The following is a 72,089-nucleotide window of genomic DNA, read 5'->3' as shown; positions in this document are numbered from 1 at the left end:
AATTACATATATATGTCGCTATATACTTTTTATCATCCCAGCCCACGTAATCAGATTTACCACTAGCGCTGAGTCAGCTGTTGTATTGGAAAATAAAGGGCACGTAATTAATAATTAATCATATTCGGGCGTGCCCATCGGTACAATTAACTCGTTACCAGGGTCGTAACAGCACTTCGTCAGCCCCCCCCCCCAAGAAAAAACGTTTGTCTTGGGCCCCCATCGAGTGATAAACCAAACTTCCGGGGAGCTTCGCCCCCAGACTCCCCCTTCTGCTATCCGCTATTTGCTGATACTAGTCATCTACATTGGGTGTCCATTTACTGAACCAGCTATTCTAGCCTAGACGCGCGAAGCGCGAAAAATTTCAATATTTATTGATTGAATTGGTCAATATGATCGGGAATTGCATACATATTGATATCAATTTTTATCCTCCCTCAGCTCACGTAAACAGATTTACCGGTAGAGCTGAGTGATGTGTGATTGAAAAGGTAGGACCCCTCAATAACAATTATACATCTTCGGGCGTATACCCGTTGGCAGGAACGAAACGACCCTTTGTCGGACCCTCCGAAAAAACTTGGGTCTTGGGCTTCCATTGGGTGATAAACCGACCGCCCCCCCTCACGTTGTTCTCTTTTGCCATGAAATCGGCTGTAGGCATACTGTCTAGCGAGCCAGTGTGAAACGCGAAAATTTTCGATTCTTCATGATAAAATCGGTTAATAAGATCGGGAATTGCATATATATTGCTATCAGTTTCTTGTCCTCTCTGCTCACGTTACCAGATTTACCGGTAGAGCTGAGTGAGGTGCAATTCTCCCTCTAAGCTGCGCACGTGCGCAGTGCTGACACGGTCTCTGCCCACAGAAAATCTACGTTGCGCACAACAAATCCGAAGTTATGACCTTTTTTTCGTCGTTAGGCACTGTTGTCCAAGGGTCTGCGCAGTAAGTTGGTAAGTGTGCGCAGCAGACTCGTCAAAACGTAGAAGGAACATTGTGAGGTCTACTATATCAAAAAATATAGAATCGCCGAATAGGGATATCTAGTTCTATATATCCCTGTCGCCCAATCGTACTAAACTAATAGACGCACACGATTTCAAATTGGTATTTCTTCACTGGCATATAATTTTTCCCTGCCAGATCGAATTCGTCGTCTGAGGTTCAGATTGCCAAGACAGGAACATTCGGTGCCAGTCATTAGGCGCCTATGGACAATTAAACCTATACGTCTTTTGTAAGCTATATATAACGAAGTTTTTGGTGGTAATTCGCTCTGAATACTCATTAAGGATATGTCCTACTACCACATCATCTACTGCGAAGCCATTTTTCTCCAGCGCCCCCCATATCGCCCCCTGAGCGTTTTCGCCCCCTTCAAAATCGCCAACGCCCCTTGGGGGGCGCTGGAGGCAAGGTTAAGAACCACTGTTGTAGAGTAATCCCCCATTTTAAACCGATTTTCTTACAGCTGTCAACATGAACACAGATGCAAGGGATGAGTTTCAGAAAAAAGTAGCTAGAAAATGTTTTTAAGGCATAAGGCAGGGTAAACGGACTGAAAACCATGATTTTTTAAAACTCGGTCAATTCTGGATGACCCTAACTCAGGTACCGGATTTTGCCCAGCCCTATCTACCACCCGACACCCGCTTATGTTGTGTCAGCATGTGTCGCAGCTGAAGCGAAAATTGTTGACAACGACAAATTGTCTGCGGTAACGTTGTGCTATAGATATTTTTGCATGACATGCGAATGAGAGCTCAATTTAAAAACTTTACAACCACTTTTTAATCGGTATATTGTCTTCAAATATGTTAGTTGCGAGTTGTAGCAAGAAGAAATGTCATCGTGAATAATCGTGATTACAATTTCCATGTGATCGTAATATTAGTGGTGAATTTGCTTCCATCGTGCTTATTCCGGGAATACACTTTCCGTCCGTCAACGCATGCGGAATTGTCACGTTGTCATATTTCAATGATATTAGTGAGATTTCGTTAGCCCAATTGATAGTAAGCAAAGTGCCCAGCCGTGACAGCGACCAATCGATGAATGTGCTTTGGAGCTTGGATAATACGAGAACTTACGTTACTGTAATCCTGGCAATGATATTAGATTGTATAAGACTAGTAACATGTGTCGTTTCATGTATCGGCGCGAGAACAGAAGACGTGAAAGTGGCCAACGGAAAGCACTACATTGTGCAATCTGCATGTGCAATTGTGCACACAGGCCTGCTAAACCCATTGAATCAAACATATGAACTTTTCTTCATGAATTTTTAACATTTTCCGCCAACTCGCATATTGTGTTGCGACATATAGCGAATATATATAGGAGTTCGATCACTGCAACCTAGATAGGCGCTAACCTGACGTCACATTAGTTTTCCCGTCAACGACATAGCGCTTGGCGGATGGAACACGTATGAGAGCGAACGCATGCAATTTGTCAATCTAAAGCCGGGAATAGACGACCCGTAAACGCGTCCGCCTCTTCCATGCGTATATTCCTTTCGCTCAGCTGTGTCAGCAGGTCTGTAGTGATCGGCCGTCGCACTTTCTGAAGTTGCAATGATTAATCGTGCGATGTTATGCTATTATCAGTTGTAAAACAAAATGAATAATACAGAAGATGAGGATCAAATTACTGCTGTGTAGAGCCGTCCAGAGCTGTACAATCACACGAATCCAGACTACCATAACAAGGTAGCCAGGGACACAGTTTGGCGTGATATTGTTCTGGGATTTGGACTTGAAGATATGTAAAGTATGCGGAGTCTTTGCATGCTCGGCATTGTACATGTACACATTAACATTCAAAATCCAACGGGGAAGACATAAAAGCAGCCAGGACACATAAATGTTAAACATTGTTCTTAATAAGGCTTGAGATTGTAACCACTTTTTTCAAACGGGGCATACTTCTAAACCAATGAAACCTGAAGCTGAAAAACCAAAGCGACAATAATGTCAGGATCAATATACATTTGTGAATATTCCCAACAATCCCAAATGTGCTGGTCATGATCATCGATACGTACAGTCACGGCTGAGCGCATAGTGTTTACTACCGTTGCGATGACGCAATTTCACTAACTCACTAATCCTACTAAACGCATGCGCTCCGTCGGATCGTCTATTCCCGGCTTTATGAGACTTGTCACACTAATGCCCTTTGTGCTCCTAATTTCTTCTCGTCCCTCTTCGCTTTCGCAGGCATCCGTTTGAGGAGAGAAAAGGAAAGAAAAAACAAGACGCGTTTATGGATCGTCCGTAACGCATGCGGGATTGTCTCCTTTTCCTATTTTAGTGATGTCTGAGAGGTCGCGCCATCGCAATTGATAGAGAACGATATGCGATAAGCCGTGACAGCGACCAGTCGGTGAATGTGCTTGGACCTTGGATAATACGAGAACCTACGTCGTGCATACAGGCCTACTAAGGCCAAGACGTAAACAAATAAACTTTTCCCCATGAATTTTCATAGTTTCTGCCAACGCACCTATTGTATTACGACATATAGCGAATATAGCTAGGACTTCGACGACTGCAATGCAAACTAGATTGACGCTAACCAAACTTCACATTAGTTGATCCGTCAACGACGTAGCGCTTGATGGATGGAAATACGCATGAAAGCGAACGCATGCGACTTGTTACAACTTTGCTCTTTCTACTTCTAATTTTTTCTCGTCCCTCCTCTCTCTCGCACGCATGCGTTTGGGGAGAGAAAGAAACAGACGCGTTCACGGATCTTCTATTCGCGGCTCCACGCGCTTGAAAAGTAATCGTCATCCTAGTCGACTACATTAACGCAGTAATCATCTCATATTTGCTCTGGTTTCATTACCCGCGCTGCTGTATGCCCTCGGGCAGGTGCCAGTATCATGTATGTGCCTGAAATGGATCATTCCACTATGAGTCTATCGCACGTCATAGCTTTGTATCGTTCCTACAAATGGTCTCGTCAGGGAACCGCATTTTGTCATGACGATCAATGGTATCGGGCCCCAATCGACCTCTTGGAGGGCTCCTATTTAAATTCTAAAATTGCAACGGCAATATACCACGCGAGAAATGTTTTCAAGTTGAACAATTCACCCAAAAAATGATTGTGGAGGAGGGGTTGGCGAGTGAATATTGCGGCCCTGCGTATCAATAAATATTACTAACGGTGCGTTCAATCTTATAACAGGCAGTGCGGTCGTGTGCAAATATTATTGCGCCTGCGCTCACGTTGTAGGATGTCTCGTACTGATTGCGTTAGTATCGTTATCATTTTCGTCGCGTACTTGTACCTCATGAATTCAGGAACGCTGACGCAATAATTGATCTGCGCAATTATTCGAAGAGTTATCATTTTTAAATGACAGATTAATTCACAACATACATCAGCTGCGAGTGTGCGCGCGACCGAACGAGTGTATGTGTATTTCTGTGTGCGAACGCACGCATTTTACAACGTACAGTATATCAGGTGAATGTGGGCGGGCGTACAATTTGCAACCTACATCGAGTGTGTGTGTGCGCGCGCGCAGATCACAACCTACTTCGGCTGCGAGTATTTGTGTAGGCAATTTATAACCTGTTTCGAGTTGGTGTGTTCGCGCGCGCAATAACAACGTAGAGAACTTGTGAGTGTGTGCGCGCGGAGAAATCACAACCAATCTTATATCAGGATTCAGTTCACGAGTGTATGCGCGCGCGCAACTTACCATCTGCATCAGATGAGTGTGTACGTCTGCACAATTTATATTCTATTATGGGCTGGATTGTGCGTGTGCGCACGTTACATCAATCGAAGTGGGTGTGTACGTGCGCGTAATCAATAACGTGAGTTCATTTGCGCTACGCACCACCTTTAACTGGCGCATCTTAGTTATGTTAGGATCAAGTTCTTTTTCTGTATGCGGATCGGATCCGATCCGTCTAGACCAGTGGTTCTCAACCTTTTTGTCTTCGCGGACCCCTTTTGACCGTCACGGACCCTCGCGGACCCCCTCAAGTTTTAGTTCAATTTTAGCTCTATTTTGGTGCAACCTTCATCTGTCTTGTGCAAATATGAACTGTAAGCTTGTGATAAACAGCAAAATAATTGATTTTCTTGAAGATAACATCATACTATTCATGTAGAAATTGGTGGACTTTTATTATTTCAAAGCTAATTTTGCTGATGTATTTCTTGAAGTACGTGGTCGTGTCTTGAAAATCCGTGTCTTCGTTTTGATATGAACGTGGAGTGCCGAAAACCATTTCAGCAAAGATAGGTGGAGGCTAATGCAATATTAACACATAACGCTTCTGACGATACTTTTGGTGTGATCGCAACATTTATGGCACCAAAATTAAGAAACACATATTTTATGAACATATCACGTCCAGCATCTAGCGCAGGGACGGGCAACATACGGACCGCTGGCCGGATTCGGCCCGCGACGGCATTTTGATCGGCCCGCAGAGAGTTTCTACCGTCAAAGTGAAATCCCAATCTAAAAGTATAGACAAATTTTATGCTCCAAAGAACGGATCCAAGTTTTCCAACCAGAGAAAGACTGTCATGAAACGACTGGTTCTGTTCTGGTTCACATATATATTTACGAACAAACATTTTCGACCATGAACAATTGAACATTAACAAGACAAGGCTGCATGCCAATATAACTGATGATATGAATTTCAGGGTTGGAGCGTAATGCCTTGATAGCAACGAAACACTCCTTGTTCATCAAAAAATCAGCCTTGTCGACAGGGCATCCATCATAAGAATGCACAAAATCTGATAGCCGAGCTTTAACCCTTACGAGGTGGGCGTATCATATTTGATATGGCATGTCTCCGACACCGATTTCTCCATGTTGACACGCCCTAGACATCGGGTTATACGTTTTTTGAAAAGCTGAGACTTTTCCGATGTATTTAGTACCTTACCCAAAAATTTTGGTTTGTAAAAATAAACAAAAAATTAAAAATTAAATAAAATATGGTTATCACCTAAAACTTCCGGGTATTTTCCGAGTGGGAAATATTGTCGGAAAATCTGCCAGAACATCAGAAGTCAACATGTACGGTTTTCTGTGTAAATTTTCACCGTTTCAAACATCAAAACGTTTTCTGGAAAGTTTTCTGAGGGGGATTTGTAAATTTTGGTCACACTTCAGTGATTTTCAAGATCTAGGTCAAGTTCAAGTGCAAATGCAGTCGGCATATGAGTCATACTATGCCTGCAAATGGTTGGATATGACAAAAGAAAGCATATCGCGTTGTTTTATGCCATAAACCGGACTGTAGGGGCCGATTGAGTCTTGATCATTAACTTGACCTTGATGACCAATCACTGACCACGCCCATTTGTAAATTTTATATGTATTTTCCATTTTTCGATATCTGACGAACCGCGCGGTTTACAACCATGGTTGACGGCTTGTTTGAAACCAGGCAACAGTGGCTACGCACTGAAGCATCACATTCCTCTCTCTGACGCCATCCTGAGGGTCAGCCTTGAAAATTGAGAGAGAGAGAGATTTTTTTGGGGAAAAGCTTGTTTATTTAAACCTATTACAAAACCTCAGACATGTCATGGGGTGTCGATCAAGGGTGGAATCGGTAGAGGGCTATACTCCGCACACTTGTAAACCGGAACGGCCCAGATTCAAGACCTGGTGGGGTCACGGTGAGAATTTGAAAATTGAAGGTCAATTCTGCAAAATATGGCCCCACCTTGTAAGGGTTAAGAGCAGGTAGCCTATATCATTGTCCGATTTATGACGAGTGTAAGCCGAAAATATTCGGGTTCATTTCAATATGAATATACTATTCAATTGTTTAATAAAGTTCTGTACCTCCAAGAAGCTGTTCCCTGCATTGGGACAAATTATGGAAATACTTCTGAAATTTTTATTTCAAACGACCGTTCACTAATTTGATGAGACTGTCAACTTCAAATCGAGAAGGTTTCGCAGACATTAAGTCACCCTGATTGACGTTACTATTCCCATATCTTAATTTTTTTCCACAAACCCCAATAAAACGTCTATAAACAGCAATATATTTGTATCAGCAGGTTATTGGAAAACTGGCAATGGAAATGAGTTTCCATACTACGATAGTCCGTTTTAGACGATTATTATGATGATATGAGTCATGAGGTTTTAGCAGCTGTGGTGCGAAACTGCCTCATGCTTTCTCAAATTAAAAAATATAATAATACTTAAGTTATCAACCTTTTTAAAAATTTAGAGGTCTCGCGGACCCCCTGGAATTGCTTCGCGGACCCCCAGGGGTCCGCGGACCCCCGGTTGAGAACCGTTGGTCTAGACAAATCGGTAATAAATCTTCATCCTGTCGGGATCCATTTTTATTCTTTAATGTAAAATAAGCATCCAACATATTCCTGCTTACTTGTCTAATTACGCTGCTACGCTCTTAAAGTACTTCCACTTCTACCTGAGTACTGAAAAAGGTTTTGCCAACTTCGATAACTTGCTCAAATTGCTACTATTCGAACTACTTAGTACTCAAATGTTCCAACTTTTTAGGTAAAACAAACGAGAACACTTACTCAATTACCTACTTGTAATTGTGCATGAGTGGAAATTTACCAAATTATTTCTACTTGGTGACCAACGACGACTGATCTGCCAACATTTGCTCGTCGATATTTCAATAGTTATATTATACCCCCAACAATGCATTGTGACTTGCTATTAAAGAGTTTTCGAAGCTGTGCGCAATACAGTTACACAAAATAGCGAAGCAAACTTATACAAAGTTACTACTTTCATGAACTATAAAAGTGGTTCTGAACCTTTTTGTATTCACGGACTCCCTTCGGACCGTCATGACCCCACACTCTCCGAATCTTGATCAAATATAAATGTATTACCGGGTAACCGTCACCTGTCTTCTTTAAATCGTAACATGTAGGTCAGTGATGAACAGCAAAAAACATGGATTTCCGTAAAAATATCGTCATACTATTTATGTAGAAATTTGGAAGACTTTCATTATTTCAAAGTGGATTCTGTAGCTGCATTTCCTGAAATACTCGGCTGTGTCTTGAAAATCGCGGATTTGATATAAGCCAGTGCCGAATATCCATTTTCATAAAGATAATTGGGAGCGAATGTAATAATATGGCGTAACGCTTCCAACGACACCTTTCTTTAGGTACTATCGCTACGTATGTGGAACCAAAATCGCGAAAAAAGATTTTTAACGAAGGTATGACGCCCAGCTTAGTCAATTCTTTCTAGCAGGTCATCTTGAAGTTATTCTGAAATAGCGGCTTTATATACAACGGAAGAAAATAGATTTCTGTGAACAATTTTTTTTCCCAACACCCCAACAAAACAGCTCCTAACCGCGATATGTTTGTATCCGTATCAATTGGCAATTTGGTAATTAAAATAAGTTTGCACAGTGGAATATCTTATCTCAGGTAGAAATTCAAAATCCTGTCCTGATCCACATCCACGCAGAAATATGAATCCGGATCCAATATTGCTTCGGAGAAATTTGCTCGAATTCCTGCCCCGTTAGATTCCCAAATCCGTATGTACATCTATAGTGCGTTATGCATGTATATGTCATAGTCATATACATATAGATGGGCTACGTCCCTGCATTGACTGAGCAGGTTACGTATGGTGTGTGTGTTGCGTGCGCGTATTTGAGAAACTAAACCAGTCGGTGGCGGTGTGTGTGTGCGCGCGCGCTGAAGGTAAAACCGATGTCAAAAGGGTATGTGCGTACGCGCTATTCAAGACTTAAATGGAATGTGCATTCGCATGCATGCAACTCACAACCCATATCAGGCGTCTGTCAGTACATGTGCAGTTGTGCACTAGTAGTATATTACACACATCGTACGTCGCGATACCACTTCTTTCTTCATTTCGCGCGTGTCGTAATAATTCATCAAAATACATTTCATCCGCGCTCTACGGTTTGGCAAGCCCTACCGAGGGCGTACAAAATCGCAGCGATACTGGAGTTCCATTAACATTCCTTGGGTAAGTGGTTCTCAATCTTTTTGTCTTCGCGGAACACCTTTTAGACCAAAACAGACCCCGCTGTCCACCAGGTTTAGTTCAAATGTAGCTCAATTATCGTGAAACCGTCATTGATATTGTGCAAATATATAAACAGCAACAATATGAACTTTCTTGAAATTAACATCGGACCTACTATTTTTCTAGACATTGGGATGACTTTTATTATTTCAGCGAATTCTTCAGTTGCATTTCTTGAAATTCCGCGCCGTCGATTTGATATGAACGACTGCCGAAAATCGATTTCTACGAAGATGGTAGCGAATGTAATAATAACGCGCAACGCTCACGACGATACCTTTTGGTATGATCGCAAATCGCAATATATGATATGACACCAAAATTGAGCAATAGATTTATTGAAAATATGAAATTCAGTCTAGTCATTTCTATCCTGCAGCTCATCAATTTGGCCATTATGTTTATGAAAGTTTATGAAGTTGTTTATGAAAGCTCTATAATTCATTAAAATACAAGCTATGTTATCAACCATTTTGAAAATGCGGAGGTTTCTTGGACCCCTGCAAATGCTTCACGAACATCTAGGGGTCTGCAGACCCCCGGTTGAGAACCATTGCCTCGGGTATTCAAGATATTTTCCGATATTATTTACCAATACAATTTAAAACATGTTTGTAATTATTTTTTCAAGCCATGACGTCAGTAATATTCAATTGTTACGTCTTAGTGGATTGACATTGACGATTGAAAATATAGTGTAAATATAGCTCCTTTGACGAAATATCTGTACTATTAATGTTGAAACAACTATTTTGAGGGTTCCAACCATCCCATATCAATATGCATCGTCTATATCCGGTGGTGATTGTCCGTGGGCTCATACAGCATATTTTTTGGAAAGTATTTACACGATCTTGGCATAATTTTACAACTTTGAAAAAACACATTTCTCTTTTTTTAAAAGGGATTTTTTAAAACACTGTTTAAAACATGTTTTAAATAAAATGTTTCAAAACACCGTTTGTTTTAAATGCAACCCTACAGGTTGAACTGTCCGGTCCATATCCATTTCTCATGAACTCCTGACTCATCTAGTTATTCATATCAGCTTGTTATTATGTATAGTTACTGAGACTCGAGTCTATACGCACCGAGATCGGGAGTGGTGATCCGACATTTCAGCACCGACCTTAAATTCTGCCCTAGAACATACTAAGGTCGGCAGCGATAAAACCTTGGACCCAAAATATCGCCACACGACAGGTGAAACAGTCTGAGAACTAGAATGCGCAGCCAAACTACTGCGCTACTGCAGTCTGAGCCCCGCGGTAAAAATGTGACCATCAGAGTTAGATAATGAGCACATTGTGGAAATGCGATCGTCGAAAATGCGTGCGTTTCGGGAAAGTATGTATTCTTTTACCTATTAGTTTGGTTGGCACATGTCAGCGATAATAATGTCATTTGAGAAGCAACGACGTGATCAGGAACTTTGTTACAAACCGCAGGGGTCCCAAGACAAGCGCTTGGGGACGGCTTGACAAAGTGCTGTGTCGATTCGGAATACGGTGTACGAGAATATTTCATGAAATCTGGAGGGGTACTAACGCTAAAAACGTTAAACACAACACTAGTCCATATGGACTCATTCATCTGCTTTTATTCATGATTTTGGAGCGCTTCAACGAAGCAGCAGATAAGTTCGCTTAGCAAATTTCTCACTGCATCTTCATACATTTGCATTCCTTCCAACACGACCAAAAATACACGAAACAAAATAGTCGATGGCATGTTAAGATCTAAAATTACAGAATGAAATTTGGTTTCGTGCTATACTGCCGTGACAGTTTTAATTAGCCCCTCACTGTAGATGGCAGGAGTATAACAGATATCCGGGTTCGTGAGCATACGACTCCTTTAAAGATAGGATATGTCTCTGAAATAAATTTTGATTTTTGCATAGGCCTATAATGTGCATCTTATTTTCAATATTCCTGCAATATGTTTATAAATTTCTGTAACGGACAGAATCGTTATTTTTATGGTGAGAGCGTTAAGTATATTCGGGGTCAAGACAGTGGCGTATCCCGTAGGATTTATATTCTAATATTCATGTCATACATTACCTGCAAATTACTAATTATTAATTTTTCAATACAGTGTGATATTATTTTATAATATAGCAAATAAGGTACCTTAGGGTGTTAGCGGTGTTGTTTATGGCAGTCATGGTATTTGTTGACTACTATAGTCATTTACGCCAATTCAAGTTTCTTTAGTTTAGTCCGTATATGCCGACTTGTAGCACGGACCCTTTCTATGGACTCTTATAAGAACCCGCTTACACGGATGAGCTGGCGACGAGGAGCCCAGATAAACGTCAAACAACTTAGGTAGGAATTCCGCAGTCAGGATCGAATCCGCAACCCATTGGTGTCGCGTCTGTGGATTATACCACTACGCTACCTCGCTATCTCACCAGGTATTTAATGGTGTACAACGGGCAATTCGTTGAGTTCGATACCAAGTTTGTATAATTCCGAAAACAATGTTTCTATCGCTCCGGCAAACCAATGTCACCAAATTCGACGTGCCCGACATAGCGGGTTATAAAAGCAGACATAGCGTCGTCTGCATGACAATGCGGTATCAAATCCCAATTTTCTCCCAGATCATTGGCGATTTCCCCAATTACAAATTCAGATGACATATATAGCCGTTCAATCTTGATGTGTAGCGCTGCGTTCTCTTACCACCGAATACGTCAAGACGACTCAGATGTAGCCACGATTCGGTTCAGTAACGGTTTAGTAGCAGGATTTCGTCGATTTTTAGTGTGGCCGGACTTGACCCGAATTTTTAATTTGACTTGCTTTAAGCAGGGTTATTTATGACACTGTGATGGACACTCACCAGTCGGATATTTTCGGACTATGAATTTCGAATTGCCAGCCGGGGTTGGATGGATTCGGATACCGAAAATCGGTATGACTCAAGAGATGAGTAGTATAGTAAAGCTAAATACATGACTTCAGTTGACAATATTTCCCGTAGCGGTTCGGGGAACTGATTAAACCATGGGTGACTGACTGTAGATTGTGTAGAACAATCGAGGTATCTCTACCTCCCTCGCGCGTGCGGCACTGATTCATTATTGGGAAGTCGCCTAATTGAAATGAAGCTTGATACTTTTACTGTTGTAACAATTATGGTTTTGTGTTACAATATAGACGCTAATTCCTTTAGGTTTCAAACATAGCACATAACTCTCACGAAAATACAATCGTGTCTGCCATGAGTGCACAATAGAGACCTTAAGTGGTTACTTATTTCTGACCATACCTTGCACGTACGTTATGCAAACAGTGCAAGATTGAGATGGTGATTATTTATTTTATACCGAAGTATAAACTGATATCGATTTCTGAAACATTACTCCTGCCGTCTAATAAATGTCATGTTTGAACCACAGAGCACAGTTGATTTGGAGCACATGTTAATATTGTTAAACTGTAAATCATTCGAATTCGCATCGCAACATTCCTTCGGCCGTCACGAATTGATCCAATCAATCTGTATTTTACCATCATTTGTTTCACAGCAAAATATATCCGTCAGCGGATTTATAAATTCTGTACATCACGTAATTATATCTGTCTTGGTGGATTCGCTACGGCCGCTTGACACAACAGTTGCAAGATTCTTCGCAGAAGAGGTCGCCGATTCACAACGACGCGCTTCTACATGTTGGAATACACACGTTTACACAGGTTTGAACTTTTCCTTTATAGCTGTTTTAATTGCCGAAATAACCTGCTTTCGACATCGAAATGATTGATGTCGCATTACATTAACATAAAAACGTGTCGACATAGCTCTTGTATAATTGTCAAAGCGTTACCACATAATTCGACCTGATGAATTGAGCACCATTCGGCCTTCACAGAGTTTGTTCTTTCCAGCGGATTCACAATATATCGATTGAAGTAAATTAATTAATAGATAGGTCCAGAGGTGAAATTAAAACGAGTACATGTGACCTGGCTCGTACAAGATGGGTGATATGGTAGCCTGATTCGCGCTTGAAAACTAATATATATATATCGATGATTAGTCGAGATATCATAGCAAGTCTTAAACGGAGCGTACATCTGGTCTGGCTGTTTCTAAGCTGGCCGAACTGCATATATTATCCTGAACCTATTACTGTCCTTATTTTACCTCCCGGCACTGTACAGTAGTGAAAGTTTCCAAATGTGCGTGACGCGATCTTCACGTAGTATAAGTATAATGCGTGAAAGCACAGAATTGAATGTTTCCATTATGTACGGAAAATCGCACAGTATCGTCGAAGACCCAACAGTATGAGTAAATACAATGTGTAGCGTAAGTGGGCCGATTACCATTGATAAATAAGACATCCCGTAACAAATATATCTATAACAGTCGAATCAGACATGACCGAGAAATGTAACATTTGCGCTATCTAGCGTATACAGATCACTGATTGATGGCCCAAGATGGTCTACGATCACACAGACAAACATTCTTTATAATGATGGAATTGGCGCGCAAGTCCTGACACTTTATATCTCAACCCTACACCTACACCGTACACTCCCAAGCCACGGCGTCTCGATGGCGATCACCGGAATATCTAAAACGCGTTCAAAACGTCGGCCTAAATCACGTTTGATGTGACGCCTCCCGGTTTATATACATTATGCCACCGTCTATATCTCTTTTTCTTTGAATAGTCCTAGGATTTCCAGAATATCACCCCTCAACCTCAATAGCGCATATAAAAGACTTCACCGCTGTAAACTGTCTGTTCAGCTCAACTTAATGCATATAAAATTACCGAGGTCTAAGCGAGCAATTGCCAAACTTTTCAAACATAAGCACAACTTGAAGCAATCAACTTCCTACAAACGAATCCGTGTGACAATGTTGCAGAAGGATGGGTATGCATTGTGCAAGCGTGAGCAAGTAAATTTTAACATTTGTCATACCGTCGCCTTGCGAACTTTCAGTGTTTGTCTTGCGTAGCTTTCACGTGATAATTTGTGGCTGTGCACATGTGCATTCATTAGCGTGAATGGGCAAGTGGTATACGATTATGCTGATTCGAGCGCGCAGAGAAGTTTTGACGAGCTCCGTAATTCTCATGAAAAGAAAAAAATGTTTATGTTACAAATTACGATGTGATTGTATGGGGATAAGACCGCCTAGTCTTGATAATGCGTCTCGTTTTCTATAATCATTTTACAGAACAGCTGTCATTTTCAGGGAGTGACGTCATTTCCAGCTATGCAAACAACCCAAGACACGACACCCTTTACATACAACGCGAGTAGCAGATTTGCCGGCCCCAGTACTATGAGATTCAATTATTCATGCCGTGGATACCAGTCAAATGGGAAGGCACTTCGAGCAGAGAGGAACGCATGTCGACCATTGAACTATGTAAATTGGGGATTGACTTCTACGCAAAACTTTCAACACAATTTTACCAGTTCTCAGAACGCGTTTTCTTCACCCCGCTCCCAGTATGTACCACGCCCGAGTGTGATTCGTATCGGAGGCATGCAGAATCCTGCTGTATTTCCAAATGTTACCACCTCTATGGTGCCTCCTAACATTTCCGAAGAATATCTCCCTACTGTTCAGAACCCGTATGTGTCGACACAATATGCCCATATTGCTGGACACAATAGGAACGTTCGCCCTACAATAGATGGATTGGAGCGTCCCCATATTAACTTGCGTAAGTTTTCCGAGCCTGCTTTTTCTTATGGCGTGTCATCTCCACCAAATGTAAGAACATCCCATTTACCCACATCGGATTGTATGGGAAGTACTTCTCTCACTGTAATTGATCATAGACCGCAACAAGCCGCATTCCAGATGTCCGGCGATGGAGTTAGTGTCGGTTCAGCATTACCGCCAGAGAGAACTCATCGAACACCTTCGGAACATTCTAGCCATTCCTACGATGCTACGAAAGACGGGCGGTCCAAACAGGGCTCTGTGCTTATGAAGGGTTCCTGTTCTTTACCGAATCATCAAGTGCGGTCAAATGTTCGAACAATGCAAGGAGCCGCCTGTGTGATAGATTATTCCAATGCTCGTGAAGATATGGGTCGCCATCCATCCGCTGATTCCTCTCGTCATCCATCGGAATTTATTAACTCAACGCTAATACGTCGATCAGGACTTGATCAAAACTATCTTGAAACTCCTTCCCGTGAGTCTATTCACGCTGAACCCTTGCTCAGCATTGTAACAGCAAACTCTAGCACACACTGTGTCGTTGCAACACAAAACAATATTCCGCTGACCACAAGAATAACCGTAACCTCCCTGGGAAGCTCCGTACCAGAAAAAAGTCACCGACCATACACCTGTCAGACAAATATCAATGATAGTATTTCTGCCCCTGTCGTGCGAACAATTCTCCTGACATCGGTCCCGCGCAGTCTCATCATGATGCCGCATATGCCTGTAGGCAAATATGAGCAATCAAATCCTTACGTTTCTAATCACGATCAAGAGCCATTTAACCCAAATGCGGAAGCAGATCTTCAACCAAGTACTCTACTCGCGGATCAAAGTAAAACCGCTAGTGTTATATCATTGAAGTCTGATAATACAGATCTATTTGTATCTGCCAACTCGCTGTCACAATTTCACCATTCAAACGCGACAAATGTTATCGGCAAAGACGGCAAACATCAGCATGAAAACTGTTGCTCTAAAAGCGCCGTGAAAAGGGACAGTCAGCTAACTTTTAAACCGATCCTACAGAAAACTTCGTCTGATTCAAGCTCCGAACAGTGTCGTTTTCCATCACCTGCTGTTACAATGAAGCATGACGAAACGATGCAGAACGGTGATAGCGTAGTAAGGGCGATAGCGACGCATCTTCGACGAAGCGTCGTCCATACAAACGTATCATAGAACCGCCAGCGTCTGATTCTGAAGATGACAGAGAATGCGAAATAGATACCAAACAAAGAAGACCAAAGCGGAAGCGAACGAAAAATAAACGGCCTCGTATCGTAGAACCATCGATTTCCTCAACTTGTGATAGTGAAGAAAGTGGTCTAGATTTTGGACTACGCTTGCCAATCTCGGAACCGCTTTTAAAATGCTCAAGTCCCATTAATGCAACGGTCCTTTCAACATATAAAATTGGGGGTGAGGACGTTGTTCCCAAAGCTACAAGTCGTGCGACAAGTAAGACGGAGAGCAGCGGAACAGAATGTCAGAAGCTGTCCTATATCGATAGTCATGAAACGTTTGACCGTTGGAGTAAATGCAAGGTGGTATTACAGACAATTCAGGACGATTTGGAATTCGTAACATCGCCAGTGTGTTTTCCTGGGGGAAATAAATTTGGTCGAACAGAGGCTGAAGCAACCGAAACTGGTAAAGATGGTTCTGTACTCAGTTTCGGTAAATTGGTAACAGGGTCATATTGTGACGATGATACAGGAAAGATAGGAAAGTTGGAAGAGGATAATGAGCATTCGGATGATAACGTTTGTCATCCTGGCGGTGATGGAACTGTAGAAGGAAGCACTACCGTATCGCCTTACAATCTATCCGTTGATAACTGTTATGTTGAAGATACGCCCTTGTGCCTTTCCCCCTGCTCTATAGGTATGCGTAATACCAAAGATTACAACGAGCGAACTCACGACATACAACGTAAGTACGGTTCTCTTAATGAATATAAAGATGGTGGGCGGCCCACAATGGAAATTCAATTCAAGGACGATTTCCGACATGAAAGTTGCCCATCAGAAATTATGTCATCCTGTAGTGAGCATGACACTTTATCATCCAGTTTTACCTCCACGGATTCGGAATTCTGCTTGCGAAAATGGAAAGACCTCGATGATAATGGATGGCCTTTCACTGATGGAAGCATGTCACAGGAAAGTGACAGTGCAACTGACAACGAATTGGATTCGGCATCAAGTAGAGCGACGGATATCTCTGGAGTTATCGCCTATCCTGTAGATAAAGCCTATGATAATGATAGAACAGACACTCAGAATGCGTTCGATGTCACGCTGCACGAACTTGACCAACTGCCTTTCCATTCTATTGAAGATGCTGAAGTTCAATTGACCAAGTCTTTGAAAATGAGAAACCTCTGGTCTCAGAAAACTCTACAACGACGAAAACAGAAGAGAGCGTTGAGGCAAATGCGTCCTGATTCTCAACATTTTATACCTACAACGCGTGACATCACACCGCAGTCAAATACCATGGTGCGCGAAGCCGATGCTCAGGACGAAAATCATCGAAACGACTCAACATCACTCACTCCCGCAATTGAAGTACCTTCAATGAAGAGAGTTCTAATTGAAGTAATGAAGAGGAAGTTAATTAAGGTAACTTATGCTTTAAAGTTATTTAAGGTCAAACATTACAGCATAAACCGCCTACTTTGAAGTATCATATCACCACTTTCCGTATGTTAATATGTACCGCTTAGTGTGCATCACAGCATTTATTAGCAATAGACAATGTCATGAAGTACTTAACGATTGCTTTCATTGTTTCAGCTCGTTCGTCCGCTCAACGATTCAAAGAATACAGATTCACGATGAACAGACTGAATATGCTATGACTGTCCAGTGTCCAAACATTGCAGTGGTAGATATCGTTCTCCTCAACAGAATACATGACATTTACGTTTCTCCAGAACGACTGACAGTGTTTCGAATCTCGGTGGTGGCATGTTTCGAGGGAATCGGGTTGGTCTGGGCTCCTCCCCATTGTTATTACTGCTACGATGTATTAACAGACAATAGGAACACTTGTCATAAATATGATTGTGTACAAGAGCATTATCTTGCCTTTTCTGTTTTCAATTTTAGTTATTCATGTCATGACTTGAATCGAAGTACCTTGACCTCTTGTTTCTTTGTGTTCTGGACGAGATACGAACAATACCATTCCACTTCTGTCGCATCGCACCTATAACGGTGTTGGTTTCGCTGATTCTCGTGGTGACAAGTGTTCTTTATATCGAGAATTCAGGTATCCCGTCCTAATAGAAATGAAAGTCTCAACAGGTTGTGACCTCATCTATGGCTTTGCGAACTCAACAAGTGAATGCACTGCCAATACTGGTTTAAGTAATTCGGTTTGATCTCACGATATACGGTTTTCCAGATTTTGGCAGCTAGAAAGATCTAACTAAGTAAATTGCATCCGCAGAAGAGAGGAGGTTACTTTTGCCAAGTTGGACGTCATCGGTAAATATGAGGTTTCGAAGAAATGTCCTTATTTGGATGACATCACAGAACTAGAGAACTTCAGAAAACCCAATTTACACAACGCAAGATTTTATTAATAAGATTGCGCATCGTTGCCAATCCGTTGATTTCCAAAATAACATATTTGTAAGCAATAACTTACGAAATCGGGGTCTTTTGAGTTTGAATAATTTTTCGCCAGGGATCCGTCTTTAGAAAAGTTGGAAACTGGATTAACTCATTGGTAACATGATTTTCGTTTATATGTTTGCGATCAAAAATTGAGGGGATACATGGATCAACAAAATTATCGAGCTAATACATTATGGTTTCCATACGTCCTTTTTGAAGAGCATTTTTCATCTTTTTTATTTTTTTGGAAGTGTCCTCGGAGGACGCCCAAATTACTTCTTTTTGAGATTTTGTCCTATTATTTGAGAATTTTGGTTAGATATGGGGCAGAATTTGACTGTGATACAGTAAATCAGCACTGAGATAACGCTAAGGCGGCTATTTAGGGAGCTGAGCCGGAATGCTGATGCTTGCTCCTCCGGCATTGCCAGTCTGAAAATTTTGAAAAAGTATCCTTTTTTCTGATTTCCAAAATATGGTAACCCTATAATTCACGATGCATTGCATCACTTCGAAAGAAATTCATTTGCGATATAGATAAGCAATAAGCATGTTGCTGTGCGTTTTCAGATATTCGAACTTGAGAAACTAAGTAATTAATTGTCATGCTATAGTTGAGAACATCATTACTAGGGTTGCATTTTAAACAAAAATCAATTTAAAACAATCATGTTTAAGGGCCTTGTTTAAAACATGTTTTTGTTTGAAGCTATGACGTCACGAATAGACGATTGTGACGTCATAGTGGGTGGTCCTTGATAGGTAAAAATACAGGGTTAATATAGCTCCATTGACGAAATATATGCGTACTATAGCTGTTGAACCGACTATTTTGAGAGTTTCAACCATCCCGTTTCGTGTACGTCGGATATATCGGGTGGTAATCGTCCGTGGGCTCATACAACATGTTTTGAAATGTATTTACATAATTCTGGCATAATTATACAACTAGAAAAAACCTCAATTTTCTTTTTTTAAGGCCTTTGTTCTAAACCCTGTTTAAAACTTGTTTTTGAACAGCCATTTAGTTTAGCAATTCTGATCATTACACGCCTCGAGAATATTGAGTGTGTGAGACAATCAACTCTGCAAAGCCGCTGTAGACCGAACCCTTCTATCATATGCCGGATCACAAAAAGTCATAACATGACTTGGTCAACTAAGAATGAGGGACCGGCAAAATGGCCAAACCGTGGAAATATGCTAGCCGCCACCTGCGACATCGCATTTATGAAAATAAAGTTTCGAATGGCATCTTTTACCCGACCTATCAATTCTCAGTAATGTCTCTTCTCTGTATTATTAATTATTACACTGGTCTACACAAAATTTCAGGTTTGGGTTTTGACAATTTATTTTGGCTAATTTTGGGGCGCTGAATCCGAAAATAGCATCAGATTTTCTCCATCACATCACATTTTTGAGCTATAAAATATCCCTATTTTTTTTTTAAATTCAATTTTTGACCCCCCTCAAAACAAGGAATTCTGATGCAATAAACACTGTTTTACCTGCAATAATCTAGCTTTAATTAGCAAACAAGCATTCTATGTTAGATTCATACAAATTTGAGTTGTCTTTATTAAAGTTTTATATCCCGGAATTAAAAATAGGCGTGCAAAAGAGCAACCATAATAAAATTAAATGCTACATTATGCTGACGAACATGTGGATAGGACAGTAGCAAGATAATATCTGAATTACAGCCCAGAGTTCATACAATATGCACATAGACATTCCAACGAAGTGCAGAAATTCTGAAGACAGGGACTTGGGAAGGGCGAGTTCAGAAACAGTAAAAAAAGGAGCTTTCATAAAATATGAAGTCTTCACTTATAAGCTTGATTCTCTTAATTCTCTTTTGAGGGATTTTCTTTTACGAACAGCATCTGGAATTTCTCTTCTTCAACTCCATCAATAGTCGGCTATCATACAAAAATCCAGGTACAGGTGGCAACTGTGTCCTTGTCCTTGCTTGTACCGGATTTTTACTGATGTGGGAAATAAATGAATCCATAAATCCCACCGACCTTGATAACGTGCCTCCATAATTTTAATATCTTGACTGAAACGTTCACCCTGTTCTTCACTAACTTACCCAAGGTTTTGTCTAAACTCATCCGCATGGCTCTTCAAATCGTTAACTTTGATGCTCATCCTGCATCCCAAATCTTCATAACAAAGCAGTAGCTCCTTTGAGAGATCTTTATAATTTTCTGCTTTTTTGTTTCCCCAAAAACAGCACTGAAAGCATTCCAAGCTCTAGCCTCGAATGGCAACATTGATTATATACAAGGTTTTAATCCTTTAACAATTGCCTAATTTGAGGTCCATTGAAAATCCCAGTTCTTTTGTCTCTTCACTGAGACCGGAAAAAGCATAACATATATCCTTTAAAACACCCCCCTTCACAATCTAAAGCTTTTACATATTGTTTCATGAGACCATGTTTGATGTGAAGAGGAGGCAAGAGGATCTTTTTTATATTAACAAACTGATCACGTATGTTACTGTTGTCTCCAGGCGTCAAGGTGAGCGTTGGAGGCCACTCATCTTTGTTCCAGTGGTGATCCTTGACCCTGCTGTCCAGGTAGCATAGGAAACATGGGTATTCGGTGTAGCCCCAGCAAAAAGTTCACCATTTTCAAATCTAGACAGATGAACCAGCCATGGTCATGCTACTACAACTTTTCGAGAACGGTTTTGATGTTCTGATAATCTTCTTTCATTGTTCATTGCGATAAAATGTCACGCTTGTACCAGCTTTGTTAGTTGCTCTTTTGCCTGCTTATTTTTTATTCCAAGGCATGAAATTTTAATAAATACAACGCAAATTTGTTTCAATATAATATAGAATGCTTGTTTGATCACTAAAGCTGGATTATTGCAGATAAAACATTGTTTATTTCACCAGATTTCCTTGTTTTGAAAACAGGGGGGGTCAAAAATTGATTTTTTTCTTCAAATTAGAAATATTTCATATCTCAAAAACGTGATGTGATGGAGAAAATCTGAGGCCATATTCGGAATCAGCGCCCCAAAATTAGCCAAAATCAGTTGTCAAAACCCAAACCTGAAAAAAAAGTTGAAATTTGTAGACCAGCGTTATCAGTAATGTCCTTGTCGGTTATTTTCAATCTTGGCAGTGTCCGTTCTGGGTGATGTGTCCGTAATATTCTCAGTAATGTCCAATCTCTGTAATGTACATCCTCGCTACTGTATATTGTTGATAATCGTTTTTCGGTGGTGTTGTGTAATCGTTACTACTTGGTTCAGTGCGACTTTGCCTCAACCTTTTTGGCGATATCTCAGAATCGTATTCAGAGAAAACCCGATAGCGATATAATATTAATGGACACTAAATACAAAGAGTCCGTGTTTAAGATCATGCATTTCTCATGACGCCATAAATTCTTCCAACTCATATCATTGTCAGGGTTGTAGCAAAGTCACAAGGTTCCGAGTCACAGGTCAATCTTACCCTTTTGCTCCTAATCATCTCGAGTCGTTTTCAGATCACTAGCCGTCAAATCAGAGTTCAATTCATGACACAAAGCGACGAGTCTTCGTGGACAAAGAGTCGAGTCCAATTCATGTTTATGACCGTTCATTCTCGCTCTCCAACCATGTTCAACGCATTTTTAGCAAATTTGCTTTAATGAAACAACTGCGTCTCATTCATAATATTATCGTTTGTCTCACTGTTAACCGGATACGGTCAGAAGAGTAATTCTACTTTTTCGAAGTACTTGGGTGGATTTTGATTACGTCCACCAATTTAAATACTAGTTATACTTTACAGTTTTTTTTTTTTTATCAAAACAGTTCTGTAATAGGCCTACTTGCCCCATTACTTTCACGGAAATCGCTATTTCTACTTGTACTTGTGAATTTACGCCAACGATGACTACTTTGACCACCTCTATTCTTAAAAGGCTTATTGAAACAATTAAAAGACAGTTTCCGGCCCGATATGTCTCCAGTCATTTGACTTGGTCGAGTCATGGCTTGCATGCAACACAATGCACGAACGATTACACGCTACAATATAGGTATCGTAATCGAAACAGAAGGGATATTCAGATTCAGTACATTTCCTGTAACGGCAACCTGAATATCCGCGATAATTTAATGTATTGATTTCAATATAAAACTTAATCTACACTGAGAGTATACCAAATCATAATTGGAGAAGTCACTTAAGTTTTTTTGTTTGATATCGAGAATGCCGTAGATTCAGTCTCTTCCTGTGTTTAATGATAGGATTGGAAATGCCAAATGGTAATCCTTGTAAATTGTACAATGTACAGCGAGTCTGTATCATTGAAGAGTTTCCATTGCTTATATAAAAGATGCCTTTTTGTTTTACAATGATATGGATATAGTTGAGAACCACTGAAAATAGCTTTTCCACAAGAATGCGTGAGCAAATGACGTCTAATGCAAGATGAGTCGCGGAAGAGTTTTAAAGATCAATATCCTAATAGAAATTTAACAAATGAATTGATAATGCGGCGACATCACGCGAAAATAACTCGCCAGACCAATTCCAACTCCCACTACATTGAATACTGCTTTGATTGACGCGAATATTGCAACGTAAATATCTCTTGTACCCTTGAATACCGATTGGGTATTTTATGATATACACGCAAATGTGTACGCTTTTGTCGAAATCAGGACTGCCCAGCCCGTTGCCCGCGGACCATATTTAGCCCACACGGTAATTTTTTGAAAGTTGTTATGTTATCACAAAATGATTTGCCCACGTTTTTTCGATTGGCCTGCTGACCTCGAAAGTTGGAGTGTTGAGCACTAAAAACAGTTACAGGACATAGGCGTAGCAAGAGAATGAAAGGGGTCTTGTCCTCGGGTATCTAATTCGTAAATATTCATAGGTTACCATAACGCAGAGTGCGTCGTGTCATAATCTATTCGACTTGAAATTTTTCTTCGTACGCAATATTCCTAGTATCTCTTCAGATCGCTGTGATTCCATATCCCAATGTCTTGCAACAGCATTTTGGCACCAATCCTCAACAAGATATCGAAGAATCAGCCAGCATATGACTCAGTGAGTTCGCTCCTAGAGCAAACTTAGGCGATAAACCTTGGCCTAAGATCATCAACGCATGTTGGCGAAGATATCGAGGAAATGCACATTATTGTTCGTGGTAACTGTTTGATAACTGCATGGTTGTAACCAAATCGTAAGGCCCCGAGTCACAAGTCAATCTCAGTTTTATAGTTTTGACTCGAGTCAAGTCGAGTCATTTTCAATTCATCACTGAGTCAAGTCCGAGTTCAAGTCACCGAGCATAGGGCCGAGTCCGAGTCGTGGTATTACGATTCGAGTCGAGTCCAAGTCATTGTGTTGACTACCCAGTTTCCAGTTAAAGGCTTGCTAAATCCACTCTTTATCACTCTGTTTGGTGATATCGAATGGTTCGCATTTGTAATATACATAATTTCCATCGTTTTTAGCATGTTCTGGACGCATTTTCAAGTACCAGTACCAATAGACGAAATGCTAATGTCAATGTCAATTACTATGAAACGTCGGTCTTGGTCTTTTGAGTGTCGAGTCATATGCAGAGAGGGGCGGATTCCAAATTTTGGGAATCCGTATCCGTCCTGATCCGACAGTCAAATAGGATTTCGGAGTCCGACAGTTGAGCAACAAAATTAGGATCCGAAAAAATCCTGCTATTGCTTTAGTTCTATTTCACATTAAATATAGCCTGCAAAACAGATATGAACATTATAATCAACAAATTAGTATTAAGTAATGCCTTACCAGGGTTTATTTATATCACATTTCGAATCAATAATGTTAGATTGTTAGGTACGGTATATATCTTGAATATAAATGCGAGTAGGAGGAACTAGGCAGGGGAAATGAGCTAAAAAGACTGTGAGAACAGAGAAAGCAATATTAGTTGCTTTACGGAGAGGGTAAACATAGTGACCCAGGCATGCCATGATGCCAACAACAAAATCAGATTGTGGATTGTGACTTGGCCAAGACAACTAGGCCTATAGTGCTACTGAAGAATGGAACTAAATTTTCACAAGAAGTGGCATAGTCACTGAACAGACATGTATCAAACAAAATGGATGAATCAATCAAAATGATCATTTGATAGAGCAGCAATAAATAGGAAATATATATAATATTATATATAATCAGCATGATGATGTGCACAATCAATCAGAGAGTACCGGTGGCACTTCAGTTCTAGTGTGTTTGTGAAATCATAAAAATGACCAATTGACCATGCCAGCATATATTCATGCATTACCACACCACACAATCATTCAAAATATCATCAGAAATCAGAACCACCAGTTACCTCTGCAACAACACCGACACCTCACTTTTCTGTCATCCTGACAACTGATATCAAGTACCCTAATGGCTGATGAACAGGAAGGATAAGAATCAATATCTGAGGAACAACTGAATTCGAAAACAAACACTTCTGCAGCTCGCTTGCTGGAGCCCGCCTTCGTCCTCATCTCATCCAGCAGTAATCTCATCACTACAGAAACTTTACCAATGTTGCTTACACATTTCAAGGACGTGACCGGTATCAGCGGTTTCAACGTTGTCATTTATTGTCGGGCTTGGTCCATAGCAATGAATGCATTTAACTACGAAAATAATATCGAAGCGGATTTTTTCATGGAATATAAGATATCTTGAACCTTTATCACCCAATATTTGTTAGAAATATCAGATCCTGTTTAAATCCGGCTCATATGGCAGTTTCAGAATCCGGCTCCGATCCGGCCACAGTAAAATCATCAAAATCCTGCTCCGGCTCCGGCTCCTGAACCGGACTGTGGCCATCTCTGGTCATATGACTTGGTTCGAGTCATGCGCAATGACTCGAGTCCAAGTCGAGTATATACACATCTGAAAAACATGACTCGAGTCATTAGAACCCTGGTTAACTGTTGACCTTAAAGATATTTAGTACGGTAAGCAGTAAAATCAAGTAGCCTACAATCCCTACATGTTTACAAAATAGATAATCAGGAGAAAGAGTAATTTCTAGATCCGATATGTCACGAAGCTAAACTAGGAACAGGGAGGTCATGTTTATTGAACAACATAGCTAAGGTTCCACCATACCTGGTAAAAATACTTTTAAATAGATGATTTCTTAAGTGCATGGAAAATCAACCTCAAAATCTGAAATGTCATTGTTTCACACAATGGGGGCCCTCGGCAGACATTCGTCGAATAACGCTGCGTATGATTGTGACGCCACTAAGCGTGTGAGCGGAGTCTAGCCGTGCCGTATCGCATATACGGCCCAATACGTGTATCTCGCGTCGTTGCGCATTTATAACTTTTGATAAATGCACATTATAGCACAGAATCCTGCGCAACGCGCATATCATCTTAGAAGAAGTTACTGGCAATTTTGGATAAATGATGTCGTCACCGATCGGCCAGCTTATGGGGTTGCAGCTGGAATTTCAGCTTCTAGATAGGTCAGCAAAATTTGCATTCATTTCTTGTTCACATATTGTCGGTCTGTAGTTCATAAAAATGTGCTCACTGCTCAATCAAGTTGTCACGTTATTGTCATTGCAATTATGTTCGGTATGGATCATTTGCAATATTTTCTGATGTTATGGAAAGGAATACGCTTTCGGGTGTTGGATGTATTGCAGCAGCCATTAAATTATTTTTCATTTATATTACTGGGCAACAATTTTTAATTAAAATTTTGTTGACTTGGTGCACTTGATGCAGGCTGATTTTGGTATGCTGATTCCTAAAATGCCGCTGGATTTCATCTGTCACGTCAAGTTTTTGCTCTGCGACATATGCCCAAATATGCAATTTTTCACCAATTTAGCCATATTACTTTTCCATACAATTGACAATTTTATTTTTCAAAAAAAAAGGTACTGGTGCCTAGGCCGATGCATTCGCCCATTTTTAGTTACAGAGGATGCAATCATCAGAGGATACTTCAGACACATATTTGATGCAAAATGCAGGACATGACAAGAAAAAGAAATATTACATTTACTATCATGTAATGGTCCTAAGCCCCATTCAGCTTTTATCCGGTGTAACTTGAAACTACTATAAGCTCTAAAATATGAATCGAGATGAAGATCTTAGGGATGGCAGGCCTAATGATGAATATTTTGACGTCGAAGATGATTCGGAACGTCTAGTAGTCCATTAGCACAAGGTCAATGATCTGACATAGGCTATGGGACTTGGAAGAGAAATATTCGGAACTTTTAACATCCTTGCGAATCGAGAAAAAATTACTTGGTACGGGAGCGAAGATATCTCTCATTCGATCATGGGAAACGACGTTGTCATCGTAGGCCTACTTTCGGTAGATTTCATACAATAAACACAGAATACTGAAAGCAGTACTTTTATGTGGGTTATGACACAATGTGGTGGGTGCCTGCCTACCTAAAAAACTTGACGTGATTGAAAAAAACTGAAGTTATTTTTTTTTATTTCAGCACCCAAAAGTTAGTCGATTTCATTTATCTGATCAAAGTGAACAAAAATTGTGTTTACCAGTGGGATCAATGGAAGTTATCATTTATATCTCTCATAACTGCTCAGTGCTCACTTTGGGTCCAAGCGAGATATGTCCTGGATTGGAGAAGAGCAAAAAGACACATGGAGAAAAGTATAAAATAAAACAAAACAAAACAAGTTGGAAGTAGGGATCATTATACAAGGATGTCAGAAATGCTCGATAAAAAACTCATAGTAATTTTATTCTCGCTGTGTCCTCCAGCGTCATAACACATTTCGACATAGTGTTACGTAATCACTATGTGTCACTGTGAACCACATCATCGATTTTATTGAGAAGGCACTGGCCATGCCAGCCACGCTATATATTGCTATGGTTCAAGTATAATTTGAATTCTAGACAATGTGCTCATTGTTTGTGGCACGATTTGTTTATGTAATGATCAGGGCAATTTTCTTGACATGTCTAAGAAAGTCAAAATTAGGTCAAAATTGTAGCGTTTGGTCAAAAAATGTCAAAATTGTAAACAAAGTCAAAAATTTTTACAAACTGCATTTCGTTTGCATAGTAGGTTTTGCATCGTCGGGGAACTTATCATTTGACAATTTACAGCTTGTAGCCTACTTTATAGGCCCACCGTCGCAGAAGGCCCATTGTCTGCTCATTGCGAATCATAAACATTCAAATAAAACGAATAGGTTGACATGGTGTTATGCTCAACGTACCGCAAAACCCTAACTGAAGCAAGAATGCGTGGGCATTGCATGGTTCTTTTATCACAAAGCGGATTACGAAACAATTTGATGTAGACACCATTGACAAAATGAAGCAACACGGTGTGTCACCAGCAGTGTACAATGTACATAGTACATATATATCGACTTTCAATTAAATAAAAAAGGCGAAAGAAAACAGGAAACAAAAGACCATCAAGATAATCAGTTTGGGCTCTTGTTAAGCGCCTCCAGCGTGGGCGACCGTGGGCGTCTTCGAGCGACAGCCCGCGTTGCGCTAGTTCGTTCTCTATTGTCGAGCGCCACGTGGTTCTATTCCAGCCACCTCTGCGTCATGGCTCCGTCGGAATGGGGTTCATGATGGCGGCGGCTGGTTGATGGTCTTGATGCCGCACTAGATGACCGCTTATGCGGAAATGTCGTTCAGCAGCCGGCAAACGGCATGGGACCGTTTTTGCGAGTTTGCGCAATGCAGTGTTGTCAGTCAACAACTGCTATACTGTTGAACGTTCTTTCCCATTCTTGGCAAGCTACTTAGTAAGGACAGACACTCTCAACTCGAGAATGTAAGAAAGTATCTTTCGTTGTACTACAACAGATTTATTTGTTTCTGCCATAATACGTGATGTTACTACTGGAATTCTTTATAGGCCAGATTTCGTTAAAATCAAGTTTTTTCGTGAAAAAAGTTGTCAGTTTTAAAGTCAAAAAGTTTTTTCAGGCATAACTACTTCGTAAGGACAGACAGTTTGAACCAGAAATGAAGATAAGTAGTACAATTATCACATCATGTTGGAAAACACCTTATTTTCATGCGTTTGGTCAAAATTAAGATTTTAAGGTCACAAAATGTAAAAATTTTGATATTTCAGATCAAAATCTTCCGTTTTTTAGGTTAAAAAAATTGCCTTAGTATTGATTTGAAATGAATCAGAGAATTTTATACAGGCATAGCCGCTCTATCATAGTGTTGCATTTAGCCCTCGGCTATGCCATGATCGGTTTCATGGACATTGTTGCATGTGATTATTTATCTGCCTGCAGAAGCGGTCAGATCGCTTTCAACTCGAATCTGCTTGTCTGTAGGCCTCATCATCAAAATCTCAGAAAGAGTAGCGGCACACCTGAGATTATATGGCGGCGCACAGTTTCGGAATCACATCGCTATAGGGACATACGACAGCCGATGGTCCTGGTGAGCTCTTAATACGACAGTCCACACTACCAAAACGACAGTTTGCCTCATGCAAATGTGTTCATTGGCTAGTTATAGTCAAGGGATTAGTTGCGTTGGTCACGAATCACGAATATACGATAGACGTTCGGTTATAAATGTGTGATAGAGGGAATGCGTAATGTGTCCTGTTCATCCGTATCGGAGTAGGTATACTCAATAGACGGGAAGGCTTCTATACTGCCACCACCAAAAGGGCCGTTCACGTGGCACATGAAAGTATTAACGGTAATAAGTACGAAATGTAATATATGTACTATTACAACGGTTTCGCGAACAATGGAGTGTCATACAGCTTATCATGATAAAGTTCGTGGCTGAAGAATTTCTTTGGTATTGCTAATGTTTCGACTGTGTTAGTTATTTTACACGAGGCTGATTTGCTTTTTATCGTGATTCCCTATATGCCAGGAATTGTAGCACGGCCCACTTCTAGGCTTTTGGGACACCGCCTACGCGGATCGGAGGTTGAGGGGAGCCTATATATGTCTCCAACACTTGGATGGGAATTCTGGAGTCGAACTCCGACTTGCAATCCATGTGTAGGCTATTACAACTGTGGAGCGTACCACTACGCTATCACGCCACCCGTGGTCCAGGATGACATTCAAATAACTGTAATTTGAATTGGCGAGGCGGCTATTTTAACCAAGATGATTGCCACGGGGTACCTCAACGTCGGGTGTTACTAGAACTGGATAAAGTCATTAGCACGATGCGTCCACCTAACTGTGTTGCGTTGTAAATGTAGAGCTTACGCATATTAGTCAATCGCATCCACGCTCAAAACGCAAGATTTTCCGCATTCGTCGGTCGAACATGCACGTGTTCTGTGTGATTACCGGAACACCTAGATAAATGATGCGAATTAGCCGTAATGCCTGATTACCTCTGATAGAAAATGCTCATTATTTCACTTATTATTCACTGTACCGCAATTGAATCCGGCGTTCAAAAATTATGCGTGTCCAATATCATTTCTGGTGAGCGACAACTCATAGTTCTCGAATGAACATTGGGCGTGTGGCAGTGACGTGATATTGCTGACGACGAAGAGCTTTCTACAATTTGCTCTCATCTTGCAGCGATAGCTTTCGTGACACAAATAACATGCGGGCTAAATAGACCACTCAATACGCATAATAAATGTGTAACCGTAATACTTGAAGGGATGCTGTGGCGCACGAGCATATGCTGCCGCCGTGGCATTCGTTGAAAATGCCGCTCTAAGTAGACTGTAGCAGATTTTCGAATAGTTTCTTGTTCAATCAATCTTTTCGATGAAAATCCTTCCAAATAATGTGCCACGTCCTCATAGAAGTTCGATATTGTCTTGAGGAAGAAGCCTCAATGTCTCACCGTTAAGACAAAAATAAAAGACATAAATGGAGGACAAATGAATTAGCGAGGCAAAAAAGATCACCAGCTGCCTAAAATTGAAATTTTGAGCTTTCGCCGAAGCAAAATCAATGAGTTTTGGAACGTAGTCTCTTTCTATAGATATAATCGTTGGACCATATCATCAGAACGTAAATACGACTACTTCATAATTTCAGCTTTGAGAAACTCCTTTCACAGCTCGCAATTAAAACACCAATGGTAAAATAAAGTTCCAGACACAAAAAGCCTAAATATGGTGTCGAATCAAGCAGCGAGATTTAGTTAACCACTGTAAAACCGCTTCCACGAATACTCAAATATAATTTTGAATGTCATTGTAATTTAATAATACGCGCACATATATTCGTATCGAGAGTATTCGAGTATTCGAGAGTATATCAGCGTGGCATTTCTTAACAAGTGTTCGTCTATACCAGGCATTTTTGTGGTAACTATAGCAATTTTATTGCATATCTACCATCAACGCATAAACATCCAGCCCCATTTTCGTTGAATGAATATTGCCCCACATCAAAAGATCTGTCTGTGTCTGTCCTCGGAGGACGCCCAAATGTCATCCTATTTGAGAATTTGTCCTCTTCTTTGAAAATTCTGGTTAAATGTATGTTAAAATTCAACTTGTATATATGAAATAAGTACCAAAGTAACGTTCCGGCGGGCCTGTCGGGAGTTGAGCCAGAAAGTTGACCTTTTTTTAGTCTACTTACGGAGAATTCAATAAAAGTGTGTATTTCTGGAGTTGAGTCGAAAAATGACCTTTTTACCAATTTTTCCGAATTTTATACTGATATTTTAAGTCTGAACATTTTGCAAAAATGTCCTCCCTTCAGATTCCCAAAATATTGTAACAGATAACCCATCCTATATAACACACCACGTTAATACAGTACACTGGTGAAACCTACCTCCGGAGAAGCACAGCTCTACTGACCACTTACTCACGTGTTGCCCAATAGTATGCTAACTTTACTTGGAGAAAGTGACTCATTAGGTAAGGCATCACCACAGATACTGCTGAAACAAATGTGATTATTTCTGGTCTCGAATCAATACACTCTTACTGAATTTTGTTTCCTTATATTTACGCTTGGGGTTTTGCTGTGTAGTCTCATTCTTGAAGGGTGTTCTAGCAATGTCACCAAAATACTTTTCCACAAACAGGTTGATATTTATTATTATACTGATGCCTAAAGCCGTAATAGTCAAACACTCTATACCGATCAGTAATTGAGAAGGGGCCATTAGGTTAGATGATAGAACCACAAACACCAACCGGCCAGTGCAAATCTAAAACGATGAAAGTTCGACATTTACCCCAACATAGCATCCGAATTATAAAGAATTATTTCGCTATCCATACTCTATTGGCAGTGTACTTTCTGGTTACATTGTACCATGTACTATTTTTAAGTCGCAGCTCAGATGCTTGTCTTCGTAAAAACGTGTACTGTTTGTTAACAAAATTCCAAAATAATACGAGGTACGCCTGGGGGTCTGCGATTGCACACGGTTCGGGGATTACTGCGTTACATAAACAGCAGAGACGAAAATTATCGAACGTGGAGAGAAGGTTGTGCGCCATCTCGCGGCACAACCGAGTGGTCATTATCATCCACTTTTAGTGATGTAGTTGACGAGAGCGATGGTGCAGATTTGTAGATGAAGGTAAACACAGCGGTGTCTGTTTTGGATGTTGACATGGTATTTCGTTCCTGTGGATAAACAAAGAGTTACTGAAACATCACCGTAGTGTGAAATGTAGCTACTGAGGCGGTATTAAAGTAAAATTCATCGTCGCGCCAGCGATACAGCGTTGATTCCCAATTAAAACTACAAGGGTATGCAGACACGCGGTTTAGTTTTGGAGAAGTTTGGGCATCATTGGATATACGACCAAAATGGCACATCGTAAACATTTAAAACCCTAAACATGAAGAATAAGCGCATCTTATCTTGTTCACAACCTTTTTGTCTTCGCGAAAGTCTTTTGAACCGTAACTGACCCGCGACGACCCTATCCAAGTTTTGGCTCAAATTTAGCTCAGTTATTATCATTCAACCGTCATATGTCGCGTGCAAATATTAACTGTAGGCTAGTGATAAACAGCAACATAATTTATTTTCTTGAAAATTATATCATACTATTTATATAGAAATAGGGTGGAGTTTTATTATTTGAATACGATATCTGTAGTTGTAGTTCTTGAAACACGTGATCGTGTCTTGAACATCCGAGCCTTCGGTTTGATATGAGCTAGTGCTAAAATCCATCTACGCAAATATATGTGATGATAATAACGAGTAACGCTTCCGACAAGATATTTGGCTATGTTAGCAACATATTGACACCAAATTGAGGAATAGAGTTTTAATAAAAACATAACTTCCAGCCTAGTCATTTTTATCAAGTAGCTCATATTTCCGGAATATAAGTAATATGTATATCATACGGAAGAAAATGGGTTTTTACAATTAATTTTAAGTCACCCTGATTGACCTTGCTACATCAAGTTTTTTTCTACAAACCCCAGCAAAACCTCCATTCTGTTGAAGTGTGTCCAGAGATTTTACGAGCTAACAAGCGAAACTGACTCGTGCTTTATCTAATTAAAATAAATAATAGGTATGTTACAAACCATTTCGCCAATTTTGAGGGTTCGCGTACCCCCTGAAATTGCTTCGCAGTCCCACGGTTAAGAACTACTGCCTTCGATGATTTTGTACTGTCATATTAGTTGTAATCTGGAGGCTCATTGTTTTCCTCTTAGTCAACGACTTTTCTGGTAAATGAGAAGTTGTTCAGTTTTGCTAACCTGCATAAATTTGCATTGCATGAGCTTCAAATGGGTATACCTTGTTAATTGTGCTCAAAATTAGAACACGGCTAGTTTGAGTAATTTTAGTCGCGCTGTATGCTACTTTGGGGGCAGAATTCCGATTCATAGATTCATTGATATCTACCAATCAATCAATCAACAGAATACAGCGCAGAAGCATGATCGTTACCTAAACTCCAGCGTACGCTGGTCAGATGGCGAGAAACAGATGAATCCAATCAAGGGTGATCATTAGCCTACCAATTGCCAGGACCGACGTACGGTGACGATTGAATACAAAACAATTAGAGAGTGGCGTAACAACTTTCCGAGAATTCTTACTCATTTGTTTATAGCATATTCTTTATGCCAGACATGACATCATATTGTAAATATTGTATAGGAAGACCCCATAATTCTGGATTAGAAATCATTCATAGACTCCACTACAGATAAATAAATGAACGCGAAATATGTCTTTGCGTGCGTGTTATTATCTTAACACCCAAGTATATTATGCAACAAGCCACTGTATGTTGAAGGCCTAGTCCAGTGGTTCTCAACCTTTGTGACGTCGCGGCACACTTTGAAAATGAAAAATATTGCGCGGCACACCAGCATTCCAGCAGTCCAGCACAGTGGTGGTGAACTATTTTGCCATACGGCACCTGAAACTATACCATAATACTTAGCAGCGTCCACTTCAATAGTAACGCTGACTAATTTTATCACCTCTGCAGTCATTCCAAATTGTTTCTGTATTAAATTGAACAGTTCTCGCGAAAACAAAACAATTTATTGAATTTAATCACAAACATGGTCAGTGCGAAATTTGCGCTGGACTTCTAGCGCATATCAATGTCTTGACGCACATTCGCTAATGCTACCATCGTGTCCAAATGGTGTGGACACAGCGAGATTGAACGGCTCACTGCATTTCGGGTTTGGTCACGCTTTATATTTGGCCAAAGGCAATTTTACGGCAATTTTTGACCGTGCAAAGATTTGAGGTACTGAACAACTAATGGCACGATTGGCTTGTTAAGTGTCATTCGTTTGGGAGAACATGCTACAAGTTCCTGCTTACGCTCGTACTGACCACACTTCCAATTTATCTTGCAAAGCTCTCATTTTGTTTGATAAAGATAGGAAATTTCATTCTTACCTTGCATACCGGAATTCGTCTTATGTAGATGGTCAAATATAGCTACCCAACTATGCTAGTATTTCTCAAATAGGTATACTAATGAATGGTGTTATTTTACATGGGGTCGTTTTCAATTCATCTGCAGCTTTAGTCCCAAACATTTTTTTACAATTCCAGTGAAATTCGGAAGAATAATGTTACCTACATCCGCTACGACATGACCGAAATGTTGCGATCTCGTGGAAACTTCAAACGTTTTGGTAAACGACTTCGATAATAACCTCAGCGGCGGGAAAGTTCGTTAATTTTGTCAACCTTACTTTTCAATTCTCGTCTTCGTCGCTGGTAACACAACGTTGTGCAAGACAGACTTGTACAACTAGATAATTATGATTTTCTAATAGCACTAAATTAGAGCGAAATGCCAGTAAGCTAATTCTAATCTAATTTGGAAAATCAGAAGATGTTCTAGTTTTCCAAGTATATGCTTGGACAACTAGATAATTCTAGTTGTCTAATTTCACTAAGTTAGATCGCACGAAATGATATTAATCTAATTCAAATCTTATTTGGAAAAACTGAAAATTTCTAGTTGTTCAAGTCTGATGAAAGAAGCCTACATTTTAAGTGCCGGCACGCTACCTAACAATCGCAATGTGGATTGCTATATTTGTAACTCGATTAAACGCGAACGTCACTTCCAAAGGAGTTCATTTCTCGATGGTGATTGGGGAGACAATTTAAAAAAACTGAATTGCCACAAGGGCGTCGTCATGTCTGCTCTCCTATGCGATCAATCAACATATTGTGCAAAACTGAAACAGCCTTCAAGGCACGCGATACGTCGGGTAAAGTGAATTCGCGAGGATATTGATTGCGGGCATAACATCAAATTAGATTTCTCAAATATGCAAACTTCAAATCAAGATATATTTAGTTATTGATTGTTTTCTATAGACTAGAATTATTTTGCAAATAATTTCGAAGAAATCGCTCGCGGCACACTTGCAAGACGTGCCTGGCACACTGGTTGAGAACCACTGGCCTAGTCCCTTGCGGACCACACATAACCCTCGTGATATTACGTTACGTTCAACAAGACAGTAATAAATATTTGTATGTCGTTATTGTAAGTATTGCAAGATCCGCTGAATGGAAAATTGATGTTGTTCTTCAAGTTTTTGGTACACGTTACTCTTTTGGATAATGTGGCAGTTTCATGAACCGCCAATATATGTCCGGAATGATTGCAAATAAAATAAATAGCGACATACAGTCGAATCCGCTTTATTCTGTCAAAATTCTCGGGTACGGAACAAAAGTAAAAAATTCATGTCAGTAGCGGGCCTGCCGAAGCATTGTGTGCCGTTAATCCCGGATCCAGCCTCCATTTAGCTTGTTACCTTTCTCATTAATTATATTCTATCGCTACGAAAGTGTTAGCTTTTAATTCATGTTGCTTTGTGGTATAATTTTATCAAGTGAAATACTCTTTCAGCCGTTGCTGCCTGATTTGCTACTGTATTTGATGATCTACTGTAGGCTACTGTAGGTTACAGATCAACACAGTATGCAGTATTTGAGTACTTTACTTTCGTAATATTGCTCAATACAACTAATCTAACGGTATACCTTCTTTACGTTTTATGCGATCAGTTCCGATTACCGCAATGTAGGGCTGCTGCAATTCATTTGCGACTTGACAATATAGATTTTCCAATGAGTTGTCGTCCTTTACACATTCAATTCGGTCAAATGCGTTTCTCCGCTTAATTCTAGCAAAAGTGAGCGGAAACAAAGTGTCTGGAATCTGGATTAAGTCTAATCGACTGTACTTCAGTTGCACTCATTTTATTTGGACGGTTGTCGTTGTTTATAGGATGAAAGTATCGCACTATGACTTACTCACCAGATGATTATATTCAACCTATGCCCGGTTCACCATCGTGTCGATATAGGCAACTTTTTGATGCGTTAAATACGTAGGTATGTTTTAATGCATTTGATATTCCACAACAATCGCCAAGCGACGCGCAACGGGCAGCATTGCGAGATCATTACAAATCACAATCGACACACGGACAACAGTATCCCGTTAACATCATTTCCTCTACTTCCGTTACATAGGAACTAGGGTGGCAATAATCCTATTCCCAGGGTCAATAGAAATATGCGATGAAGTAAGTATTATTGGTGCAGATGTAATAAGACGTGCAGTATCAAGATCAAGCTCGAACTCTGTCACAGTAGAGACATACACCAGGAATTAATTCTTGTAGTACCAGGAGGCCTAGGTGATGTTATTTTGATAGACCGTATTAGGTGGTCACTTCGACATTCCAACAGGTGGTCGCTTCGAACTTCCAACAGGTATTACTTGACATTGTGTCTCATGGCGGTCGGCGCACTAATTCTCTGGAAGCAGCCTATGACAAATTTTGCTGTGACGCCGTCAGGAACTGAATGCCTTATCTGAAATATGCTGAATGCTAATGTTTTCAGACTAACGTATTCGCCGAACCTCTGTCCCCTCCCCATAGGGAGCGTCGCCTCGCCTTGCATAGGATAGCTCACGGCATAGTCTTGTGTATGGTAATATGCTTCATTTGTGTTAAGCCACTTGATTCAAAGCTACAATCATATAAAAATTAGATCAATAAATATCATTTCGACTATAGTTCGAATCCAGACTATGAAATCCGGGTGTTTGTGTGATAACTACATAATCCAACTCATTTTTGACTCTGTACCTCTGGGATAGCAGTGAACCCGTTCGATGCGTGATAGCTTTCTCATTGGTGAGTCGTGACTAGCCACGCCAAGCTTTCCAACCTATAGCGCTTTGTCATATCTTGATTCCATAGGCAATGTTAGTCGGCTAGGGAGATATCAGTGTTGTATCAGGCTTAATCCTTATAGTTGCAGTAAACATGTTAAAACAGCAATTCGTGACGGGTAGTGTCACGCTTCGCTTCTATAATTCAGTATTTTCGTAGCTAAATATAATTAGATAAGACGGATAAGCTGTTTATTGTTTATCGGTTATTGTCATCAGTGTCAGTACTGGCTATTATTGGCTTGTTAATTGCCGGTCGTTTTATACGCAACATTGAGCTCGGTGGTGTGGTTGAAAATGTGATGCCAGTGAGCTAATGAGCTGAGGAAAAGCGTAGTTAGTGGCGAGCCGCGTCTCAATCATAGCTAAATAGACAGACATAGCCGCGAATGATTACTGTCTCAGTCAGAACAGTCACAAACTCGTCGCATTGAATTTGCCGCGCATCGCATTGCTTTATGCGCGTGTGTGCCTCGTGTGTTCAATCATTTCACGCCGCGATGAACGCCGCCAGCGATAGCAATAGCGCTGTGGTTCATATGCTGTAATCATGATATTTAATCGTAGTATATGACGACGGTTACAGTATTTTCAAGCAATCATGTACAGATTATAGTTTAACAATTTCAAAGCCAACCAATATTTTGCTGATGTAATCAATTGCTTCTGAAATGAACGATTGCTCCGTATATTTACAAGGACTGCTGACTATGGGATTATGGCGTAATCTGATCAAGGAGTAGGCCGTATATTGCGAAATTATATTTCTATGGTTTTGTTCTTTTAACACTCATTCGGTGCACAGTTCATTTGTGCAACAGTGACTATAGTAATGCATTAGATGTGTAGTTACTAGTTGGGTGTTTATTGTGGGGTATTATTGTAAGTGTTCGCCAGGAGATCAAACTTAAGAACCACTGGTACAGCCAGATGGCATGTTACTGTTACGCAAGGGTGTGTAATGGGTGCATTTAGTGGAAAAGGATCAATAAATTGGAAATTTTGCACTCTTCGAATTATAACCCTGAGGTGGCTGATATAAATTGCAATTATAACATTTGAGTTATTGGTAACGGTGGCGCAAAGTATCCGTGTATCCGTATCACGTGGATTGCAGGGCTTGTGTTGCCACACAATATCTTGTTTATGCTGTCTTATACTGCGATGACCCACTTGAAAGGGGAAGCATTTTTATCACTATCTATTCCAGATTCCAATCAACCACGATGCACCCGCTTATATCGTATCAGCATGTGTCGCAGCCAATGCGAATGTGGCGACAGCGACAAACTGTCCGTAGTAAGGTTGTGCGAGAGATATTTTTGCGTAACATGCAAATAGCGGCTTAATTTAAAAACTTTGCAAGATGAAAGAAATGTCGTCGTAAATGATCGTGATTACATTGGCCATGTGATCGTATTATTAGTCTTGATTTGCTGTAGTCGTACTTACGTGTTTTGCAAGTAATCTTAATCCTAGTCGATTACATTAATGCAATAATCACCTCCTGTTTGTTGTGGTTTCATTACCCACGCTGTCAGGCAGCCGCCTGCATGCGCATAAAGTGGATCATTCCACAAAATATCGCACGACATAGCTTTGTATCGTCCCTTCAAATGGCCCAATCAGTGAATGTGAATGGAAGACAATTTTGTCATGACGACGGTATTGGACCCGAATCGACCTCTGGGAGGTCTCAAATTGAAATCTAAAAATGCTACAACATGATATCACGCAAGAAACTTGTTCAAGTTGAACAATTCGCCCTAAAACACAATTGGGAGGTCGGGGTGCGGAAATTACGGCCCTGCTTATCAAAAAATATTATCAACGGTGTGTTCAATCCTATAACAGGCGTTCGTCTGCGACTATTATTGCGCGTGCTCTCGCACTCTCGGTCGTCTCGCACCGCTTGCGTTACACAAGTTATCATTTTCGCCGCGTACTTGTACCGCATGATTTCAGCGACAATTAATCGGTAAAATTATTCGCAGAGGTATCATTTCTAAGCGAAAGTGTAATTCACAACATGTCTGAGTTGCGTGTTTATGCACGAGCAATTAACACTCTCCGGCGCGTGTGAGTGCGCGCCGTTTACAACACACTCGAAGTGGGTGTGTGCAATTGTGCATGCGCGCAATTTACAAACACCATCGAGTGTGTGTGCGTGCGTATAGTTTACAACCTGCATGGGTTGCGTGTAAGTGTGTGCGCAATTCATGACAAGTATCAGATGAGTGTTTTATCGCCCGCTAACACTATCGAGTGTGTGTGCGCTTAGTTTAAAACCTACATGGGTTGCGTGTATGTGTGTGCGCAATTCCTGACAAGTATCAGATGAGTGTTTTATCGCTCGCTAACACTAAAGCGTAGGCCACACGTACAATATTCACTAGCGACAAAACTCGCGACAATCTCACTTTTTCACTAAGACGAGTGTTACGTCATCATGGGGTGGGAAAAGGTTAACCGAGTACAGTACGTCTTTCTCGAAGCGAGAAACTGCGCCGGTACGGTACTTATTACTAGGGCTGGGCAAAATCGAGTACCGGAGTGATTCGATTCTGAATCACGTATTATGCTTCGAGTCGAGTCGAGTATTCGAGTATCACTCATTATGACGTCACAACAGAATGTACTTTGTCAAAGTTCAAATATGTACGTTTTATGCCACCACAAAGAACAAAATGCCTGTTCTCCGTCACATTAAAGATACATTGGAATTTTGTTGACCATACCGATTTCACTGCGCTTCTTGACAATGTTGTGGAAGGATCATGATTTCGGAAATGTGTTGTTTCCAGTAACCTTCGTAGCTTTGTAGTATGTCTCGTATGCTGCGACACGATTAATCAAGGTTTCAAGGTTTTCCTCAGTGGAATATAGTATCAAAACTATAATTCTAGTTAGTAAATTAACTTTCACTTGCGAAAAGCGTATATTCAGTACTCGAAAAAATCGTATTTTACTACTCGACTCTAATCATTAAAATTAAAACTCGATTCAGATTCGAGTACTCGAATCATTGTGCCCAGCCCTACTTATTACAAAGCTTCTGCATGGGGCATCATTCGAAAAGGTATTCCGCCGTACAAGCATGATATGTTAGCCGATCGGATGACATGGTAGAAGTTGAAACAACAATAAAATGCTTTATGCACATTGCACACACAGTCCAAGGCATTACTGACAGCTATTTGCAGAGGCAACACTTTCACTGGCAGTGGCATTCAATAAATGAACACATTTTTCAGCAGTCAAATGCGGTATCATAGTGATTTATATAACTGCGATTGGCTTGGTGTTGGTCAGTTGCGGAGAGCTTTGTAGGGCACAACAGCTGTTTGATGAATGAAGTGACCACGATGATCAAATCGGAAAAGTATATCCAGTAGAAGCCCTGATCGATTCATATCAAGCATGAGTTGGGTCGTATTTAGTAATCTCCTCGTCCATCATTGCACGGCCCGTGTCGTTACCAATTTACATACCTTGTGTTCTAATTTAAACATTGGAATTCTTGTGGTTGCAAGTGCCAACATTTGCACCTATTTGAATGTCATAAGATTCGTTTTTGTTATTACAAATGCCATACAGGTCTATGCTACAATGTATCACCTACTAGGCTAGGTCCGTACACGGCGGAGGTCTCCGAACAACTGATCCATATATCACTATAATTTTTTCCCAGCTGTGACGTAATACTGTTACAACAAGATTCACTAGCGAGCTCGCGAGTGAAACGCATTGGTAGCGACTTGACTAGCGACCTCGCTAGCGACCTCGCTAGCGCTTGCTAGCGAAGGAGTGGAGCAAAGAAAGAAACGAAGTCGCTAGCGAATTTCGGTACCGTGTGACCTACCCTTATCCAGTGTGTGTGCGCATAGTTTACAACCTACGGGGGTTGCGTGTATGTGTGTGCGCAATTCATGACAAGTATCAGATGAGTGTTCTATCGCTCTCTAACACTATCGAGTGTGTGTGCGCATAGTTTACAACCTACATCGTTTGCGAGTATGTGTGCGCGCAATTCGTAGTAAGTATCAGATGCGTATTTTAACGCGCGCAACAACCCATGTAACGGTGAGAGTGTGCAGTGCACGTGCGAAAACTACAACCAATCTGATTTCTGGTAGGTATGTTCATGAATGTATGCGTGCGCGCAATTGACCACCTGCATCAGACGTGTGTGTAGCGTGCGTCCGCACAATTTATAATCTATTACGGCCAGGATTGTGCGTGCGCGCAATCTACATCGAAGGATCGTAGGTATCACTTGTAAATTGTCAGGCAGAGGGGCCAGTGTGTCACAATTTATGATAATACAGTGTCTTTATACAATGTCCAGCTCTTTCGTTACATGCAGCTATCACTTATAAATTGTCAGGCAGAGATGCCAGTGTACGACAATTAGTGATAAATTAGTGTCCTATTCTTCCGTCGTATGTAGCTACCTTTCAGGCCTAGCTCAAACACAGCTTTAATTCCGTCGTATGGTTACCTTTCAGTCGTTACTCATACAGCTTTCGACCACCAGTAGTTAGTGTTAACTAGTGACCAATCAAAGCCTATGACATAATACAACCAAATACTCCTGAACTAAGTGCGTGCGTGCGTTTGTATGCGCTACGTACCACCATTATATGGTGCATGTCAGTGATGTTTGGATCATGATTTTTCGGTATCCGGATCGGATCCGTTCAGTTTCGATAAAACAGTATCCTGACCCTGTAGGGATCCAGTATCCATCTGCATTCATCTCTGATGTAAAAATACGCATCCTGCTTACTTTTTCTAGTTACGCTGCTTACATGTTAGGCTACTTCGACTTCTACATGGATACTGAAGTAGGTTTTGCCTACTTCGACAACATACTCAAGATGGCTACAATTTAATTTTCTAGGCAAAACTAAGCCTAGAACGCTCACTTATTTACCAATTCCTCATTGTACTTGAGTAGAAATTGGCGACATTATTTCTACTTATAGACCAACGACGACTAATTTGACCACATCTGCTCTGACCCCTATAGGTCTGCGAACCCCGGCTAAAAACCACTGCAATAGGAATTCATAATCATGTCCTGATCCCCATCCAGGCAGAAATGCGAATCCACATGTAATATTGCTTCGGAAAAACTTGCCAGAATCCTGTCCGGTTGGAATTCCAAATCTTTACGAACATCTCTAGTTCGTTATGCATGTATGTATATACCATATTCATATTCATATACAATATAATACCTCCATTCCATGAACATTTTACTCGTCTGGCAACGTTAACGCGCAATATTGCCTCGATCGATTGGCTTTTTATGTACATGTACACAGGTGGTATGAGATCGTTACAACAACAACAACAACAAACAAACAGACAACAAACAACAAGAGCACCAACAACTTACATGGTTCACACCCGTAAAAAGGTAGAGGAGCAGTTACCTATATCAGGTGTGTATGGATAACGAAGTAGCAGTGGTTCGCAACCGGGGGGAATATCCACCTTAGGGGGAGTTTTGAAATGTTTCTACTTAACTGACTGATAACCAACTAGTTGAAAAATGTTATTGCGACGTCCAACTCTCTCCCTCACTCTACCGCCCTCTTTCGGAACTACTGATTTACATCATAAATTAAATCCGAGATTGCGTGCGTTCAATATATAAACTTAAACTACCTCTTGTCTGCGTGCGCATAGCTACAACGTATATCAGGTGAGTGTATGCGCGTGTGCACGCGCGCTCGAGATTCACAACTTAATATCAGGAGGGTTTTTGTGTGAGTGTAATTTACAATATCTATGCGTGTATGCGCTCGAGATTCACAACTTATGTGAGGGTTTTTTTTGCGTGGGTGTGATTTACAATCTGTATGCGCGTTCGCGTGCGCGCAATTTGCAAGCTATATCAGGTACGCGTGTGTGTCAGCGCTTGAGCACTGGCGTTATATTACACATTTCGTACGTCTCGAGAACATTTCTCTGTTCATTTCGCGCGCGTCGTAATAATTCATCAAAATATATTTCATTTGCGCCGTACGGTTCAGCCAGCCTTACCCTGTACGTATTCCAAGGCTTGAGTACGGGAGTTACATTTACATTCAAAAATGCGTGTTTATTCAAGATAATTATTATTATTATTCTTTTGTAATCGGGAATGTCATATAGTTAAGGCCGAGTTGCATTTCACTTACATAAAACTGAAACCTTTTCGACGTAAAAGTAGCTTCCTGTGTAAATCAATACCGCAAAAGGTGGCGATAGCGCTTTCCTATTGTTGAAAGTCGTTCGATCGATGTCGGCAATCATTGCATTGACATACAGGCTTATGTGCGAAAAGGGTTAGTTATTACGACGCCACCACACCTACTGATCGCCTGTTTCGCTCACATTAGGTCGACTGAACATTGGTAACCTCATTCCGTAAAATGTCAGCAGGTAGATGTCACTGTTCTAAAATCGATCACTTTCATATTATATTATATTCCTGACTATACGTCCTGGAGTTATATTAGTGTTAATATACCCATTGTTGATAAAACTGGTCAACACGATTTTTCCGCCAGGACTTCTTTGGGCGATGAATACGAATCTGGCGTTATTTTTGCTCTATCACATCACGTTTTTCAGATATTATATATGTTGAATAATTCTACATTTTCGAAGTACTCAAGTAGATTTTAGCTACTTGCAGTACTTACTGAAGTATTAATGTTTCACAACTACTTCAATATCCACCGGAACATTATTCTTGATGAACTAATTTGGTTTTTGTAAAGTAGAAAGTAGTTGAGGGATAACATTGCACCACTATCGTGAATTAAATTGTCATTAGAAACGCGTGAATTAGCCTCTGAATCACGATAACTGAATATATATTTTCGAATATTCTACCCATGTGTGGTGTAATTATAGTCATTTTGCATTAGCTGCGACGATGCATCATGCGATTTCATATGTAGCCACCTCCGACTAACTGTCGAAAGTATGCGACCACCCTTTCCCCGACCAAATATACTTAGATATTTACTTACTTTTAGTAATTCTCAGACCTTTCATTTAGTCTTCCACTTGTGATTGAATAGAAATGTAAGGCGTTACTTGTGCTACTAGAGTAGAAACGCCGATCACTTCGAGAAACTCTAATTCATAGCAAAATATTACGGCAAATCAGAAACCGCCAAAATTGTAAAGCTTTTTGTATTTAGAACTGGTCACGCAAAACACTAACAAAAACCCTCGAAACCATTTAAAAACATCACTAGAAATTAACCATTGCTCATCTCCGGCTCTCTTCCATCATAGAACACAGGGTTTTTGATGTAGGCCACAGACGATACTGTGTTGAGACGGATCGACTGTGTTAGGGCCGATGCATATTATTTATATTGTGAAGTAACACGCACTTGGGGTTTCGTGTTGAGCTGTTAGTAAGCAGTCTCTACTCATTTGGTTGTCTATAATAGACAATGCAAAAGAAGCCCTTTATATCATGGCAATAAACCAAACGAAAAACTGTTCAGAAATAGCTTTCCTCAATTCCGATAAAATGTGACAGCATATGAAAACTGGAGAAGAGGAATATTATTAATGATAAATTCTTTCAAGTTATCATGATAAGCACTTTTTTCTTTTGAAAAGCAAGCATCCGGTTTCTTTAACTGTTTCAAAACAACCTCAAAGGGCCACATATTTGGGTCATGTGCCGGCTGTTACCGACTAAAAATAGTTGCATCTGCGTATAAATTTAAGGTCGAAAAAAGGTCCTGATCGAAAAAAGATAGAGAACGAATGGATTCAAGTTCACCGAAAACTGAGTCATGCTGTTCTACATCAGCCCAGGTTTCACCATTATAGATGACTGCAATACTATATTTGATCTGTGGCTGTTGTACCTTTCACGCAATGTCACTAAGGAAAGCTGACATTTCATTAATTTAGGAAAATCAGAAAAATACATACCGAAAAAAGCTGTCGTAATAGAGAAATGCTGCGCACAAAATCGGATTCAGTAGCTTAAATCAATCATTAAAATTTTTGGGGCAAATTTATTTTTGAAATTTGTAGACCATTGTAATTTTATGGGTCGGAAAGAGCGTCTGATTGAACGAAGATAGAGAATCACTAGTTTCAAGTTCACCGAAAACTCACTCATTCTGCACTACAACAATCCAGGTTTTATGATAGATGATTTCATGATCTGTCGCTGTTGCATGCTTACCGTGATGTCGCTAACGAAAGCCGAAATTTTATTAATTTATGAAAATGAGAAAAAATCACATGAAAAAAATCCGACGTGATAGAGAAATTCTGAGCACAGAGTCGTCTTCAGCAACCTTAAATTAGTTAAAATCACTGATAAAAATTTTTGGCGTCAAATTTTTTTCGAAATTTGTAGACCAGTGTAATCCAGTTATTGAATCGTTCCAAACTGCATTCAAGTATATTGTTTTCTTTATTATTAAGTATATTGTCTTCCAGCATTGGAATGAGTGAAGTCTGTGAATTCAAAATCCGGTTTCACTGCAATCGCCATTTCAAATCAATTGAGTTTTACGATTTTCGAGTCTGATTTTGACAATTCATAGCATGACAGATTAGTCAGAGATGGGACAGATGTGAGATATTCGGACTCATTTTTAACCTTGCTGCTCGTGGCTAGTAGTTGGAGACGAACGCGACCTCCTCTGACAGAAATGAGATGAGCAACCTAAGAACGAACTCTTCCGTCCTGAGTGCTACATTGCTTGTTACCGGGAGTATTCACCGCCCGCACAGTCTACGCCTCACGCATTCCAAGTTTAGTCTGGTTTACAAATTATTATTATTTACATCCAGACCTACCATTAGCATACGAGATCAAGCGCGCGCAACTGTGCCGTGTTCAATCAGTCTTATCCGTCACTGGTTGTTTTGTATTTTATCTTTGCTAATCCATCTAACTCCACATATTCTGCAAGAAACCTGAAAGCAAATCTGGGCTTCTTGAATTCCAATCAGTTATTCGCAATAACTTACGAAACCCTCTCAGTATTATTACATATCAAATTGACCATCGTTCTGTTCAGCAGCATTACAATACAATACAGCTCTTCACGACAGTGGCGTATCCAGTAGGTTTTAAATCTTAAAATTTATGTTAAATATCGCCTGCTAATAACTAATTGCTGCTTTTCACTACATTATGATATTATTTAATAATAGAGCAAACAAGGTATCTTCAGGTGTTGTTTATGTTGTTTGTCGACTACTATGGTCGACATGTACGCCAATGCAAGTTTCTTTATTTTTGGTCCGTAGATTCCGACTTGTAGTACAGCCCACTTCTATAGGCATTCGAATTCGCCTTACAAAATTCCTTTGGCCGTACAGAATTGATCCAATCAATCTGTTGTTTACCCTCATTGTTTCACAGCAAAATATATCCGTCAGCAGATTTATAAATACTTTTCATCACGTAATTATATCTGTCTTGGTGGATTCGCTGCGGCCGCTTGAATACGACCAGTCGAAACACAACAGTTGAAAGATTCTACGCGGAAGAGGTCGCCGATCCACAACGAGGCTCTTTTATATGTTTGAATGCATACGTTCTCGCAGGTTTGAACTTTTCAATTTATAGCCGTTTTAATTCAATTACCGAAATAACCTGCTTTCGAAAGTGAAATTCAATGACGTAGCATTACATTAACACAGAACTGGTGGATATAGTATAATTGTTAAAGCGTTATAACATTTTTCGGAGTGATGAATTCAGCACCACTCGGACTTCAGAGAGTCTGTGCTCTGCGGCGGATTCACAAAAATCACAATATATCGATTGACGTTCACTAGTTTATAGATAGAATTAAAGCGAGTACATTTGACCAGGCTCGTACCAAATTGGCAATGTAGTAGTCTGATTAGTGCTCGCAAACCAATATGTTTATATCAATGATTAGTATCATCAGTATCATAGCAAGTGTTACATAGAGCGAGCATCTGGTCTGGTTGTTGCTAAGCTGGCTGAACTGCCTATATGATCCTGAACCTATTGCTGTCTTTACCAGCACTGGAAATTAGTGAAAGTTTCCAGATGTACATGACGCGATCTTTAAGTAGTATAAGCATAAGTGTAATGCGTGAAAGTACATAATTGAATGCTTCCATTATGCACGGAAAATCGCACAGTATCGCCGAAGACCCAGCAGTACTGGTAAATACAATGGGTAACGTCGGGGGTCGATTAATATTGATAAATAAGACATCCTACAACAAATATATCTATAAAAGTCTCATCGGACATGTCCCAGAAATGTAACATTAGCGCCATCTAGCGTGTATAGATCTCTGATTGATGGCCCAATATGGTCTACGATCACACAGAAAAACATTTGTTTTAATGATGAAATTGGCGCGCAAGTCCTGACACTTATATCTCAACCCTATACCTAAGCAGTACACTCCAAAGCCATGGAGTCCCGATGGCGATGACCGAAATATCTAAAATGAGTTCCAAACGTCGGCCTCAAACAAGTTGTACATGTGGCGCCCCACGGTGTTTATACATTATGTCGCCGTTTATATCTCTTTTTGTTCAAATATTCCTAGCATTTCCAGGATATCGCCCCTCAACCTCAACAGCGCATATAAAAGGCTTCGCATCTGTAAACTGTCTGTCCAGCTGCATATAAAATTACCGAGGTCTAAGCGAGCAATTGCCAAACTCATGAAACATAACCACAACTAGAAACGATCAACTTCTTACGAATCCGTGTGACGATGTTGCAAAAGGAAGGGTATGCATTATGCAAGCATGTATGAGCGAGTGAATTTTCACATTTGTCATAATGTTGCTTTGTGAACCATCAGTGTGTGTCTTGCGTAGGTTTCACATCATAGTTTGTGGCTGCGCATTGTGCACTTGTGCACTGTGCAGTCATTAGCGTGAATGGGCACATGGTACCGGTATACGATTATGCTGATTCGAGTTTTGACGAACTCTGTAACTTTCATGAAATGTAAGAAATGTTTATGTTACAAATCACGGTGTGATTTTACTGGGATGGATAAAACCGCCTGCTCTTGATAATGTGTCTCGGTTTCTATAATCATCTTACCGAACAGCTGTCATTTTCAGGGAGTGACGTCATTTCCAGCTATGCAAACACCCCAAGACACGACACCCTTTACAAACACCGCAAGTAGCCGATTTGCCGGATCCAGTACTATGAGATTTAATTATTCATACCGTGGATGCCAGTCAAATTGGCAAGCACTTCGAACAGAGAGAAACGCATGTCGACCATTGAACTATGTAAATTGGGGATTGAATTCTACGCCAAACTTTCAACACAACTTCACCAGTTCTCACAACGCATTCCCTTCATCCCGCTCCCAATATGTACCACGCCCGAATGTGGATGGTACCGGCTGCATGCAGAATCCTGCCGTATTTCAAAATGTTACAACCTCTATGGTGCCTCCTAACATTTCGGAAGAGTATCAACCTGCTGTTCAGAACCCGTATGTGTCGGCAGATCATGCCTATATCGTTGGGCACAATAGGAACGTTCGCCCTATGACACATGGACTGGCACGTCCGCTACGTAAGTTTTCGGAGCCTGCTTTTTCGTATGGCGTGTCATCTCAACCAAATGTAAGAACATCCCACTTACGTACATCAGATTGGATGGGAAGTACTTCTCCCACTGTACTTGATCATAGACCGCAACAAGCCACATTCCAGATGTCCGGAGATGGAGTTAGTGTTGGTTCAGCATTACCACCAGAGAGGACTCATCGAACAGCTACTGAACACTATTGCGGAAGTTCTAGCAAGTCCTACGATGCTACGAAATACGGGCAGTCCAAACAGGGATCGGTGCTGATGAAGGGTTCCTGTTCTTTACCAAATCATCAAGTACTGTCAAATGTTCGATCAATGCAAGGAGCCGCCAGGGTGATTGATAATTCCAAGGCTCGTGAAGATATGCGTCGCCTTCCATCCGCTGATTCTGCTTCTCATTCAGCGGAATTTTTCAACTCGAATCAAATACGTCGATCAAGACTTGATCAAAGCAACTATCTTGAAACTCCTTCCCGTGAGTCTAATCACGTTGGACCGTTGCTCAACATTGTAACAGCAAACTCTAACACACACTGTGTCGTTGCAACACGCAACAATACTCCGCAGACCACAAAAATAACCGTCACCGCCCTGGGAAGCACCGTACCAGAAAAAAGTCACCAAGCATACACTTGTCAAACAAATATCAATGATAATATGTCCGCACCGGTCGTGCGAACAATTTTCCTGACATCGGTCCCGCGCAGTCTCATCATGGTGCCGCATATGACTGCAGGCGAATATGGGCAGTCAAAGCTTTTTGTTTCCAATCACGATCAAGAGCCATTTAACCCAAATACGGAAGCATATCTCCAACCCAGTATCCTGCGGCCGGATCAAAGTAAAACAGCTGGTGTTATCTCACTGGGGTCTGATAATACAGATCTATTTGTACCTGCCAACTCGCTGTCGCAATTTCACCATTCAAACTCGACAAGTGTTAACGGCAAAGACGGCGAACATCAGCATGAAAACTGTTGCTCTCAAAGGAACGTGGAAAGGGACAGTCATCGAACTAGTAAACCGATCCTACAGAAAATTTTGTCGGATTCAACCTCTGAACAGTTTCGTTTTCCTTCACCTTCTGTTACAATGAAGCATGACGAAACGATCGGTGACAACATGGACGAACCATCTACATCACCGGCAAACGATGCCTACTGTAGAAGGTTACACTCTGGTGACAATGGTGGCTTTGTTTCCTCGACGCTCTTCTCATCGAAGGAAAACACGAAAACGCAGCAGAACTGTGATTTATCTGTTCACAACTCTACAGGTGAAACTGAAGCTGAACGAAACGGCGAAAGTCAATTGAATCAGAACGAAGGGTACAGCTCTATGATCCCCCAAGCCAGTAACGTTGGTAGTAGTGGATTCTCGCCTCTGGATACATATACTGATGTAATAGATGGAATTGGTGAGTCTCAAACTCATTATTCGGATTTGAATAATTCGAAAGAACGAGAGCTCATGAACGAATTGAGTTCAGAAAACGACCTGCCATTTTGCTATGACTACAAATCAGTTTTAGAGGCGGCAAAACAAGCTGAGATTAGAGATCTGGCGACTTTAGCGGATTCCTCTGGCGTCAAACAAAAGCTAACAGTGAACGAATGCAATAACTACGCATCAACCACTCGTTCGCAGGAAGGGTTCCTACGCAGTAAAGGCGCTGGCGACGCATCTCCGACGAAACGTCGTCGATATAAACGTATCATAGAACCGCCATCGTCTGATTCTGAAGATGAGAGAGAATGCGAAATAGATACCAGACAAAGAAGACCAAAGCGGAAGCGAAAGAAAAATAAACGGCCTCGTATCACAGAACCATCGATTTCGTCAACTTGTGATAGTGACGAAGGTCGTCTAGAATTGGGACTACGCGAGCAAATTTCGGAATCTCTTTTAAACAGTCAAAGTCCCATTAATGCAACGGAATTTCTAACGTGTAAAATTGGGGGTGAAGACGTTGTTCCCAAAGCTACAAATCGAGCGGCAAGTGAGACGCAGAGCAACGGAACAGAATGTAACAAGCTGTCCTATATAGATAGTCATGAGTCGCTGGACCGTTGGAGTAAATGCAAGGTGGTATTACAGACGATTCAGGACAATTCGGAATTCACAAAATCGCCAGTGTGTTTCCCTGGGAGAAATGAAGGGGCTCGAACAGATGATCAAGCAACTGAAACTGGTAAAGATGGTTCTGCAGTCAATTTCGTTAAATTGGTAAACGGATCATATTGTGACGATGATATAGGAAAGATAGAAAAGTTGGAAATGTATGAAGAGCATTTGGAAGATGATGTTAGTCATGCTGGCGGTGATGGAGCTGTAAAAAGCATCAACAACGTATCGCCTTACACTCTATGCGTTGATAACTGTTATCTTGACGATACGCATATGTGCATTTCTCCCTGCCCTATAAATATGCGTAATACCAAAGATTACACCGAACGAACTCACGCCATACAACGTAAGTACGGTTCTTTTGATGGATATAAAGAAGATGGGAACTCCACAAAGGAAATTCAATGCAAGGAAGATTCTCGAAACGAAAGTTGCCCATCAGAAATTATGTCATCCTGTAGTGATGATGACACTTTATCATCCAGTTTTACCTCCACTGATTCGGAATTTTGTTTGCGAAAATGGAAAGATCCCGACGATAAGGGATGGGCTTTCACTGATGGAAGCATGTCACAGGAAAGTCACAGTGCAACTGACAACGAATCGGATTCGGCATCAAATAAAGCGACGAATATCTCTGGAGTATTAGCCAATCCTGTAGATAAAGCCTGCGGTAACGGCACTGCAGACACGCAGAATATGTTCGATGTCATGCTGCATGAACTTGACCAATTGCCTCACCATACAACGATTGCAGGTGCTGAAGTTCAATTAACCAAGTCTTTAAAAATGAGAAACCTTTTGTCTCAGAAAACTATACAAAGACGAAAACTGAAGGGAGCGTTAAGGCAAATGGGTCCTGATTCTCAACATTTCATACCTACAACACGTGACAACACACTGCAGTCAAATACTAAGGAGCGCGAAGCCGTAGCTCAGGACGAAAATCATCGAAACGACTTAACATCACTCACCTCCGCAATTGAAGTACCTTCTATGAAGAGGGTTCTGATTGAAGTAATGAAGAGGAAGTTCATTAAGGTACCATATCCATCAAAGTCATTTAGGTCAAACATTACAGCATAAACCGCCCACTTTCCGGTTTCATGTCACCGCTTTCCGTAGGTTAATATGTACTCCTTAATGTGCATCATAACATTGATTAGCAATAGACAATGTCATGAAGTGCCTAACGATTGCTTTCATTGTTTCAGGTCGTCCGTCCGCTCCACGATTCAACGAATACAGATCCACGATAAATAAACTGAATATGCTATGACTGTCCGTGTCCAAAGCATTGCAGTGGTGTATATCTTTCTCCTCGACAGAATACAATACATTACATTACATTACATCACATCAGAACGACAGACAGTGTTTCGAATCTCGGTTGTGGCTTGTGTAGAGGGGCCTCGGGCTGGTCTGGGCTCCTCCCCACTGTCATTGCTGCTACGATGCATTAACAGACCATAGAACGACTTGTCATAAATATGACTGTGTACAAGAGCAGTATCTTGCCTTCTTCGCTTTCGATTTTAGTTATTAAGGTCATGCTTTGAATTGAAGTACCTTGACCTCTCTTTCTTTGTGTTCTGGACGAAATACAAACTATACAATTCCACTTATGTCGCATCGCACCTTGAGCGGTGTTGATTTTTCTTATTCTCATGGTGACAAGTGTTCTTTACATCGAAAATTTAGGTGTATCGTCTAATGCAGTCTAATGAGAAATGAATGTATCAAACAGGTCGTGGCCTCATCGAGTGCCTTGCGAACTTGACCACACGTGGGTCGACTCCCAATACTGATTTAAGTATCTCGGTTTGATCTCACGGTATACGGTTTCCTGATTTTGGCAGCTAGAAAGCTCTTACTAATTTACATCCGCAGAAAAGAGGAGGTTACTTTTGCCAACTAGGACGTCATCGGTAAATATAGGGTTCCGTAGAAATGTCATTATTTGGATGACATCACAGCGCTAGAGAACTTGAGAAAATCCAATTTAAACATCGCAAGATTCTAATAATAAGGTCGCACATCATTGTTCAATGCGTTGTGTTCAAAAATTACATATTTGTTAGTATTAACTTACGAAATTGGGTTCTGGTCAGTTTGAATAATATTTCGCCAGGGATCCGTCATCAGAAAGGTGGAACTGGATTAACTCATTGGTTACATGCTTTTCGTTTATATGTTGGGCTTCAAAATTGAGAGGGTACATGGATCAAGATAGGTTATCGAGCTAATACATGCTAACATTGCATCACTTCGAAAGGACTTCATAGATGAGCAATAAGCATGTCGCTGTGCATTTTCAGGTATTCGAACTTGTGAAACGAAATAATTCATTGTTGTGCTTTAGTTGATAATATCATTATTAGGGTTGCATTAAAAAATTCAATTTGAAACAAACATGTTTAAAACAAGCACCTTGTTTAATACATGTTTTTTTAAAACCATTAAGTCACGAATATTCAATTGTGACGTCATAGTGGATTGTCCGTGACAATTGAAACTACAGTGTAAATATAGCTCCTTTAACGAAATATCTACGTACTATAGCTGTTGAACCGCCAATTTTGAGGGTTTCAACCAGCCCATATCGTATACGTCGTGTGGTAATCGTCCGTAGGCTCATACAACATCTTTGGAAAGTACTCACACAATTATGGCATAGTTATACAATTTAGAAAAAAAAATTCTTTTTCAGACGCCTTTGTTTAAAACACTGTTTAAAACATGGTGTTTTAAACAGCTATTTGTTTTAAATGCAACCCTAATCATTACAGGCCTCACGCATATGGAGTGTGTGTGAGGCACACACTCAACTGTGCATAACTGCTGTCAAACGAACGCCTTTATCATATGCCAGATCACAAAAAGTCATAACATGACTTGATAAACTAAGAGAGAGGGCCGGTAAACTAAGAGAGAGAGGGACGGCAAAAAAGCCAAAGTGTGGAAATGAGCCAGTCGTCACCTGCGAGATCGGATTTAGGAAAATAAAGTTTCGAATCGCATTTTATAGGCCTACCGGATATATCAATTTTTAGCAATGTCTCTTCTCGGTATTATGAATTCGCAATAATGTCCAGTCTCGGAAATGTACTGGTCGGTGATTTTCAATCTTGGCAGTGTCCGTTATTGGTAATGTGTCATTCTCAGTAATGTCCAATCTCTGCAATATACATTCTCGGTATTGTATATTGTTGAATATCGTTTTCCGGTGGTGTTGTGTAATCGTTATTGCTTGGTTCAGTGCGTTGTTGCCTCAATCTTTTGACGATATCTCAGAATCGTATTCAAAGAAAACCCGATTGCGATATAATAATAATGACAACCAAATATTATTAGTCTCTCTTTAAGACCTGTATTCTCAAGATTGATCCTAAGGGCCAACCGCGCTATGAATAATACTTGAACGCCATAAATTCTTCCAACTCATATCATCATTCTCAGGGTTGTAATTAAGTACCAAGGTTCCTAGTCACAGGTCAATCTTATTTTTCTCCCCCTAATTAACTTGAGTCATTTTCAAATCTCCAGCCTGTCAAGTCCAAGTTTAATTCATGACGCAAAGGGTCGAGTCATAGTGCACAAAGAGTCCAAGCCATGTTTATGACCGTTCACTCTCGGGGTCCAACCATGTTCAATGCATTTTTGCAACTTTATTTAGAGTGAAACAAGTGCGTCTCATCCATAAAATCGTTTGTCTCACTGTTAACCGAATATGGTCAGCAGTGATGGGATGACTCGAGTCATGACTTGACTCGAGTCACTTTTTCGTATGACTTGACTTGACTCGAGTCACTTTACAAAAATGACTTGACTTGACTCGGTGCTTCAAAAATGCGGATTGACTCGTGACTCGGAGCAAAATTTACGAGTCAATTTCAAGTCATCAAGTAAACGGCATCAATCAAATCAGGGTATTTTGTGCATATGTTCGTATTGTTCGCGATACCCTTGCGTGACTTGTGAGAGTAACCAGGCATTCACTGAATGCACGTTTGAATGATCCTCCATTATTGCATCACAAATATATTGACCACAAACGAAATGATCACAGGTTACGTTGTCGTAGTAGCAGTCTTGGGATCAAGACACTACCTTCGAGTCACGAGACATTTCGAGTCAATGCGCATTTTGACTCGAGTCAAGTCAAGTCAATCGATTTTCGAAGGTGACTCGAGTCAAGTCAAGTCACTCGAATTTTGGAGGTGACTCGAGTCAAGTCACGAGACAAGTCACAATTCAAGTCAAGTTTCCTTTTCGAAGTATGAGGCATGCTTAATTGTGATATATGCAGAGGTGGTCAAAGTAGTCAAGAAAGCTACTCAAGTAGAAGTAGAAGTAGCGACGGAAAAATCTACTCAAGTACAAGTAGAAGTCCTTCTTTCATAAGCACCCTAAAACTACTTGAAGTAGAAGTAGAATTGACTGACTTTAAAAGTACTCAAGTAAGTAAGTAGTTGTGAAAACGATCCTAATTCGTCCACATGGATTGTAAAAAGGTGCAAATTGAGCTATGCGAAAGGTGACGAGCTTGATTCATATTGATGCATACCAGCAGGTATCCAATTTTCGATAGCATAAGCATTCGTCCACATCATGGGAAGAAAATGATAGGATTGATATGGAAATTCGATACTTATCCTCTTTTTTCTCGAACAGCACGTTTTAGAAAATAGCATGGTATGGCGCCATCCCCCATATTATAAGGTCCGTAGTTTAGTCGAAGAGCAATACGGAGAAGTTGTATAGGATACGGTGTAAACACTTTGCACGATTAGTAAACGTTAATAGAAAATATGGTGGACCGTAAAAATGCGATATTGTGTAGCTTTATTTCCGGAAATTAAAGGCATTAGGCTACCACACTTGCTTTTATACTTCAACATGTATGTTATCCAGACAAAAGAACTGATTTTAATTATAATTCAAAGTATATGATACTGGGAATTGAAAATGAAACATAAATTCGACTTCTAAAAGCGGAACACGTTTTTCATGCCTTTAGTCCAGAAAGTTTCAAAGGTGGTATGCTAAAACAGCTCTAAAACTAACAAAAAATGTCCGAGTCCACTTTGCCAGGTTAGGGCGCGCCATGGGCATGCTAGATTACGATATGACAAGTAAATGCTAAATTGCGAAACATCAGTTTCAAGCGTTTTGATGATCCACGTATGCTGTGATGAATTATTTCATATGGGCGAAAGGGGACAATGTGGTGTGAATGCAGGGATATCTAGATATCTAATTCGAGATATCCCTGTGTGAACGGAACCACGCCAACCCGCTACCTAAATTTTATTCATCGGTACTTTCGAGAAATCATACTGGTAACAACGTATCCACTGCAGGGCATGGTATGGTATGGAATGGTATGGAAGTCTGGTATGGTATGGAACGAAATTTCGGTATGGAATATGGAAGAGTGCAAGTATGGTATGGTATGGAGATTTCCCAAGTATGGTATGGAATGTTATTTCCATACTTCCATACTTTTTCCATACTTTGGCAGTTTTGCCAGAATCATGGCAATAATCCTACTTTCGATTTGTCAAGTTGATTGCATACCTCAGAAAATCGCTCACTATCTATGTTCATATCTGAAATTGCGATTTATCACTCACCCACCCCGGTCGACATCTATTTGAAGACATCCAAGTAGCGCTACGCACATATGAAGTAAGATAATATTAATAATGAATATTCAAATCGAATCAAATCTAAATATCATATAAACGAATGATATTCAACCGCTGTCGAGTTACAACTTGCATTTCAACTTGCACTTCCACTCCGTAAACTACCAAGGGAGTTTTAAAATCGTAGATTCTGAGAATGTAAAGGTAACATGAATATTTTTATCAATTTGTTGAACTTGGAAATAATTTTCTGCGCTTTGGTATGATCATCACGCAATATCTATTTGACATAACCATCATTGTAATTCAAAAATATGTAGCTTGTCTTGGAGCGACGTTACGATATGCTGTCCTCCAACACGCATTAAACTTCATGAAATTTGGTTATCCATCTGTCATAAAATAATTGACACCCTGATCTTGGCTAACGAATCTAATGTGGGGCCCACAGATTGGCGGGAAAATAGACATATGATCCGCTGTACCAAAATGATTGTAGTGATGTAAATTCATATTCTAATTCTAAGATATATTCTAATGTAGAGGTTTTGAGCCGGTGGAGAATATAGGGCAGTGGTCGGGAACCTTTTTTGTCCGAAGAGCCATATTGACCCCATATTTTCCATCTTAACTCCAAAAGAGCCACTCGTTTTAATCAACTAATACGTCACAATTGAAAAATCGTGACGTCATGGTAGAACAAATTCGTCGACTTTCGTCAGTTATACGAGATCGTAGGCTCGTCTTGACGATATTCTTAAATGCGAGGACCCATGGGGACATAACTAGGCGGAGCCAAGCATTATGGTCACTACACAGCAGCATGCATACCCACTGTAATGTGTGATGCGTCAGTGACGTGGTTTCATGGGAGGCACGTGAGGCACTGCCTTACCTGTCTACTAGATTTTGAACATTTTTACTACGAAAATCACGCAACTTGCCTATTTATTGTTCGAAAATATAGTGTGAAATGGGAAGTAAGGCATAGGTTTGGCACGGCCGGGATTAGCATAGCGCGATTCATCGTATATATCATAGACTTTATAATATCTGATAACACTGGTCAACACATATTTTTAGGCATACAAAGTAAGATGGGGTTTGGTGGTTCTGAAGTGCGCTGATTCCGAAAATGACCTTAGCTTTTTCAAATTGGCTCTTGTTTAGGAGATAACCCATGGGGACGACATGAGGGTTCTTCATAGTCACTTATTATCTATTGAAGTGCAGTATAAAATCAGAAAAAACTACGATTTCCTTCTTGCGAATTGAAATATTCAATGATAAATACAGTATTTTGGGACTTTTTTAGGGGTACAAGAGCCAACCTCTAATCACTAATGTGATATTCGTAATCAGCAACCTCAAAAACCCCAGAAACGGCTCTTAGATGTTCTGCCCAATTTTTTTCGTTCTGTTGACCAGTGTTTTTGCCACATCGATTCCGATTCGATTTCTCAATTCTCAAAGTATTCGGCGGTAACACAACGTTGTGCCACACGCCTACATTTGAACAGCAACTACAAAGCTTCGTTGTCAATCAAGAACGTGGATCACTATGGCGTTGTTTGTAATTTGAATTTGTAATTGTGAATGTCACGTCCACGGAGTTCATTTTTCGCCGTAGATCAGGAAGACAATGTATATTTGAAAACTGCGTTGTCATACAGGCGTCGCCGTGTGTGCTATTCTCATTGAGCAATCAACGCATCGTGCACTCTGAGATTTCGTGGCGCAGGCGAGACAGCAACTTAGATTTGAGGATTTTGAAACGGGGTCCGAGCCCCTAACCCTGAATACGCCACCGTATTCACCTCTCAAAGTTTATACTGCCACAAGAATAATTATGCTGGTCGTGCTGAAGATTTAATACCAAGTTGTTACATTACAATATTGATAAATTATGCACAAAATTAGAATTTTCGCAAAGAGCCATACTTTATGCCCAAAAGAGCCATATATGGGTCGCGAGCCATAGGTTCCCGACCACTAATATAGGGGTTTCCGGTCGGGTATAGACTCACTTGTAAAAAAAATCTTTACATTATTAACCTCGTTTATTAAACGTCTGTATGAAATGCCGATCGTATCTCTAATATCATTTGCAATTCAGCGATTCGTATTATCAGTGCTACAATTAGCGAGACACGACTGGAGAGCGGCACGCGATCTCCCTCATATACGCTGTTATTAAGTGCGAAATGGTGTGATTGAAATCACCTGATTCGTTATAATAAGAGTTCATATGTACATGAATATGTATTCAGGGAGATCGCGGACTTTCTGATAGAGAGCATGGTCGGACTCTTTACAGATGAAATGACATTTTTCTTTTGAGTTGGTGCGAAAGATTAGCTTACGGCGGCTTATGTCTGACAGCAGGACGTTTATCTGGCCCATGCATTGTTTGGCATTTACACATGTAAATTGATGCTACCTCGCTACATCAAGAAATATTTCAAGCCCTTCCTGTTTTTCTGCCGGCTCACACATACATTTTACGGAGGCACAACATTGCGTTTACGGTTACCAGTTCACTGCTCATTCATTTCTATGCGTACTGTTCAATTCTGGAGGTCTTAACTTTCATCAATAGCAAGTCTTTACAAAACAAAGTCTTACCAAATTTTATTGGAGGGAGCAATTTTAAAGGGTGGAAATACAGATTTCGGGTTGTGGGGAATAAAGAAAAAAGGGATGGGAACCAATCTTCTAATTTCACAATACCTTTGGTTTATGTAATTTTGTAGATGATGTTACTCGTAGAAGTCCGTTACCACTCTAGATTTACATGTCGTGATATTCTGTTGAAATCTCCAAATAATCCCGTGTGTAGGCCGAAATATTATACGTTCCGTCTTCGGTGATTAGGCAACATGCATTGCTAACAACATATGATATAAAGAAACTAGGGATATCATTGGTGCATCATGGCTGTTTAAATGGATAATTTCATCCAGAATAATTGGAATAAAAACGCCGCAACATTTCCACATATCAAAAATAGAATATCACTTGAGAGGTTGGACAAGTTGCGAAAGTATGGAAAAAGTAGCGAATATGGTATGGAAGAAAGTTGCTATAGTATGGAAAATTGTCAAGTATGGTATGGAATGATTGGGCGGGTATGTAGTATCGAAAATTCCCATTCCATACCATACCATACCATGCCCTCCACTGCGCGCGAAGCGCGACGAAAATTCTGGGCTTTACTCAATTTTTTTGAAAATTAAATGTTGATACTTCGTGAAAACAGCCCCGAAATTCCTCAGGCTATCTTCCTGATTGAAAGATTGAACTACTTCTACTTGACAAACTGAAAATAGCGAAAAGTAAGTAAGTAGATCACAAAATATTACGAAGTAGAAGTAGCGAAAATCAGATCTACTTGAGTAAGTACCAGAAGTAGAGGAAAACTACTTGAGTACTTCGAAAAAGTAGAAGTACTTCGTTACTGACCACCTCTGGATATATGTTTGTTTAGCTTGATCTCAAACCAAGTCGGAAAATATACTTCAAGGCAAAAACGAACCAGAATATCCACTTTCAAAGGCGGTTCACCAACTGTCACATAATACCGTAAAACTCTGCATCCCAAAGTTAGCCATCTTGAATGCACAACTGGTCCTACCTCCAAATAAGCCAGATCGTCATCAACGTTTCCTTGAATAATTGCCCAGCACATTTTATAAGCATCTAACTGGTCCGTAGTTAAGTCATTCACAACTTCGGATGAGAGCTTTGGAAAGGCCAAAAGTGGCAGCCTACCGAGCGAGTTAGCGTAATGGTTGTGCGTCCGGCTTCTCGATCGGTAGGTCGTGGGTTCGATCCCCGGCCGGGTCAGACCAAAGACTCGAAAACTGGTATCCGCGGCTATCCTGTCAGGCGCTCGGCAATCACGGATAGCATGGAGGAAAAAAAACCGGGGGTGCAGACTAGATGACCTTACTATAAAGGCCGTATCGCATCTCCGTCGTCAAAGCACCTCGATGGTGCAGGCGAAAAAGAATACCATCTCTCTCTCTCTCTCTCTCTCTCTGGTAGCGAGAGCTTTTTGAATTGAGTAACTGGCTAACAAGATACACTTCGATGTAGTTTTTTACCTATTGGACTGGACAATGTATCTGGGCCACTTCTAACACTATCGAGACCTGCAAACACATGTCGCAAAGGCAATTCATTGGCATGAAGCAGACATACTGTCCATTGAAGCGGCTTATTCAGCAACTCTCCAGGCTTCTAAAGCATCCATTATGTTTTCCTGTCATTGATACAGTGCCATCAGTACCGACAACTGCCAGTTTACTTTGCAATTCTGTATCTTTTATTGCATTGAATAGATGTTGAGCTATGGTTATGCCCTTGCCATTATCAGGAGAAAGGTTGGTGAGGTAACCCGGCTCGCCAAGTACAGTATAGTGTTCTTCCAATTGAAAACATCTGTAGTAGGCCTACTTCTCGTTTGGAACGGGCATAACCATTTGTGTGGCATCTTTACGTCCATCCATCCATCCGTCCATCTTATGCCATCCACCATACTGAACTTTCGTTGCTCTTCTTGCCGTAGTGCCTCTCTGCATCTGTCACGTTCTCTTCGTAACTTGCTTTGGACAAGCATCCAATTTTTATCATGATCGGTAACCAATCCAACATCTACCAAAACGTTGTTAGCAACTGCAGCTGCAGCTCAGTCCGATATTTGATATCTTTCACACATTCTGGCAATATTCGGCCATTTTTTCGATTCTTGGTTGGGAATTCAGTTGATTTGGATGAAGAGCTGGAAATATTTGACAGGTGACTGTGAAGTGTGGAAGAATCTGTGCTTTTGATTCAAACTCTGAGGCATGCCCATGCCCAGCATGCAGTTCGACCTCCATTTAACTTTGGGCTGCGGAAGTTCTGGCGTTCAGTTGTGATGTTAACCGGCGTGCGAACATTTGTTCAGATGAATCCAAAGGCACGATAATGTCCAGACATCTTTCAGAACTTTTGATCATCGTAAAATTTCCAATCCTTCTCAGTCATTCGCAACTTATGCTATTTTTCCAAATCTTTTTGTTAATCATCATCAGTACAGAAGATGTCATACAACTCATCTACGTTTGACAAAAAAAATACGATTCGGCACGTTTGCTTTTTGGCCACCGGTCGAGTTTACTAAAATCTATGACCAGCTATTGAATCTTTTGGGTTATGGTACGTCAGTTCACAGGATAAACATTACAAAACACCCATATGTCATAGATTTCTTTCGCAACTTTTGACGCAGCTTGTTTAGTGCGAAAGTTTTTAAAGTGGAGTATTTTTTTTATCACTTGCCGTTTTGTGGGCAGTAAACCAGGTGGAAACTTTTCACTATCAGTAAACTTTTCGCCACCATGCAAAATCTTGATATGTTCTCCACTTCGTCTAGTTCTCACCATAATTGTGATCGTAAACCGAATAAATCCTACGATAGGCTACTTTGTAAAGTAAATAGGCGTAGCGTAACAATCTGTAAAAACAAAACAGTGCTTATTAAGAGTAAAAAACTGCACTGTATAACGCGAAAATTTGGAAAAATAGCGGTTTTACCGTTTTTTTGGCTATAACTCGCTTTGTGTTCACAATAGAGAAAACTTTCTTCTTAAGACAGATAGAAACATGATGTTTCCGCAAATTTTGAGCTATATATCATGACTCTACGACCAGCGGTTGCCGAGATGGGTAATTTTACCCCCTGCGCGCAGAAATTGGGGTGTTGCCGGCTGGAAAATAGGGGTAATCCCCTGAAGTCACTTTTTATTGAAGTTTTAGGTCATTTGTCAGGATTTAAGAACCCCCTTTTTCGATTTGAAAAAAAAGTCATTTTCACTCCATCCTAAATTGCTTACGTCATTGCATTTTGCTAGCTGTCCGAAATACAGATTGAGTGGTTATTGATTCGGAACCTATGAACGAATAAAGAGTTAAATATAAACGCAAGAAGGCGCTTTATTGTTCACGTATACGTAGAAATGCTTAACTACGTAAGTAATTGCATGGCCTCGGATTTAAGTTACCAGCCAGAATAGAGAATAGAGAAACGAATTGATAAGATGCAATATATTACCAATTTACAAATTGATATGATACAATTCCAGCCTGCGCCGATGGTTGAGGACTATATAAACTGTATTGGAGTTCAATTTCAATAGAACAAGAGGTTTGGTTAAGTTAAGAACAGAGAACAGAAATAGACATTTTGCTATTAAATTACTTTACTATAGGCCTACTAGTTTACGACAACGTAAGTTGTAAGCTCCGATCACTTCGTTTGCGATCAATTCATTTGTGAGAGGACAATGAAGGCTCAGCAAAACGCACGATCATTGAATGATTGGTCGCTCGCGTGGGTTACACCGGCGTTTCGCGAACAACCCGAACATATGCAAGATACAATGATTTTTATCGACATCGATTGCTTGATGACTCGAAATTGACTCGTGAATTTTACTCCGAGTCACGAGTCAATCCAAAATTTTGATACGCCGAGTCAAGTCAAGTCAAGTCATTTAGGAAAGTGACTCGAGTCAAGTCATGACTCGAGTCATCCCAACACTGCGTAGTAGTAGTAATAGAAGAAGAATACAATAGCAATGAACGTATCTATGTTTCTTGGACGGCTCAGTGCTAACATTGCGCAGTGATCACCTTCATCAACCCTCTTGTATGATTCAAATCCATATCAATTTGTTACAACTTCTCGAGGCTTCGTATTCGATCCTATTGGATGATATAATAATAGACTGTAGCATAGCTATACAGTTGGTCGCGTATTTTATTTGCGGTTCAACGTGTTCGTGATAGACGCCTTCTTGCATGCATATTAATCTTTATATTAGTAATTTGATGCAAGATAAATGGCAAATAATTTTTTCTTTCACACAGCTAGCAAAATGTAATGACTTTGAATCGTCGCTGATACTTCGAAAATTCAATTTGACTTGAATTGTGACTTGACTCGTGACTCGACTTGACTTGACTTGACTTGACTCGAGTCAAATCCAAAAAACGAGTGACTTAACTTGACTCGAGTCACCTTCAAAAATCGATTGACTTGACTTGACTCGAGTCAAAATAAGCAATGACTCGAGATGACTCGTGACTCGAAGGTAGTGACTTGATCCCAACACTGATGGTCAGACGAGTAATTCTACTTTCTGAAGCACCTCAGTAGGTTTTGATTACGTCCATGAGTTTGAAGACTACTTATGCTACACTTTTCTTATTTTAACAAAAACAGTTCTGGAATAGACCTACCTATTTCTTTATTTGCTTGGAAATCGCTATTTCCACTTGTACTTGTGAATTTACGCAAATGTTTTTACTTCTGCTTCTTCTTGAGTGCCAACGATGACTACTTTGACCACCCCTACTCTTGACTCGAATCATATGACTTAGTCGAGTCATGCGCAATTCGAGCCAACGCACGAACGACCCCAGTCGAGCTACCAAACATTGCGACACGAGTCAGTACAACCCTGCTCATGATCCTAGGGTTAATAGTCGATACTGGTTTTCGCGTGAAATCACTACTTTAGTTCCATGTTTAATGCTGAACAAGAACGTTTTTTTTTACATGTGTTCTAGAGAAAATGTTATATATGCCAATTCCGCTTCAATATAGGAATCAGAATCGAAACAGACGGGATATTCTGATTCAGTACATTGCCTGTAACGGCTACCTGAAGATCCACCATAATTTAATGTATTTATTTCGTTATGACGCTTAATCTACACTGAGAGTATACCTGATCATAATTGGAGATGTCATTCAGGTTTGTTTGTTTGCCGGTTGATATCAAGAATGCCGTAGATTCAGTCTCTTCTTGTGTATGATGACAGGATTCTAAAGACCAAATTATCATATCTGTAAAAATATATCGAATCCGTATCATTTAAGAGATTCCAGTGCTTATCTGAAATATGCCTCTTTTTGTTTTACATTGATATGGATATAGTTGAGTACCACTGAAAATCGCTTTTCGGCAGAACGCATGACCAAATGACGTCTGATGCCAGAAGTGTCTGGGCAAGAGTTTTAAAGATAAACGTCGTGATCGATATTTAACAAATGAATTGATAGTGTGGAGAATGACTCGGCGTGCCAATTCCAACTCCCAATCCATTGAATATGGCTTTGATTGATTGACGCGAATATCGTCACGTAAACATCGCTGGTACTCTTTAATACCGATAAGGTATTTTCTGATATATACTCAAATGTTTACGGTATTGTCGAACTAAGGACTGACCAGTGGCCAGCCCGTGGCCCGCGGGTCATATTTTGCCCAGACGATAATTTTCGAATTTTTTTTATATTATCACAGAATGAATTGCACAATGCACACGTTTTTCGATTAGCCTGCTGACCTCGAAATTCGGAGTGTTGAGCACTAAAAAATAGGCATGACGCATAGGCGTAGCAAGAGGATGAAATGGGTCCTGTCCCCCCATATATTTCGTTAATATTCATACGTTACCATAACGTAGAGTACGTCGTGTCATAATTTATTCGACTTGAAATTTTTCTCAACACAGAATATTCCTAGTATCGATTCAGATCGCTGTAATTCCACATTCCAATGTCTTGCATCAGCATTTTGGCATCAGCTCTCACCAAGACAGGACTCACCAAGATATCTAAGTATCGACCAACATGTGCGTTCCGTGCGTTCGCTTCCAAAGCAAACGTAGGCGACAAACTTTGGTCTAAGATTATAGTCAACGCATGTTGGCGACGATATCGATGAAATACAGATATTGATCGTGGTAACTGTTTTGATAACTGTTGACCTTCTATAAATAAGCAGATAGGTTACTGTTACGCGGACGAGTGGTGTGGGACTTAGGTTGAATACTTACACACTACGTATATACATTGCTACCAAACGATTCTCGAAAGAATTTTAGTACGGTAAGCAGTAGAGTAAAGATTGGAGTATTTTGTTTTATTAAGGTTCGTTGAGTGCGTAATTATATAACGGCTATTTACAGATAAAAAGACAAAGATTTTTCTGAGCCGCTGTGCCTGTAGCTAGCTTTGACTTTAACTTACCACTTGCCTTACGTTTTACCGTATTAGGCCTAACAATTTTTGGAAGTAATTTTGGTTAGTATTACTCACTCTCCCTACCTCTTCGTCAACGAACCTGTCCATTTTTCGAGTCACCTTCGGACTCAGCTCTCTCCCTCCTCGAGACTTGACTCCTCTTCCCGAGTCATGTCTCGTCGATTCTTTTTTCTCTTCGAGTATTGACTCTTCTTTTGAGTCAATTCTCGTCGAATCTCTCCTTCAGAGTCTTGACTCTGATTAAGAGTCTCTCACTCTCGAATCAGGCCTCTCCTCTAGTCAGCAATCTCTCTCTTGAGATTTCGTCTTACCTTTAATTACCTCACTCACTGTCTAAACCAGTGGTTCCCAAACTTTTTCGGTGTGAGGGCCAAATTTAGAATTTCAGAGTACGGTCGGGGCCGCACGAATACTACGGCTATGAAACGGACCCAAACAGTCATCATGGCTATTTCAGAGTAGTTTTATTGCCCTGGCGAGATTTCAAAACTGTACACTGTTTACCGCTACTTATCTGCTGCATTGAGTGTCCGTTGAGTGAATCAGCTTTTCTCGCCTAAACGCGCGAAGCGCGGGAAATTTCTTTAGTTTCATGACTGAATCGGTCAATATGATCGGGAATTGCATGTATTGCTATCAATTTTCATCCTGTCTCTGTTCACGTAATCTGATTTACCGGTAGAGCAAAGTGAGGTGTGTTTGAAAAGGTATAGGCCCCCCTCAATATAGTAATTAAACATCTCCGGGGGTATACCGGTTGGCAGGAACGTAACAGCACTTCGTCAGGACCCCGGGTTCCCATAGGGTGATAAACTGACCCCGCATCGCGTTGTTCGCTTTTGTCACGAAATTAAAGTTGTTCTGTTTAGTGAGACAGCGCGACGCGCGAATATTTCAATAATTCATGATAAAATCGGTGAATACGATCGGGAATTGCATGGTTGTCCACTTTGCCCACGTAATCAGATTTACCGGTAGAGCTGAGTGAGAGGTGTCTTTAAAACTGCAGACCCCGTAAAATTAAACATCTTCGGGCGGGCGGACCCCTAGGTATGACTTTTTTACATGATGTTATTTTGTGACCTCCTGTCTGCTTTATCAAAAAATGTAGAATTGCCCAAACCTACTAAACTGAAAGATCACACGATTTCAGATTGGTATTTCTTCATTGGCATATAATTTTCTTTCCTGTGGGATGGTATTTGTCTTGTGAGGTTTAGATTGCCAAGACAAGAACATTCGACGCCAGTCACTTAGGCGCCTACATGGACAATTAAACCTATCTGTATTTTGTATATACAACGAAGTTTTGGGTATTTCGAAGTTTTTGGTCAGCATAAAAGCAATCCTTTGCGGCCAAAGCTTTCTCGCTGCCGATCGTTCTGACACACTTCTTGGAGTCACATGTTACATGGCCTAAAACTTTATATGTCTTGGTGCGTTGTGGTGCGGTCATGGCCAACGCTGATATGCCCATTTCTATAAATCTTGCGTATTTTTTCTTGGGGAAGAGTACCCCATAATCAAGATATGTGGCGAATTGAAATCGCGCCATGCGCGAAAAATTTTCGAAAAAGTTGCATAAACTTTCAAAAAATACTATATAATTTATGCTAATTCACGAAATACTTTTTGGCCCCCTTCGAGCTCGGCCTCCCTCAATTGGGAGGTTTGGGGTGCGGCAGTTACGGCCCTGACTATAGGACTACCAATTATGCTGCTTTTAGCCGTCTAAGCAGTATGCATCTCGGGGTATTCAACCGTGAGTCACGTGTTGCACATCTAGTTATCATAGGGTTACCATACGTCCTCTTTTAAGATGATTTGTCCTCTTTTTTGATTTGTTACAAAGTGTCCTCGGAGGACGCCCAAATGTCTTCTTTTATGAGATTTTGTCTTCTTTTTTGAGGATTTTGGTTACATATAGGGCAAAATTCGACTGATATACATTAAGTCAGCACTGTAGGAACGCTACGGCGGCTATTTCGGAAGCTTGACCGGGAAGTTGACCTTTTTTTTGCAGTCGACCACCTGTTAATGTGAAAGAAAAACTGCATTTTCCAGGAGTTCAGCCTCTTTTCGTTTTTCAGTCAAGCGACCACGAAGTGGGAAAAATTTACCATTTTTTCAGGATTTTCCTCGGGTTTGAAAGTTATCAATACCTATTTATATCTATAGCTACTGCTCGTTGAACTCGAAAGTTAAGGCACATTGCATTGAAACAGCAGTGACGTGACGTTAGCAGTCTATACTCACAACTTTCCTGCAATTCTTAAAAACTACAGAGGCCAAGCCAAGCAAAGAGTATTTTATAAATATAAATTTCATTTGTTGTCATAAATCGATTTCCTAATATATTTTGGGGGCCGCAAGAAGGCTATCTGGGGGCCGCGCTTGGGAATCACTGGTCCAAACCAGTGGTTCCCAACCTTCTGTGGTACGCGAATGTCTTCCAGGTGGAGCGCGAGTATATTCTGTTTTATTTTTCGACTGAAGGGAGTTATTAGTTCAGGTGGGGTTGATTTTGAGTTTTTTGAAGCCGTCTTCGTCGCAGGACGGGGCAATCCCACCAATGACGGCCTATAGGGAAGAGATCTAGTCGTAAAGCATGGGAATTCTTACCTAACCAAATTTCGTTTTAATTTATTTGACTACAAGAATTCCAAATGGAACCACAACAGAAATCATATAATTCTCCCTAAAATGGGCAGCGTATTCTCTGTTTTGATGCCTTTGGCAGCTTAACACGGTGGAAACTTTCTGACCGCCTACGGTGCGCGTAACTTATGTAGGTGGTACGCGAGCACTGCTTAAAACTTCGAAATTGTACGTGGGTGGAAAAGGTTGGGAACCACTGGTCTAGACGATACGTCACTACTATCGAAGACAATAAAACACATCGGAAGAATGTGCTTTCAATTTCTCTGGTATCCAGAAAAAATGGAGAGCATCGCTAGAAAGGTCCTGGTATCCGACCAAAACAAGGGAGGCATGTCCATACCCAACATTGCGTCCAAAGTGAAAGCATGCACACTAGGAAACACGGCAGAACAGAAAAAATCAAAGAGATCACAGAAATATAGCAACAATACGGCATACATAAAATTAGGACAAAAATAAAAAAGTAAACGCGAAACTATTCTCCAACTCGGAACCCCACCAATTCCCAACACCGAGACGGTCTACCGAGACACTCGACCTGGCACAGAGACAGCATTGGATAGACGAATAAGGGGAGGAAGCCCTCCACAAGTCTCTGTACAAAGTAACCAAAAACCTCGGAGAAGCAAAAACCAGAAAGTGGAGCTGAGATGAGATGGAGTAATCGCTAAAACAGCCTTTTACGAAAAGAAATTATTAAAAAATTACAAAAGAAATATAAACTATAAAACGGCACAGAATGCATACATCTTTGAAGAAAAAAAACGAAACAGAAATATTCTCAAAGATAAAAACGGCAAGTTCTGTGGGGGTAGAGATGACAACGTAAAGCATATCCTGAGAGAATGTGTATATGCTTGAAACATCAAAAAAAACTAGAGGACGTACTCGGGAAATACCTGACGAAGTACGCAATATTATATAATGAGGGAATCACCAAAATAGATTGGATACGCATATCCATCCACAAAAAAGCAGTAATAAACCTCAAGTTTAGACATCGAAAAAAAGTTGAGGACCAAAAACTAGAAAAGAAGGTAATGCAAGAAGCGAAGATAAGATTAGAAACTATAAATACGAATGACACAGTGACAAATAAACTGCAGGAAATAGAAAAATAGAAATAATAGATACATAAAAAAGTATGCTGCAAAGTCAATTAGCCTGCAATCCTACATGTTTAGCGAATTGATAATCAGAAGTAAGAGTAATTTCGATGTGTCACAAAACTAACAATACGAAGGTGACGTTTATTGAACAACCTAGCTAAGGTAATAGCAGACGTGGTACAAATCTCTTCTAAATAGATGAATTCTAAAGCACGTGGAAAATACAACTCCAAGTCAGAAATCGTCATTGTCTCACACAATGAGAGCGGCGGCAGACAATCCCCGCTTACCGCTTCGTGTGATTATGACGCCACTGAGCGTTAGGGTTGTTCAAAAACAACTTTTTCTTCAAGTTTCACTTGCTTAGTAATAAAATTGTCAGGTTGCCTAAAAGAACGCTACACACCAAATTTCAGTCAATTTCGAATAGTACAGGCCGTGCAATATTGAATTGAAATTTCGACACTTCGGTATGACCAAACATCGTGTTTCAGGTATGTCGAAAGTGAGAATAATGCTTTTTTCACGCGTTTACATCTTGATAAAGGCCTGTGATAGAGTTTGGATGATGAAATTGCTAATATATGAAAAATGAATATGACACTGATAAGCTGGAACTACATTGAAAGAGCCCTGTGATAGCGATATACATCGCATATGAATACTTTCAGCACTGAAATCCGGGACCATAAAGAGAAAATAAATTGCCAGGCAGGTCAAATATTTTAAAATATATTTCCCAGACTTTAGGCGATATCCTTTGCCGTACCAGTGTGAATTTCACGTAATCAGAGCAAATGAGCTTGTGGATATTGTCTTCACAACGCACAATGACTTTTATTTTTTCCCGATATCCTGCGGTAGTATGTCTATATTCCTCTGGCAAGCGAGCTACTACTACTTGCGATACATTATGTCGACTTTCAGAGGTCCAACATCATTCTTCAGACATTTATATTAAGGAAACTGGAGTATCTCGAGATTCGATGTTCATGGAATCTCAAGTCATCATTTAGGTTGATAGCGATGCTGGTCTCATGGTTCGGTATTTGAAACAACCACCCCGTAGATACGCCGTGTTGAACAGACTGTGCAACGTTTGCTTACCCCTTATCATTTCATTGGATCGCAATATTGTGGTGTATTGAACTGATAAATAATGCTAATAGAACCCATTGATTCTAACTTTTTACTTATTCCAAATTCGCAGGTCCACAAGCATTAGCATCTGTCAGCGGCCCAGACAAACGCTGCTGATTGCAATCTAAAATGGTCTAAACGTTAATTCATGATATATATGGTACTTCAGATATGATTTTTATTCGTTCGAAAACCAAGGGAAACCAAATTGTAACATGCCAACTTTATAGGATCGTATTAGTCATCTATGGGATCTTTCCCTATCAGCAAAAAAAGGTTTGTGCAGTAAGGCAATAAAGCGCATTGCCGTATGACTAGTGAAGACAATTGTATGGAAAGACAATGATCAATAATAGTGCTAAATACATGGTCCTAAATACGTATAAATACATATAAAATCGCGCATAGTTGATTCGATCGAATTTACGTAAAAATTCAATACATAGTGCTAAATACGCATCGCGATAGTCTAGAGGTGAGCGATGAGCATAAATACACACGGTGATAGTCTAGCAGTGAGCGACGAACGTAAATAGCCTCAGGGCTGGCACCAATTTGACCAAACCCTACTACTCGCTCTGAGTACCAAAATAGCATTTGCGGTGGATGGACAATAAAACACCTGCTGTGAACGTGACACGACTCGCTCTGGACGGACCTACTCAAGATGATGCGCGACCTCACTCACTGCATGCTAATCATAATTACACATCCTACTCGATACATACGAAGTACCATAATAGCATTTATGGTGGGAGAGTGAGCTGCCCGCACCATTACGATTATCAAGTTTTGATGACGGAGGATTTCACATGCATTACGGGTATATAACATATTCTGACTTGATTTTGACTCCGGCAGATTTCACATGTATCAGGAGTGTATTCAGAAAACTTGTTTTGCATTGATTGCACAATAATGCACATTTGAATTCAGACGAACGATTTCCAAGTACGAACATCCCGACCAACTCATGTGACGGTGGCATCCAGGCATCACACAATTACGATATCCACTAGCATGGTCGTTGGTGACTGGCATAGGAGGGTTCTAAAAGTTAATTTATCTGGTAGTCACCTGGAGTTACATAATTGGGCGTCCACTGTTGGACTATAGATAACTAACCTACGTAGCCGTAGGTTAGTTATCTATAGTTGGACATTAGGGTTGTCCAAAATTTGAAAAATCCTAAAAAGTCTCCGTGATTGTGTCTCATTCTATAGATTATTGATAAAAAAACAACAATTAGCCTGAAAGAAGCTTACAGAAATGCCGTTAAGATTTCGGTCAAAGCGTTTGAAAGTAGCTGCTCAAGAATGGGCGTGCCACCGACCATAGAACGGCGAGAAGACTAGTAATCAAACAACCACGGCTATTGATTGGCTAATCGGCTATGCTTCAATGATCACGGCAGCAGCAGCTTGCTGATTAGGTGTTCAAGAAGTCTGCTACCGGCGGGGATTCTGAGTGCGGATTGTTAGTATTTTGGCAGGTGATGATTTCAGTTTAATTCAGGACATGTTAAGTTACGAAATACATGATGAACAAACAACACCTGCTTCACAA

The 72,089-nt window shown here is 40.4% G+C and overlaps 2 protein-coding genes across 2 annotated transcripts; both read left to right on the top strand.

Annotated features, from left to right (window-relative positions):
• The first annotated feature begins 14,931 nt into the window (after window positions 1-14,931).
• LOC145443421 (uncharacterized) lies at window positions 14,932-18,024 on the top strand. Its single transcript, XM_080321387.1, has 3 exons — window positions 14,932-15,093; window positions 15,924-17,429; window positions 17,604-18,024. The coding sequence occupies exons 1-3, from the start codon at window positions 14,932-14,934 to the stop codon at window positions 17,646-17,648; spliced, it is 1,713 nt and encodes a 570-aa protein (XP_080177513.1). The 3' UTR covers window positions 17,649-18,024.
• Window positions 18,025-42,711: 24,687 nt separating this feature from the next.
• Window positions 42,712-52,483, top strand: LOC145442784 (uncharacterized). Its single transcript, XM_080320775.1, has 3 exons — window positions 42,712-46,727; window positions 48,247-51,903; window positions 52,077-52,483. The coding sequence occupies exons 1-3, from the start codon at window positions 46,710-46,712 to the stop codon at window positions 52,119-52,121; spliced, it is 3,720 nt and encodes a 1,239-aa protein (XP_080176901.1). The 5' UTR covers window positions 42,712-46,709; the 3' UTR covers window positions 52,122-52,483.
• The last annotated feature ends 19,606 nt before the right edge of the window (window positions 52,484-72,089 follow it).

The sequence above is a fragment of the Botryllus schlosseri genome, chromosome 7, assembly GCF_051294905.1.
Source record: "Botryllus schlosseri isolate E-star chromosome 7, Bs_hap1, whole genome shotgun sequence".
NCBI lineage: Eukaryota > Metazoa > Chordata > Ascidiacea > Stolidobranchia > Styelidae > Botryllus > Botryllus schlosseri.
The sequence above is the reverse complement of the archived record's forward strand: the minus strand, read 5'-3'. Positions and strand labels throughout refer to the sequence as shown.

Bases quoted from the DNA above. Each gene is read 5' to 3' on its own strand.
- LOC145443421 (XM_080321387.1), top strand. From the start codon at position 14,932: ATGTCCGGCGATGGAGTTAGTGTCGGTTCAGCATTACCGCCAGAGAGA. The intron at 15,094-15,923 runs GTGCGGTCAAAT...GAACGGTGATAG, and splicing joins GTTCTTTACCGAATCATCAA to CGTAGTAAGGGCGATAGCGA. The intron at 17,430-17,603 runs GTAACTTATGCT...TCATTGTTTCAG, and splicing joins TGAAGAGGAAGTTAATTAAG to CTCGTTCGTCCGCTCAACGA.
- LOC145442784 (XM_080320775.1), top strand. The intron at 51,904-52,076 runs GTACCATATCCA...TCATTGTTTCAG, and splicing joins TGAAGAGGAAGTTCATTAAG to GTCGTCCGTCCGCTCCACGA.